The sequence below is a fragment of the Schistocerca nitens genome, chromosome 3 (assembly GCF_023898315.1).
Source record: "Schistocerca nitens isolate TAMUIC-IGC-003100 chromosome 3, iqSchNite1.1, whole genome shotgun sequence".
NCBI lineage: Eukaryota > Metazoa > Arthropoda > Insecta > Orthoptera > Acrididae > Schistocerca > Schistocerca nitens.
Window position 1 is genome coordinate 241,555,813 of NC_064616.1, and position 72,089 is coordinate 241,627,901.

Below are 72,089 nucleotides of genomic sequence, written 5' to 3' on the forward strand. Positions count from 1 at the left end.
TGGTACACCAACCGAGTTAGAAAACTGCTGCGGAAGCAAAGGGAACTTCACAGCAAACATAAACATAGCCAAAGCCTTGCAGACAAACAAAACTTACGCGAAGCGAAATGTAATGTGAGGAGGGCTATGCGAGAGGCGTTCAATGAATTCGAAAGTAAAGTTCTATGTACTGACTTTGCAGAAAATCCTAAGAAATTTTGGTCTTATGTCAAAGCGGTAGGTGGATCAAAACATAATGTCCAGACACTCTCTGACCAAAATGGTACTGAAACAGAGGATGACAGACTAAAGGCCGAAATACTAAATGTCTTTTTCCAAAGCTGTTTCACAGAGGAAGACTGCACTGTAGTTAATTCTCTAGATTGTCGCACAGATGACAAAATGGTAGATATCGAAATAGACCACACAGGGATAGAGAAACAATTAAAATCGCTCAAAGGAGGAAAGACCGCTGGACCTGATGGGATACCAGTTCGATTTTACATAGAGTACGCGAAGGAACTTGCCCCCCTACTTGCAGCGGTGTACCGTAGGTCTCTAGAAGAGCGTAGCGTTCCAAAGGATTGAAAAGGGCACAGGTCATCCCCGTTTTCAAGAACGGACGTCGAACAGATGTGTAGAACTATAGACCTATATCCCTAACGTCGATCAGTTGTAGAATTTTGGAACACGTATTATGTTCGAGTATAATGACTTTTCTGGAGACTAGAAATCTACTCTGTAGGAATCAGCATGGGTTTCGAAAAAGACGGTCGTGTGAAACCTAGCTCGCGCTATTCGTCCACGAGACTCAGAGGGCCATTGACACGGGTTCACAGGTAGATGCCGTGTTTCTTGACTTCCGCAAGGCGTTCGATACAGTTCCCCACAGTCGTTTAATGAGCAAAGTAAGAGCATATGGACTATCAGACCAATTGTGTGATTGGATTAAAGAGTTCCTAGATAACAGAACGCAACATGTCATTCTGAATGGAGAGAAGTCTTCCGAAGTAAGAGTGATTTCAGGTGTGCCGCAGGGGAGTGTCGTAGGACCGTTGCTATTCACAATATACATGAATTACCTTGTGGATGACATCAGAAGTTCACTGAGGCTTTTTGCAGATGATGCTGTGGTGTATCTAGAGGTTGTAACAATGGAAAATTGTACTGAAATGCAGGAGGATCTGCAGCGAATTGACGCATGGTGCAGGGAATAGCAATTCAATCTCAATGTAGACAAGTGTAATCTGCTGCGAATACACAGAAAGATAGATCCCTTATCATTTAGCTACAAAATAGCAGGTCAGCAACTGGAAGCAGTTAATTCCATCAATTATCTGGGAGTAGGCATTAGGAGTGATTTAAAATGGAATGATCATATAAAGTTGATTTTCGGTAAAGCAGATGCCAGACAGATTCATTGGAAGAATCCTAAGGAAATGCAATCCGAAAACAAAGGAAGTAGGTTACAGTACGCTTGTTCGCCCACTGCTTGAATACTGCTCAGCAGTGTGGGATCCGTACCAGATAGGGTTGATAGAAGAGATAGAGAAGATCCAACGGAGAGCAGCGCGCTTCGTTACAGGATCATTTAGTAATCGCGAAAGCGATACGGAGATGGTACACTCCAGTGGAAGACTCTGCAGGAGAGACGCTCAGTAGCTCGGTACGGGCTTTTGTTGAAGGTTCGAGAACATACCTTCACCGAAGAGTCAAGCAGTATATTGCTCCCTCCTACGTATATCTCGCGAAGAGACCATGAGGATAAAATCAGAGAGATTAGAGCCCACACAGAAGCATACCGACAATCCTTCTTTCCACGAACAATACGAGACGGGAATAGAAGGGAGAACCGATAGAGGTACTCAAGGTACACTCCGCCACACACCGTCAGGTGGCTTGCGGAGTATGGATGTAGATGTAAATGTAGATTATGGGACCACCACCAGCTCTTACAGTGCCTTGTTCACAAATTGGGTTCAAGGCTTCGTGGCGTCTGTGCCACACTTGGGCTCTATCATCAGCTCATACCAACTGAAATAGGGACTTATCTTGTACACTAATTGTGAATGCAATATACATTATATTTTTTTCTGTTGGGGGGGGGGGGGGAGTTACAATCTGACTAGGCCACGGTTGTCCAGTCTATGGTCCAACCGATATGGTCAAGAACCCAGGAGAGACGCTGCTGTTAGTAAAAGCACTCGTGTCGGTTGTCTGCTGCCGCAGTCCATTAACGCCAGATTTCACCGCCTTGTCCTAACTGATAAGTTCGTCGCAAACCTTTTCACATCAGTCACCTGAGAACAAATGACAGCTCAGCCAGTGCACTGCCCTTTTATACCTTGTGTACCGGTGCGTGATTCTATCGCCATCTGTATATCTGCATATCAATATCCCATTACTTTAGTCACCTGTAGGTACGTTACTACCGTCATGTTACACGGTACAATTCGGAGTCGTCTAGCGGCAGGTTACAACTTGCGTTAACGAGCGGAAAAGTTGGAGTAATACACATGATACCGAATACGTATACCGATATTGAGAACAGAATAATAAAATTCAGTGATATATTTTTCAACACGCCCTCGTATTTTTCGCAGATTTACATAGTAATCTGTAACAAACCAGCATTTACGCGCACATCTAAAAGTGAAGTGCTTCTGTAGCTTGTAACCCGATTCCAGCTACATTTTCGAGCCGTGCAAACGTTCCGTGAAACATGTAACTAACTAACCGTCAAACACAAGATAAAGTAAGTGATCATCAGTAGAAGTGATCTCATACCACAATGGGACAAGCTGCAGTAGAAGGTCGAGCGACTCACCTTTTTTATGTTGTCGTAGAGAGGGGCGCTGATAAATATGTAATTACAGGTAGAGTAGTAGACAGAAAAAAATAGCAGTTAAAGGAGTATTGGTGGAAGTATATCACTGAATAAGCTTTGTAAAGGTGGTCCGCGATTAGCCTGCAGAGGAAGATTAGGAAGAGGAGAGGACCAGCAATGTTAAAGATCAGCACAAGACGGAAATCTGACAGTCGGGCGAATAGTATTGCAAGCTGCAGACTTAACGCAACGCCTACACCAGCTGGGCTGGCCACCTGTGGCTGCCGTCCTCCCCTTGCTATGGAACGTCCCAGATTGTCGACAAACCCAGAAACTGCGCAGCAGCCGCCGAGCATCTGTACATCTCCGACTGTCTCCTTCCTCTCGCTTTCCTGCCTCTGCTGTCCCCGTCCCATGCATTCGTTCTCAGTTACATTCTTTTCATAAACCCTTTTTTCTTTTCGGAATGCGTGTAAGTTTGAATGTTATAAAAATGGTTCAAATGGCTCTGAGCACTATGGGACTCAACATCTTAGGTCATAAGTCCCCTAGAACTTAGAACTACTTAAACCTAACTAACCTAAGGACATCACACACACCCATGCCCAAGGCAGGATTCGAACCTGCGACCGTAGCAGCCCCACGGTTCCGGACTGCAGCGCCAGAACCGCACGGCCACCGTGGCCGGCTTGAATGTTATACAGCTAGATTATATTGAAATGGTATATTGCTGACCATCAACATCACAACACCATAAATGATACCAAATAACGAAATGTTATTCATTCTGCGTGTACAGTACTGTAGGAAGAATAAATGATTCAAAATTGGTGATGATTTGGTGCCGCACACGTTGCGAAATGTAGTTCAGAGCAGACACCTCTCACGGTAACAATAGCTTCAACTGTAACTGAACTATGACAGATACAGGTACATCAATCCATGTCAGTTCGACTCTGTGCAACGGTTCATCAATCGTAGTGGCTGGTGAGTGATGGTGTGCCAGTCTTTGAGAAACCCATGACCAGATACCTTCAGTGGGTCACAGCTGTGGAGAACGTGCTAGCCAGTCCAAAAGTTTTACACCATCTGTATCTAAGTAGTGCGATGGGCGGTACCTTTCATCCATTTACCTGCACCTCGTTGCAGCAAATCGCCGGTAGGAAAGTCGAGCGGAAAACTATCGAACTGCAACTCGCACCAGGTTGCATACACCGTAACTGTTCAATAAATCGGGAAAAGATCTTAATTTTGAATGAAAGATGGAAATACTGGCGTTGTAGCCTAGCTGTTCTAGGCGCTTCAGTCTGGAACCGCGCAACCGCCACGGTCACAGGTTCGAATCCTGCCTCGGGCATGGATGTATGTGATATCCTTTTGTTAGTTAGGTTTAAGTAGTTCTAAGTTCTAGGGGACTGATGACCTCAGATGTTAAGTCCCATAGTGCTCAGAGCCATTTGAACCATTTTTGGAAATAGTGGCAAAACTTCGGTATATTCTGAAGTCGAGAATAAAAAGTTCACTGCCAAGCCCGTGATAATCCTAACACAGTCATCCAGAAACCCTTTCATTCACGTTATTAAGTTTATAGTAACGTATTTCCCGAAATCTGAACAGCTACTAAGCACAGATTGTTGTTAAATGAAAATGCTCGTTTATCGGTGTCTAATGCACTGAAGTTTTTAGTCACCAAACTGCTCAATATGCCACGCGGAATTACTGTCTTTTCTCATCCCCAAAATTACTTTAAAAATCAGTACTTTATAAAAAACACACTGGAATAAATATGCCTGCACTTTAAAGCACTTTTGAGGCATGTAGTACAACTAAAACCGGCAAACTGTAACTTCCTTCGGAGCTCATACTTCACACGACCGTACCATTCAAAGGCAGGGATACGACTACTTTAGACTGCTATAATCGTTCTATATCTCCAAGAGAACAGACGGGTGAAGAATACTCCATTCTGATTGGTCAGTTTTCCTTAAGACCAATAGAAAAACATTATACTGCCATTTCTAGATGTTCTGGTCACAAGGGACGGCGAAGATCTGGGACACAGCGTGTATCGAAAACCGACTCACACGGACCGATACCTGCACAAACTGTCAAACCACCACCCGAGACAGAAAAGAGGCATGATTAGTACGCTCGTAACGAGAGCAGGACGAATAGGTGAGCCGCAACACCTCAAACGAGAAATGCAACACCTGGAAACTGTCCTGAGGAGCAATGGTTACTCCACAAATTATATTAGAAGTTTAACAGAGCCCAACCCTCGGCGAAGTAAGGAACCGGAAAAAGAATTGTCGGGTACGGCCTTTTTGCCATACATTCCCAGAGTGACGGACAGAATCGGCCGTATATTGCGCAAACATGGCGTAAAGACGATTTTCAAACCGACAAGGAAGATCAAAGAGTGTCTTAGATCGGCGAAGGAGAAAAGAGACCCACTTGCAATGTCGGGAATATACCGCATACCATGCACATGCGGAAAAGTTTATGTCGGAAAGACTGGACGATCCATTAACACCAGGATCAAAGAGCATAAGCGACATTGCAGGTTGGGGCAGGTGGAGAAATCGGCCGTGGCAGAGCACGCACTGAATGAGACCGACCATGTAATAAAATTCGCCGACACGGAAATTCTGGCTATAGAGAAGCACTATCACACGCGCTTGTTCAGAGACGCTGTAGAAATACAAAAACACGCGAACAGTTTGAACAAGAAAGAGGAAAGCCTTAAGGTCAACGGATCCTGGCTTCCCGTAATGCAGCAAACGACCGTCGCAGGTAGCAAGAGGAGAACCGCACCGGAAATGACCGCGGAGAAGACCTCGGACGTTGGCGCGCCAGGTACATATAGCCTGCGCCCGCGTACAAGCGCCATCGAGGCGCCCAAACCGAGACGGCGGATGCGGAGTCCATCGGCACGCAAACCGAAATGGCAGCTATGGAGCCCACTAGGCCTCCATGGAAGTTGCATAAGATCACAACGAGCAGCAAACCTCTCATTCCGAGACCTCCCTCTCCAGAGGTAGAAGACCTCGGAATACGACGAATACTAGGCGACGCACAAGAACGTGGCCCCAGCACAACGCCGGCCGTGCCACTGAGACGACCTCCATACTCGAGGGAGTACGAGTATATCAAGCAATGGAAACCTAGATAGGTTCAACAAAATCAAGGCAGAAGGTTGCAAACAACCAGCAGCTCCAGCCGGGTTTTGCAGGTTTTCCTTAGGCTGTAAGGTGAATACCGGAGCTGTCCCCAAAATTTCCTGCAAATAAATTCCCAACTGGGAGAAAAAAAAAAATCCCTCCACTTACCCCAGACCAAAAAATAAACAGAGCCCCAACAGAATTACATAAGCTAAGGCTAAATAGAGCTGATAGCTCTGCAGTAGCCCGCCCACCACCTCTCAGGTGTGGGAATGAAACAGTAAAAAAAAAAAAAAAGCTCGGCTCCAGTTCACCACCGGCAATGGAGGGTGAAGCTTTGACAATGCCAGCCACTCGTGCTGGCGAAACGTCAGAAAAATCATTAGATGAACGTCGGCCGAAGAACCCGAGACAGAAGCCAAAAGGCAGTTTGTCATACTTATATTGTTGCTGATGACGCAGTTGTTTACCGTGTAGTAAAATGGTTTCATGGCTCTCAGCACTATGGGACTTAACTACTGAGGTCATCAGTCCCCTAGAACTTAGAACTACTTAAACCTAACTAACCTAAGGACATCACACACATCCATCTCCGAGGCACGATTCGAACCTGCGACCGTAGCGGTGGCGCAGCTCCAGACTGTAGCGCCTAGAACCGCTCGGCCACTCCGGCCGGCCGTGTAGCAAAGTCATCAGAAGATCAAAATCAATTGAAATATGGTTTAGAGAAGATACCCGTATGGAGAGAAAAGTGACAGCTGACGAAAAGTGTGAGTCATCCACATGAGTGCTGAAAGTAATTCGTTAAATTTCGGTGACACGGTGAATTACTCTAATGTAAGGCCTCTCAGTTCAACTGAATACCTAGGGACCATAATTGCGAACAACTTAAATTAATAAGTCAGGCACTTGGGTATTAATTGAGAGTAGTCGTGCAGGCGTACATAGAAAGTACTGCATGGCCCTTCTCAAACTATCGAATCCTTATTCGCAAGATGTGTAAGTAGGCTGTTTAGGTTTTTATGTTAGTAACGCCACGTAGCGCTCTGTATTAGTGATGGGGAGCTCGTGAATGAGTCGTTCAAATGAACGCTTCACTTCAGTGAAGTGTGAACTAACCACTCAATTTCAATGAACTGGTACTTCAATCTCTTCACAGATAGCACACTCCACACTTTTTTCTAGTTAACTCACTCTCTTCCCCTCTCCCACTATATCGGCGCTACGTCACCCACTTCAGTCCTCCCTCTGTTGCCTGTCGACGAATCGCGCGGAGTTTGTGGGGAACGATAGGTTTACGAGGGGTTGGGGCGGTGAGGGGCGAGGGGAAGGCAGCGTCAGCTGCTACGTGCAGTGCTGGCATTACTCGTGACTATTTGTGCAGCTATACTTCGCGTCCACGGGTAGCCTACAGTTGGCAGCGCTTGCAGAAAAATGAATATTAAAGATATAAACGAAGGGGCTGGCTGTGTGAGCACGCACAGCCAACATGAAAATAAAAGGTTTATTAATAACACTGAAAGGGGGATTTTACCTGAAATCGAAAATGGCTCTGAGCACTATGGGACTCAACTGCTGAGGTCATTAGTCCCCTAGAACCTAGAACTAGTTAAACCTAACTAACCTAAGGACATCACAAACATCCATGCCCGAGGCAGGATTCGAACTTGCGACCGTAGCGGTTGCGCGGTTTCAGACTGTAGCGCCTAGAACCGCTCGGCCACTCCGGCCGGCCTTTAGACCACATTCACGCATCATTCACACTACAAAAAGCATATACAAAACTGTACAAACATAAATGAACAAAAAAAAACTTCAAGAAATAAACAGAACAACTCGCAAAAACATTATCCTGGCCTATTTCTTGAATGTCTCTGTCCGCTACTGTACTGTGATGGATGAAAATAAGAACTAAGTACTCGACAGAATCCGCTTCAGACCATTTGTCATTGTGCACACATGAATCATTCTTACGATACACAGGCCCTAGACAGGAGCGATATAAGTAGGTCAGTAAATCATGGGCAACATTAAGGCAAAGCCACTGGCGTCAAAATATCACAAATATAGCGCCCACTGAACCACATTACAAACTATGCAAACCACAGTAAATCATGTAGTGTATCCAGTGTTACTCCATACCACCACGCTAGGTATTAGGCGCATATGACGACAACGAATGCAAAATGGCATCATTCGTTCTAATCGGAGGTTTCCACAAGCACACGTCTTACGTGATATACGCAGAACCGAGACTCATCTAGAATGATGACATTGTGCCTCGCCTGCGTCCAGTTTTGCCTCTGGCCACACCATGTCAACGTGCCTCTCTCTTCAACAGCATCAAGGGAAGCTGCCACAATGCTGACAGTCCGTGCTGCTCCAGATATCGTGGAGTTGTCGGTGCTGATGCTTGTGTTCTGGCCCACTGCCTGACTCAAAGCATGTCACAAGGGAGTACGATCCTGCACGAGCGATAGAAACATAGTTGTCCTCTCGGGCACTAGTTATTTGGGGCCGTTGGAATCCTGAATGGCTCTCAATATCTATTTCTAAAAAAGTAGATAAAATTTAGTTTGACGCCCTCGTAAGGGACAGTCTTCACTCTTTACAAACCAATTACGTATATGTAAACTAGACGTGTCTTGTATTCAAAGAAGTAGTATTGACAGCAACTGAGAGATTTCTATAAAATAATTTTATAAACGACGGACTGATCCCGCATGGTACACAAAACTGGACAGAAGACTCCTGCAGAAGCAACGAAAACCGGTAGGAAGATTTAAAAGGAGGCATAATCTGCAAGAATGGTGATTTTTTACAGAACCTCGAACTCTAGTGCTTACCTCAATGTAAGATGCTTTTAATAGTTTCCACCACGAATCTGTCTCGAGATCTGGCAGAAAATCGAAAGAGATTTTAATGTAAAGTGTACCAGCGCCAAGGCAAGATCATTACCATTACTGCGCATTAACAATGGTATTGGGACCGGTGACTGCAACTAAGGAGGAGTTACTGGGAACGGTTTTCTGAAATTCCTTCACCAAAGAAGGAGAAATATATATTCCGGCATTCTAGCGAAGTGCAGTTGCAAAAATTAGAAGTCGATATCCTCGATGTAGCAAAGTACCTGAAATCACATAATGAAGGCATGTCTGCCGGCCAAGTCTGTATACCAGTTATGTTCCTTTCAGAGTATACTGATATTACATACATAGCAGTCATATATAACTGCTTACTTGACGATAGGTTCGTATCTAAAGAGTGGAAACTTACTCCGGTCAAGCCAATACTCAAAAAAGGAAAATATGTTTAATCAGCTGAATTACAGACTCGTATCACTGACGTCAATTTGCAGTAGGATTTTGGAACATGTATTGCGTTCGAATATTATGAATTACCTCGAAGAAATCTATCGAAACACGTCACAGATTCAGAAAATACCATTCTTGTGAATCACAACTGACGCTTTATTCACACGAAGCAATGAATGAGTGCTATTGACATGGGCTCTCAAATACATTACATATTACTAGATTTCCAGAAGGCTTTTGGCACCATCCATCAATTAAACCACTTGCACGTAGAGCATCACCTCCGTTTTGCGAGTGATTTCGTGATTTCCGCCAGAAAGGTCATCGTATTCAAAAATTGACGGAAAGTCGTCTAGTAAAATGGAAATGATATCTGGCGTTCCCCGAGGCAATCTTATAGGCCCTCTTCCCTTGCTAATCTATGCAAACGATTTAGAAGACGATTTGAGCACCATACTTATATTGTTGCTGATGACGCAGTTGTTTACCGTGTAGTAAAATGGTTTCATGGCTCTCAGCACTATGGGACTTAACTACTGAGGTCATCAGTCCCCTAGAACTTAGAACTACTTAAACCTAACTAACCTAAGGACATCACACACATCCATCTCCGAGGCACGATTCGAACCTGCGACCGTAGAGGTGGCGCAGCTCCAGACTGTAGCGCCTAGAACCGCTCGGCCACTCCGGCCGGCCGTGTAGTAAAGTCATCAGAAGATCAAAATCAATTGAAATATGATTTAGAGAAGATACCCGTATGGAGAGAAAAGTGACAGCTGACGAAAAGTGTGACTCATCCACATGAGTGCTGAAAGTAATTCGTTAAATTTCGGTGACACGGTGAATTACTCGAATGTAAGGCCTCTCAGTTCAACTGAATACCTAGGGACCATAATTGCGAACAACTTAAATTAAAAAGTCAGGCACTTGGGTATTAATTGAGAGTAGTCATGCAGGCGTACATAGAAAGTACTGCATGGCCCTTCTCAAACTATCGAATCCTTATTCGCAAGACGTGTAAGTAGGCTGTTTAGGTTTTTATGTTAGTAACGCCACGTAGCGCTCTGTGTTAGTGATGGGGAGCTCGTGAATGAGTCGTTCAAATGAACGCTTCACTTCAGTGAAGTGTGAACTAACCACTCAATTTCAATGAACTGGTACTTCAATCTCTTCACAGATAGCACACTCCACACTTTTTTCTAGTTAACTCACTCTCTTCCCCTCTCCCACTACATCGGCGCTACGTCACTCACTTCAGTCCTCCCTCTGTTGCCTGTCGACGAATCGCGCGGAGTTTGTGGGGAACGATAGGTTTACGAGGGGTTGGGGCGGTGAGGGGCGAGGGGAAGGCAGCGTCAGCTGCTACGTGCAGTGCTGGCATTACTCGTGACTATTTGTGCAGCTATACTTCGCGTCCACGGGTAGCCTACAGTTGGCAGCGCTTGCAGACAAATGAATATTAAAGATATAAACGAAGGGGCTGGCTGTGTGAGCACGCACAGCCAACATGAAAATAAAAGGTTTATTAATAACACTGAAAGGGGGATTTTACCTGAAATCGTAACAATGACTACAGGTGACAGTTTATGTTTTAAATCTGGAGGGTTATTATTCTCAACAAAAATTAAATCTACAGGAAAACTTCTGAATAATTACTTAACGTAGGTATATAGACTGTGACAGTGGTAAACATACTCATTCTGTTTTGGATTAAATTTTACTAGGAACATAAAATTGGACTGCATTTCGTTGGTAGCCCTATTTTTCAGTTCATGAATACAACAAATAATATTTCATTTGGCATATAAAGACTTTTTTGGACGATTCATGAGAAAATTTCGAGCAAGATTAAATGTAATACCTTCCTTATATGTGACAGGCTTCTCTGTTTATCTTTCCTTTTTCCCTTCGACCATGCTCTATTTAACTCAGACGCTGTAAGAGCGTAAAACGTTGCGTGCACGTTACTGCATAGTTCGGCCATCTGTTGGTAAAATTATGAAATATTACGAAGCTTCATTGTACGAGCGAGGCACGAACTCGCCCAGGCGGAGCTGTATGCTACGACTTACCAAGAACAGATGTCTACACCAGCGACCCCCGTGAACGACGTCCGCCTGCAAGAACAGGAAGCCGTCGTTATAGCAGAATTGACTGCTTTTCGTGCTGCGCCTGTGCAGAGCCGCCCACAACTCACCACACCAGCAGAGATCCGTAAAATTATCCGGAAGACTTGGAATAATGCGCCGGGCAACGACTCCATAAGCAACACCGATTTGAAACAGTTGCCCAGGAAGCCAACTGTACTCCTTACCCGAATTCTCAACAGCTGTCTTCTGCAGGGATATTTTCCTACGGCATGGAAGACGGCTCGAGTAGTACCAGTACCCAAGCCAGGTAAAGACCCAGCAGAACCCAACAGTTACCGGCCAATTAGCCTCTTGCCGACCCTTGGCAAGGTGCTCGAGAGAGTGCTGTTGAAGAGGCTCCATGACACGCTTACAGCGCATGATGTTATACGACCCGAACAATTCGGTTTCAAGGACACGTTATCTGCCGAACTTCAACTTTTACGGATCACCGAACGGATACAAGAAGGATACAACAAGCAGCACTTCACGATTGGTGTCTTCCTTGACATCGAAAAAGCTTACGATAAGGTGTGGCGGCCCAACCTTATCGTTAAACTGCATCGCACTACCCCTATTGCGGATTGTTACATTAGACTCATAGACAGCTTTCTGCAGGACAGGAAACTGTATGTCCGAGTCGACGACAAAAACTCCGAAATGAAACTGATCTCCGCAGGAATTCCGCAGGGCTCTGTCATTTCGCCTCTGCTTTTCAACTTATATATAAATGACATCCCAACAGTCCCCCTTGTTACGGCGAGTTTTTATGCGGACGATACGGCTTTTCTGACAACTGGACGACACTTGGACCAGCTAATCGCTAGGATGCAACGGCAACTTGCTGTAATGGAACGCTGGGCGCTGCAAAATAAGATAACGATCAACCCGACGAAGACGGCAGCCGTTCTGTTCACACGGAGGAAACCAGTTCTGAACGACAGACTCCAAATAGCTGACCAATTTATCCCATGGTCGCCGGGAGTGAAGTATCTCGGTGTCTACCTTGACAAACAATTACTCTTTACGCAGCATATTGACTACAAGAAGACGGCAGCCCAGAAGATGGCCAGGTCATTGATTCCGTTCCTGAAGAGTAAGGATCTCAACCCTAAGACTAAACTCCAATTGTATAAGGCAACAGTGGAACCCTCAATGTTGTATGGCTCCACCTCGTGGGGAACTACGTGCGTCTCCAACTACAACAAACTCCAAGCGCTGCAAAACATTTGCTATCGATGGATCACAGGAGCTCCATGGTGGACAAGAAACGTCGACATCCGCACCGCACTCCACGAGACCACTATACAAGAGAAGGTCCATGACAAGGCTCTACGAGTTTTTGACAAGATCGATGCCCTTAGGGACGAAGTTCGACAATTAGAATCGGTACAAACGGTAAACCCTGCAAGATGGCACTAGTATCGAGTACCGAAGTCAATAACGTTTCACCCCCCGTAGGCAATCTGTCATAACACGAGGAAGCAGTCACACATAACAGCCTTGACACATTTCACCCTCCACGGGAGATAGACATCACCAAAGACAGCAGGCTAAAGGACCCATTGCGTGCCCAAGCCTAACTGAATGTGTAATAAATAAAGTGTTTTCCTTTTATCCTTACATCCCATCCTAGAAGAATAAGTCATCAAGGATGATCTCTTCAGTCCACACCACACACTATATAAGAAAAAAAAAAAAAAAAAAAACGAGCGAGGTGAAGCGAGCGTAGCTGCGGCTGAGCGGCGAACTGGGCAACTTCGACAGGCTTCCGTACTTCACGAATGAACTACTTCATTTGAACGCTTCACGGCAAAGAGTGAAATGAATGAAGTAGTTCACTGGAATGAACGAGTTCGACCCATCTCCACTCTGTATGAAAATCACTGGCTGTGCTGTGTGCAGTCTATGGCTGGTTTGCATTGTTGGAATATTTGGTATTGTAATGTTGGGCAGTTGGATGTGAACAGCGCGTAGCGTTGCGCAGTTGGAGGTGAGCCGCCAGCAGTGGTGGATGTGGGAAGAGAGATGGCGGAGTTTTGAGAGCGGATGATCTGGACGTGTGTCTATCAGAAAGAGTAAATTTGTGAGACTGGATGTCATGAACTGATATATATATATATATATATATATATATATATATATATATATATATATATATATATATACCGAGCGAGGTGGCGCAGTGGTAAGACACTGGACTCGCATTCGGGAGGACGACGGTTCAATCCCGCGTCCGGCCATCCTGATTTAGGTTTTCCGTGATTTCCCTAAATCACTCCAGGCAAATGCCGGGATGGTTCCTCTGAAAGGGCACGGCCGACTTCCTTCCCCATCCTTCCCTAATCCGATGAGGCCGATGACCACGTTGTCTGGTCTCCTTCCCCAAAACCAACCAACCCTATATATATATATATATATATATATATCACGGGCTTGGCAGTGAACTTTTTTATTCTCGACTTCAGAATATACCGAAGTTTTGCCACTATTTCGAAAAATGGTTCAAATGGCTCTGAGCACTATTGGACTTAACTTCTGAGGTCATCAGTCCCCTAGAACTCAGAACTACTTAAACCTACCTAACCTAAGGACATCACACACATCCATGCCCGAGGCAGGATTCGAACTTGCGACCGTAGCGGTTAGGGAAGGATTGGGAAGGAAATCGGCCGTGCCCTTTCAAAGGAACCATCCCGGCATTTGCCTGAAACGATTTAGGGAAATCACGGAAAACCTAAATCAGGATGGCCGGAGACGGGATTGAACCGTCGTCCTCCCGAATGCGAGTCCAGTGTGCTAACCACTGCGCCACCTCTCTCGGTTTTTGTGAGGTAATTGATTTATGAAAGATATGGGTTATTGTTAGTCACTGCCATTCTTTTGTAGGGATTATTGAAAGTCAGATTGCGTTGCGCTAAAAATATTGTGTGTCAGTTTAGTGATGATCAGAAGAAGTAAAGAGAGAAATGTCTGAGTACGTTCAGTTTTGCTCAGATGTTGAAAATCAAATAACGTAAGAGGGTTACCAGCACAGTAATTCATTAATTTTCCAAAGGGGACGTTTCATACGGTCACTGAATACTGATCAACATGAGTAGCAAACTACAGTGTTGATGGGCCACGATCCTCGTGCTGTCGAATTTCAACTCAATCTGATAGACGTTTCTCGTTAACACATGAAGCATAACGCGATCTTCTTACAAGCCATCAGTATTCAAATGCTGTACATCAATGAGAATGCCGCTGCGTAGTCTTTCCTATTATAGAGATTGTACATGGTGTTACACCAATATAATTTGTGGGGTGTCTCTGAAATGCTTAACATTTGCATATCCGAGCATGTGGTATAATCTGTTCCGGCGTAACGAAAGATGCCGGCACGAAGATTAAGAAGGCAAGAGCAGATAAGGTTGTGTGACGACGTTGGCCAGTAACTCGCTTACTAGGACCGCACGGCGACAGGAGCGGCCTCTAGCCGAAGAGAATATATGCGCCGCTCCTGCCAGGCTCGGTCGGACAGTAGAAGACGGACACTAGTAGAGATGTCACTTGTGATCCATATCCATTACTTGCACGGACATTGTATATAGCAAAGGACACTGATGGTTTGCAGGTCGCCAACTGCTTGCGACGCGTTCTTGTAAATCAAAGTTAAGTATTGTCAATCTACTTTACGGTAATAAAAACTATTAATGTGATTTTCTTGAATTGTTGTATAGCTATACGAGAAAGCAGCATCCTTTAGGCACCGCATAAGAGATGAGTGGGCAGGATCCCACATAATCCACACCAGTTTGAAGTTCACTGCGTGCCGCCTTCATGGTGTTAGGACTGCAATGTCCAGAACTGTAATTGCTTGCTGAAAGCAGATAAATGAAGCGCGGTATGTATGGTGGTGTGATTCGTAACGTGACAAAATAACGTACACTTTCATTTTATCCACATCTTATGCCAACCCTGCATTACGTCACACTGTCCATCATACTTAAATATATATAACAGGAAATACAGAGCTGAAACAAAAACTCTCATGAACATTGCTTCGTCGTAGTCAAATGAACATATACAGGGTGGTCCATTGATCGTGACGGACCCAAATATCTCACGAAATAAGCGTCAAACGAAAAAACTACACAGAACGAAACTTGTCTAGCTTGAAGGGGGAAACCAGATGGCGCTACGGTTGGCCCGCTAGAAGGCGCTGCCATAGGTCAAACGGATATCAACTTAGTTTTTTTAAATAGGAACCCGCATTTTTTATTACATATTCGTGTAGTACGTAAAGAAATATGAATGTTTTAGTTGGACCACTTTTTTCGCTTTGTGATAGATGGCGCTGTAATAGTCACAAGCATATGGCTCACAATTTTAGACGAACAGTTGGTAACAGGTAGGTTTTTTAAATTGAAATACAGAACGTAGGTACGTTAGAACATTTTATTTCGGTTGTTCCAATGTGGTACATGTACCTTTGTCAACTTATCATTTCTGAGAACGCATGGTCTTAGAGCGTGATTACCTGTAAATACCACATTAATGCAATAAATTCTCAAAATGATGTCCGTCAACCTCAATGCATTTGGCTGTACGTGTAACGACATTCCTCTCAACAGCGAGTAGTTCGCCTTCCGTAATGTTCGCACATGCATTGAAAATGCGCTGACGAATGTTGTCAGGCGTTGTCGGTGGATCACGATAGCAAGATATCTTCCAAATTTCCCCACAGAAAGAATTCCGGGGACGTCAGATCCGGTGAACGTGCGGGCCATGGTATGGTGCTTCGACGACCAATCCACCTGTCATGAAATATGCTATTCAGTACCGCGTCAATCGCACGTGAGGTATGTGGCGGACATCCATCATGTTGGAAGTACATCGCCAGTCAGTCATGCAGTGAAACATCTTGTAGTAACATCGGTAGAACATTACGTAGCAAATCAGTATACATTGCACCATTTAGATTGCCATCGATAAAATGGGGGCCAGTTATCCTTCCTCCCATAATGCCGCACCATACATTAATCCGCCAAGGTCGCTGACGTTCCACTTGTCGGAGCCATCGTGGATTTTCCATTGCCCAAATGTGCATATTATGCCCGTTTACGTTACCGCTGTTGGTGAATAACGCTTCGTCACTAAATAGAACGCGTGCAAAAAATCTATCATCGTCCCGTAATTTCTCTTGTTCCCAGTGGCAGAACTGTACACGATGTTCAAAGTCATCGCCATGCAATTCCTGGTGCATAGAAATATAGTACGGGTGCAATCCATGTTGATGTAGCATTCTCAACACTGAGGTTTTTGAGATTCCCGATTCTCGCACAATTCGTCTGCTACTGATGTGCGGATTAGCCGCGACAGCAGCTAAAACACCTACTTGGGCATCATCATTTGTTGTAGGTCGTGGTTTACGTTTCACATGTGGCTGAACATTTCCTGTTTCCTTAAATAACTTAACTATCCGGCGAACGGCCCGGACACTTGGATGATGTCGTCCAAGATACCGAGCAGCATATATGGCACACCCCCGTTGGGCATTTTGATCACAATAGCCATACATCAACACGATATCGACCTTTTCCGCAATTGATAAACGCTCCATTTTAACACGGGTAATGTATCACGAAGCAAATACCGTCCGCACTGGCCCAATGTTACATGATACCACGTACTTATACGTTTGTGACTACTACAGCGACATCTATCACAAAGCGAAAAAAGTGGTCCAACTAAAACATTCATATTTCTATACGTACTACACGAATATGTAATAAAAAATGGGGGTTCCTATTTAAGAAAACACAGTTGATATCCGTTTAGCCTATGGCAGCGCCATCTAGCGGGCCAACCATAGCGCCATCTGGTTAGCCCCTTCAAGCTAGGCAAGTTTCGTTCTTTGTAGTTTTTTCGTTTGACGCTTATTTCGTGATATATTTGGCCCGGTCACTATCAGTGGACCACCCTGTGTACCTATTATACTGATGAAAATAGCATAATGAAACAATATACTATTCCATGCCGCAAATGCTGCTGGCGTTAGTTGATATAGCAGTCTGTAGTGTGACACCAACAGACGTGCGTACAGGGGATAAGCAAATTAATGTGAACAGTGGTTGTAATGGGATAGTTGTGTTTGACGGCCAACAACGCAGGTAAGGCACGTGTCGCGCCGGGCTTTGAGTGTTCAGTACGGACTAGGAATCAGTGCAGGTTGTTGACGAACAGTGCATACTTCGTACTTGCATTCAGAGGCCAAGGACGACGTGCAATGAAAGACCTAACAGAGCTCCGTAGAGGGTTGGCTGTCGGGGCTCGATTAGCTGAAGCATCAGTAACAAAGACAGCCAACTTATTGAATGTTTTAAGAGAAACTGCGTCAACAGTCATGACAGCCTAAATAAAACACTTAAAGACATTACCGTGTAAACGTAATAGTGGGCTCAATCCAAAACTAAATGATAGAGATTGTCGTACACTAACACGAATTGTGTAAAAACAGCACAAAACTACGGCGGCTAAAATGACTTCAGAGCTCAATAGCCATCTGTCAGACCCCGTATTTATCAACACTGTCCGCCGAAAACTCCATAACGCGAACATTCACGGACGGGCTGCTACATCGAACCCATTAGTGACGACAACCAACGCAAAGAAGCGTAAAACATAGTGTCACTAGTATAAATTCTGGACGGCTGATCAATGGAAACACGTCATATACTCCGACGAGTCAACGTTTTCGTTATGTCCAACACCGGGCCGGGTTTACGTCTGGAGAACGCCAAAAGAAGCGCTACGACCGTGATCGCATGAGTCCGGCGGTTAAGCATCGAGGTGGAAGTGTGGTGGTGTGGGCAGCCACATCATGGTATTCTGCTGGTCCCATCATTACTCTCAAAGGCAGTGTTACACCCAACGATTATATGAACATCTTAGGTGATCAGGTGCACCTCATGATTCAAATGTTGTCCCGCACCCTTTCATACAGCCAAGACAGAACAGTCGTGGTATGAGGAGCATGTAACTGAACTGCAGCTTCTTTCCTGGCCAGTACAGTCCCCGGACTTGAACATCATCGAACCCTTGTGGACGATATCGGAGCGCAGACTCCGGAGCATATTTCCGCCTCCCTCGTCACTACGGGAGTTGGAAGAGGTTCTGATTGAAGAGTGGCATAACATTCCACTAGAGACTATACAATCATTATATGCCAGTAAAGCAAGAAGAATCGCAGCTGTATTACAGGAAAATGGAGGTCCAACCCTTTATTAATAAACCATTCCCAAGTAAGTACAGGTGTTAACATTATTTTACCTGTCCCCTGTATTTTACTGCTATTGTGCTGCCAAGGTACAGGTACACGGAGTTGAAGAGAAGTGTGATATTTTGTTCAAAGAGTAAGCTATTAATTAATTAGTGCTAAAATTTTAATAAACCTTATCAAAATGTTCCCGAAAGGAAAACGAACAGAAATCAGGTAACACACTATAAGACAAAAAAAGCGACGCACCACGAAAGAATTATCCGAATGGGACGGAAATCGCTAGATGTGATGGACATGTACAGACAAACCAATTATTACCACTTCAGAAAAAATGGATGCTTTATTGAGGAGAAAGAGCTTCACAAACTGAGCAAGTCAGCAACACGTTAGCCCACCTATAGCCCTTATGCAAACAGTTATTCGGCTTGGCATTGATTGGTAAAGTTGTTGGATGACCTGCAGGACATCGTTCCAAATTATGTCCAACTGGCACGTTAGATCGTCATAATCCCAAGCTGTACGGAGGGCCCTGCCCATAATGTTCCAAGCGTTCTCAGTTAAGGAGCGATCCTGGGATCTTGATGGCCGAGGTTGGCTTTGGTAAGCACGAAGACAATAGGTAGAAACTCTCGCCGTGTGCGGGTGGACCTTATCTTGCTGAAATGAAAGCCAAGAATTGCTTGCCATGAAGGACAACGAAACGGGGCGTAGAATGTCGTCGACGTACCGCTGTGCTGTAAGGACGCGGATGACAACCAAAAGGATCCTGCTACGGAAAGGAATCGTACCCCAGACCATCAATCCTGACTGCAGACACGTCTTCACTTGTCAGTTCGAAGCGGGATTCACAGTGAAGACATTTATACTCCAGTCAAAGAGATTACAGGCCGAATATGTGTCTGGAGATACCCTGGATAGCGGTGGGATACCAATCTGTTTGCCGCCCACCCCGTGGCCATTTGTTTTCGCAGCAGGACCCCTTTGGCTTTTATCCGCTGCATTCTCACAGTATAGCGGTACGTCGGCGATATTCCATGTTCAATTATGTTGCCCTTTATGGCAAACTATCCTGGGCTTACATTTCAGATATGTAATGACCATCCGCATAAGGCGAGAGTTTCTACTGCTTGTCTTCGTGTTTCTGGACCGTACCTTCACCAGAAAGTTTGCTGGATCTCTCCCAAGATTATAAAGTTTGGAACATTATAGGCAACCCCCCTAGAGCCCTCCAACCAGCTCGGAAATTTAGCGATCTAACGCGCCAGTTGGATAGAATTTGGCTCGATATCCCTCAGTAGGGTATCCAACAATTTCATCAGTCAGTGCCAAGTAGAATAACTAACAACATAAGGATCAGAGCTGGACCAACACATTATTGACTTCATCAACTTGTAGAGATCATTCTCATGTATAAATCACCAAATTTTTCTGAAACTGTAATTATTTGTTTTTGTGTATATGTAAAACTCATCTAGCGATTTCCGGCCCATTCGGATAACTCCTTCGAGGTGCCCATTTTCTTTCTCTTGGGGTGTACAGGATGATTATAATTAAAGCTAAACTTTCAAAACGCTGTAGAAATAAAACCACTGGTCTGAATGACGTCAAATTGCAACGGAATATATTCGGAGAATGGAGGAAACGTACGCCAGAAGAAAAAATAGTGTGAAAATTGATCAATAGATGGCGCTGTACGTGTCAGACTATGCAGATGAATACATCTGTCATGCGCACGACCCATTTCACACGGTTTTTCCTCCTTTCGCTTCTGGGACGTTCGCCGTGACAGTTTCAATGCAGGGTCGCGCTCTGCTTGTAAAGTTGTATTACAAGAATGATGACTGTGCATACGTCGCTCTGCAGAAGTTTCGGACGCTAAAGAGTTTGAAAAGGGCGTTGGTCCTATGACGGCCGTGGGTCTGGAGAAACTGATTCGTAAATTCGAAAAGACGGGTTCTTTTGGTGTGCAGCCTGGTAGAGGGAGGAAATGAATTTATTCGACGTCAGTGGAAGCAGTGGCGACAGCAATGTAGGAGGAGACGAATGGTGGTGTACAAACGTGTAGTGCACGGAGAATTGCCCGAAAATTGGACATACCCGTGAGCACGGTGCGTAAAATCCTATGAACATTCTTTTTTGCTATCCATTCAAAATTACCCATGTGCACGAGTTGCTCCCTGTTGACCAACCTGCAGGAGAGACCTTGGCTTTAGAATTTCTTGCTCCCATGGAAGTGGACAATGATTGGTCGTGCGAGATTTTGTGGACAGACGAAGCCCACTTCCATCTGACACGATACGTCAATACGCTGAATTGTCGAATATGGGCAACGGAAAAATCACACGCAAATCAACCAGTACCACTTCATCCTGAAAAGGTCACTGTGTGGTGCGGGTTTACGGCATCATTTATCATAGGGCCACATTTTTTCGAAGAGACAGGTGCTTCCGATCCTGTTACCTATAACCGTCACTGGTAAGCGCTATAAATGTCTTTTGCCCAACCACGTCATTCCACCTCTCCAACAGCGGGATGTGCGGATGGGATCATGTTTGTACAAGATGGAGCACCTCTGCACATTGCAAATTCAGTTAATCAGCTGCTGAAGCGCGATTTCGCAGATGCTAGAATTATCAGCCGCCATTTCCCTACAGCCTGGGCGTCCCGATCACCTGATCTTAATCCGTGTGACTTCTGTCTGTGGGGCTGTCTGAAAAATTAGCTGCATTGAAGGCACGCATTGCGCAGCGCATTCTGAACGTGACCCCGGAAACACTTCGATGATTTGTGGAACATGCTGTTTCTCGATTTCAGATTGTTGCAGAAAACTGTGGACAGTATACTGAACTTGTTTTCCACCAGTCACATGAAAATTAATAACTGAACATGTTTTGCACCAGTCACATGGAAATTAATAATCCGATTTGATTTTCATTGATGCTTTTTATGCGGTTTTTGGCTTCAGGACAGTTAAAAACTTATTTTTCCCATCCGATGTGATATGGCCTTGCCGTGGTGGATGGGCTTACGTAACTAACAGTATCACACCCGTACACCCATGCACACTGATTTGTTTAACGCCAAACTTACACCTTGGGCATTGCTGTATGATTCATTTGTCATTTGTAGTCGATCACTGTAAAATTATGATGCTTTCAGCGCCATCTATTGCTCCATTTTGTCACTATTTATTTTTCTTCTGTTATACATTTTCCGCGCCTTGCCGCAGTGGTAACACCGGTTCCCGTCAGATCACCGAAGTTAAGCGCTGTCGGGCTGGGCTAGCACTTTGATGGGTGACCATCCGGTCTGCCGAGCGCTGTTGACACACGGGCTGCACTCAGCCCTTGTGAGGCAAACAGAGGAGCTACTTGATTGAGAAGTAGCGGCTCCGGTCTCGGAAATTGACATATGGCCGGGAGAGCGGTGTGCTGACCACATGCCCCTCCATGTCCACATCCAGTGACGCCTGTGGGCTGAAGATGAAACGGCGGCCAGTCGGTACCTTTGGGCCTTCTTGGCCTGTGTGGAAGGAGTTTAGTTTTAGTTTTCATACCTTTTCTCCCTCTCCCATAATGTTCCGTTGCAATTTTATGTCATTGTGACCAGTGGTGTTACTTCTACAGCGGTTTGAAAGTTTAACTTTAATTATAACCACCCAGTATGAAAGTATTTTAGGGTGTCTTAGTACCATGTAATTCCTCTAATTCGCAATTATTAACTTTCGCTAAGAATATGGTAATCGTTAAGCAATCTGTTACTGTGAATTACAAAACCACGAACGTAAAGATAGGTAGACGATTAGGGCCACCCAGGCAATGGAAATCTAACAGATGTGCAGAGTTCCATGAGAACTCACCTGTAAAAGTGAACGGTTTCTTGTAGTAACGTCCAGTTAGGGTTGTAAATGAAATTAATACCAATAACTACAGTATCATTTATTTCTGGAAGCGAGTTATTAAACAGAACCCGTCAGGAACGCTCTTATTGGCTTTTTAAGGCAGATGAATTTAAAGTTCAGGTCGTGGAGTAGGTATCCACCGCAATGAACCTTGTTGGCAAAGTCTCGTGGTGAGATCGTATGCAATCAGAGAATTAGTAAGATCATCTCATGTTGATCATGGAACAAAACGACTTCGTGATTTAATCGGGAGACGAATCGGCAACCCGGAGTCAACTGCTACCTACAGGCTAGCTAAGTTCCACTATCGCTCCGGGTTTCTCGTGCCACTGAAAATATCAGAAGATATAAACTTGTAAGCTTGCATTTAAAATATATATTTTTGTTATCCAGAGAAACCTGATGATATGTAAATCTGGCGCGCACTGTATTTCAGTCATCGTGTGAAATGTCAGCTCTTGTCAGGGTTACGACTACAGCATGATCGACCTTTTCTGTTCATGTACATTCCCATGGTTAGCCTTGATTAATCATTGTACAAACTGACATTTCCAGACACCATGAGACGGAATCTCTTTCTTCGATTTCCAGTTGTTAAAGGAACTAATGGGCAGTATAGTGTATCTCCATGTCATATAATACAGTCACGCCTATTGCCGAACGGTCTAATACTGCCAGTACCATTCTCAGTGATGGGGAAGATTGCTATTAAAATGAATCATTTATTTTAGAGTAGAGTGTTTGCAGATATGGAGCTTTATGGTAGGGTGCTGAAGGGACAAGGAATGCAGAAAAGCTTATATGTGGTTTGGAAAGTAACAGACATGTATTGGCAGAATAACAAATTGCGAGACTTTAATATAGAATACAAAATATTAACGTACTGTATCCGCATTTAGGAGCTGCGGGACACTTGGTTGCTGACGGCTGCAGTTTCGTTGGGGACTTGTAACAGTATCTGTTTATGGTTCAAATTTTAGCATACTGGTACTATATTTTATGTATTTGTAAAGTTAAGTGTCTTATACTGGAGATTGAAGTTCTTTGCGTTGTATGTGACTAATGTATGTAAAATACTATTTAAATTGTTTTTTACCTTAAATAATTTTCTGATAACATTTGCATTTAAAAATATTTGTGTGTATAAACTATTCATGTTGATGTAAATTTGACAATTGTATGAAATGGTCACGCTAAGGACAATGTAAGAGATAGGTGTTATGTAAAGGCCAGTGTGCTTTTGTTTGAAACGAAAATGACTCTGAGGAGTGGAAAAGGTGGTAAGGACGGATTGGCGCGGTGCCTAGAGCAAGCGCACGAAGTAAGTAATACAGTCTCTGGCAGCAGCGATTGAGGCAACACCCTTTTGGAGCAGGAGAAGCTTTGCCTGCAAATTTGCACAAAAATGCTTCGGATGAAGACTGCAAAAGGCTTACGTCATAGCTGCGAGTTGTTGGGCTATTGTATGTAAAATTGAACGACGCCAAGAAGAGAAACTGAGCCCATACAGGAAGATACTTGCAGGCCGTACTGTGGGTAGTGTAGCCGTCATAATTGTCCGCCACACCCAAGCCTGTAGCCAACAGATAAGATTTTTTCTTCAAATTTTACTTTTGTACAGCGTGGACCAATAATTTAAACTGTGTTTCAACTTTAAAGAAACTGGTTCACCCTGTTATTTTATCCTAATCATACACCTATATAGAGTCCCTTCCTGGTGTTTGATTAATCCGAGTAACCTTTTTTTTTTTTTTTTTTACAGACTTATGAATTTCCAAGTTAATATAAAGAGGCACCATTTAACTTGTTTTTGTGTTGATAATAACAAAGTTTTCTTAACCATTGCAAAGTGTTACAATAAAAGTTTCCTTACGTACAATTCAATGAGAGTGAAACCAAGTTAGTAGAATCTGTTAAATGACTATATAGAGTTAGTTCAAAGAATAATAGGTTTTGAAAGTAAGTTCCAGTAAGCAAGAGTTCTTCGTGAAGTGAAATGTTCTGTATGAAACGTTTGTGCTTAGTATCTAAGTATTTTAGTATTTGAGTTTGTTGATTATGGAAAGTGCTTTTCTAAAGGTCCCCACTGGCCAAATTTTTTTATCTTCCTGGAAGTTACCTACTGGGCTTTTTCTCTTTTAAAAACGTAATGTATAAGGGTGTAGTCAAACATTGTTTAAGTGGAGTAATATTTATTTGAAGAAGCAATTTAAACAATAGCAAGAAAATAGGCAAAATTCATACTTCTGCTTTTCTAATACTTCACTGTTTCATTACCTGGATAGGCTGGTGACAGTTAGTACATGTTTTAAAACACCAAATGAACTTGGAGCTGAGTTGTCCTAGCTTCAATATAATACATTCTTCTTTATGACGGCTTGAACTCTGTTGGGAACGCTGAGGGTATGGAGCAAAGTCAACGTTCTGTCTCATCCGAAAGGTGTTCCACTGGGTTCAGGTCAGGTCAGGACTCTGAGCTGACAAGTCCATGTCAGGAATTTTATTGTCCAAAAACCATTGCCTCACAGATGCTGCCGTACGAAAGGGTTCATTTTCATGCTGATTCAAACAATCAGTGTCTCCGAATTGTTCCTCTACTGCACACAGTACAAAGTACTGTAAAATGTGTTCGAATCCTTTCGAATTTAGCGTCTTCTTAAGCACAGTAAGAAGCCCACTCTCAAATCATGAAAAACATCCCCATACTGAAAAAAAAGCCACCCCCTCTGTACTTCACTGTTAGCGCTACGCATGATGGTAGGCAAAGTTCTCCAGACATTCTCTTCTTCTTTTCCTTTGTGCAGCAGTTCTCGAAAGGTCGGCATGCTTATGGTCGGGTTTGGCGTGGTTAAATTTAAGAGGTGGCCAGATGCCCTTCCTGTCGCCACTGCAAACCCCTTGGGACGGAATTAGTGTACCCTAGCTGTCTGTGTCTAGTGGAAGCCGTGAAAGAGTGCGAACGTTTCCAAATGTCTGCGAGTTGTGTAACTGAGGCAGGACATGAGGACCAGCCCAGTATTCGCCTAGTTGGATGTGGAAGACCGCCTAAAAACCACATCCAGGCTGGCCGGCACACTGGCCTTCGTAGTTAGCCCGCCAGGCGGATTCGATCCGGGGTCGGCGCACGTATCAGAGTCCAGGAAGCTGCGCGTTAGTGCCATCGGCTAACTTGGTGGGCTAAAGTTCTCCAGGCATTCGCCAAACCCAAATTCTTCCATCTGATTGCCACAGGGTATAGCGTGATTCAGCACCCCCATTTACTCACTTCCAGTCAACCACCGACCAGTAGCGTAACTCTTTACTCTACCTCAACGTATGCAAGGCACTGACTGCACAAACGTTTGGCTAATGAGGAGCTGCTAGAACATTGTGCCCATACCATTTTAATTCCCTACGCACAGTCATTATGCTAGCAGGACTGCTGGTAAAACTTTGACAATCACGGGTGATTCATTCTGTGGATTTCGTGCGAATTTTTACGACCACCCACCCCAATGCCCCACGGACCCTGTCCGTCAGCACATATGGTCAGGCTGGTCTTAGTTTAGCTTTGGCTGTTCCTTTGCGTTTCCCCTTCATCATAATATCAGCAACAATTGACTTGGGCAGCTCTAAAAAGGTTGAAATCTCCCCAATAGATTTCTTACGCAACTGACATGCAATGACTAGTCCACATTCGAACTCGTAGACCAATTCTGCTCTTACTACATTATGTGATCAAAAGTGTCGCCGATCGCGGTGGCCGTGCGGTTCTAGGCGCTTCAGTCCGGAACCGCGCGACTGCTACGGTCACAGGTTCGAATCCTGCCTCGGGCATGGATGTGTGTGATGTCCTTAGGTTAGTTAGGTTTAAGTAGTTCTAGGGGACTAATGACCTAAGATGTTAAGTCCAGTAGTCCTCAGAGCCATTTGAACCATTTCAAAAGTGTCCGGACATCCCCAAATAATACGTTTTTCATATTAGGTGTAGTGCGCTGCCACCTGCTGCCAGGTACTCCATATCAGCGACCTCAGTAGTAGAAAATGAAAGTTCGTGGCGCCCTCCATCGGTAATGCTGGAATTCAATATGACGTTGGCCCACTCTTAGACTTGATGACAGCTTCCACTCCCGCAGACACACGTTCAGTCAGGTTCTGGAAGGTATCTTGGGGAATGGCAGCCCATTCTTCACAGAGTGCTGTACTGTGGAGAGGTACTGATATCGGTCGGTGAGGCCTGGCACGAAGTCGGCGTTCCAAAACATCCCAAAGGTGTTCTATTGGATTCAGGTCAGGGGTCTGTGCAGGGCAGTCCATTACAGGCATGTTATTGTCGTGTAACCACTTCGCCACAGGCCGTGCGTTACTAACAGGTGCTCAATCATGTTGAAAGATTCAATCGCTATCCCCGAATTGCTCTTCAACAGTGGGAAGCAAGAAGGTGCTTGAAACATCATTGTAGGCCTGTGCTGTTATAGTGCCACGCAAAACAACAAGAAGTGCAAGCCCCTCCGTGAAAAATACGACCACACCATAACGCCACCGCCTCCAAATTTCACTGTTGGCACCACACACGCTGGCAGATGACGTTCACCGGGCATTCGCCATACACACAACCTGTCATCAGATCGCCACATTATGTACCGTGATTCGTCACTAAATACAACATGTTTTCACTGTTCAGTCGTCCAAAGATTACGTTCGGCATTTACGGGCGTGATGTGTGGCTTATGAGAAGCGGCTAGTCCATGAAATCCAAGTTTTCTCACTTCCCGCCCAATTGTCATAGTACTTGCAGTGAATCCAGATGCAGTTTGGAACTCCTGTGTGATGGTCTGGAAAGATGTCTGCCTATAACACATTACGACCCTCTCCAACTGTCGGCGATCTCTATCAGTCAACAGACGAGGTCGGCCTGTACGGTTTTGTGCTGTACGTGTCCCTTCACGTTTCCACGTCACTATCACATCCGAAACAGTGGACCTAGGGATGTTTAGGAGTGTGGAAATCTCGCGTACAGAGTTTTGATCCAAGTGACATCTAATCACATGACCACGCTCGAAGTCCGTGAGTTGCGCGGTGCGCCCCATTCTGCTCTCTCACGATGTCTAATGACTACTCAGGTCGCCGATATGGAGTACCTGGCTGTAGTTAGCAGCACAATATACCTGGTGTGAAAAACGTATGATTTTTGGGGTGTCCGGATACTTTTGATTATATGTTGTATCACTAGTCTATTTCACATCGCTACTCCAGTGGAAACACCTCGGCAAATACCTTCAGAAGTTACTTCCAAGTTTATAGACGCCTTACCACTGCCCACTGGCTTGTCAATACCTATCTGGCACTACCGTCTCCTACAGGGTGAAGCGCTGCTGATGGCTGCCGCTATAGTCCGATTTAAACTAATTGACGTTTGGTGGCTTCCCACCACGAGTCCACGAATGGGGGTCTGGCACTGCCGTCTACCACCGTGCTGCCGCAGAGCAAACCATCGAGTTCTCAGTCAATCATTGCGGCAGGAGATTCGTGTAACGTTCAGTTTTGCGTGGCCTGCAGTGTGCGATGAAGGTATTCGAAAGACGGGCATAGGGAGAAACTACATAAATCTACACTCTATGTTAAATATTAATTTTTTATGCTATTTTGGCATTAGATAGCAGCCTTAAAGTGATTTTCTACAGCGGAGCACTGTGGCGACTGCTGCAGACACTGCTTGTCTCGAAAACTTTGTGGGGCCGAACTGCACAATAACCCTAGAGCGCGCACCAAGCCATGAACACTGGTAGTCGTCTCGAACTCTGTTGTCCAGGTTCCTGGTACATCCTGCGAACATCATACGCCCCACATCAAGCGTTGACGTGAGTCGATATTACTCTGTGCATTGTTTCCTCTAATGCTGAGTCTACAGGGTGAGTCACTAACTATTGCCACCTAGAATGATGATGCTGAAAAGTTTGTGGGACAAATGTTCCATGGGACAATGGGGGCCATAATATGACGTTGGTTTTTTGTTGCTGGTTGGTGTCGCTTCAGAGATATGAAGGTCAACTTTGTTTTTGAAATGGGATGCTATAGTTTGGTACTTATTTTCTGATAGCGGCTATCGAGACGAATCCAATGATGTGTAACAGTAGGTCAACGAAGATCAAAAAGGTGGCATGAAAGCCCATTTACAGAATGCGGTGCGGCACTTTTCCTTTTACCGCCCTGCCAGTGTCCAGCAATGTTCATTTGTCTAGCTAAAAGCTGTAGTAGAAAATACTAGACCATTACTGTCCACTGCAGGTAGCATCATACATAGAAATTTCCGGTAAACGGGATGTGGCTAGCTACTGAAATAAAAGTTTTAACTTAGCCATGTAAATTTTCAGGTGTATTTTTACGATAAAGACCACAGTTAATACTGCCAAGTCCGTACTAAGTGGCTACACAATGTAAAGTTCCCACGCACACCACAATCACACACGTAGCCAGTTTATGGTATTTACACCCGTTACCGAAGTTAATAGAGTTCACTGGATTGTTTAGTTATGAAAATGCTCGCTCAAATGTTGTGCACTCTGCTCTACACGTAATACCTGTTCCAGTCTTAGATCGCACAACACGCCACGCGGTTTTAACTAACAATCAAAAGCAATAATTTTGATATTCCGTCTGAAATTCCACATGACTTCCACTCTACCGTCCACTTAAATACACTTTGTACTACTTCACGAACTCGTAATTAGCATTTTTCCGCGATTTTACAGTACTTTCGTCGGAGCTGCTTTCAATGAGATGTTACTAGTTCGAACCCTCAGCTCCGACTGACTTAGATCACACCAAACGCTTTGTTCCCAGCATAGATTGGCGCGAGTATGCATTTTTCTGATTGGCTAATATCACAAACAGCAAATAAGGTTGCAGTATTATCGCGCACTAACCCGCGCTTTACTTCAATGACCAATTATAGTAAAAGATTTCATTCTATAGCAACAGAGCGCACCTCGTGGTCGTGCGGTAGCGTTCTCGCTTCCCGCGCCCGGGTTCCCGGGGTCCATTCCGGGCGGGGTCAAGGATTTTCTCTGCCTCGTGATGCCTGGGTGTTGTGTGATGGTCTTAGGTTAGTTAGGTTTAAGTAATTCTAAGTTCTAGGGGACTGATGACCACAGCCGTTGAGTCCCATAGTGCTCAGAGCCATTTCAACCAATCTATGGCAATTGCTAAATAAATAAATTTAGAAAAATATCAAATATAAAACTACTCTTTCTGAAATTACCGATTAATTTGTGTTCTACTCACAATTTATTAGTACCATAAACTGACTGCACATTTAATTATAGTAAATCCCCTGTATAGTTTAACTGGTACTTCGTGAAAAAACAAAACAATTTTCATTTACTTCTGTTATTCTTCACTCATACAACACTCACACTGCTAATTAAAATACATATAAAACAATTATATTTATGCAAATACATTAAATATTAATCAAGCATAACTTTACAACATTGTTTTGACTACGACTGCTAGCACTGTCCGTCAACTGCTGACCTCTGCCGCCTACTGGTACAACTACGTGCAGCTCTGAAACTCAGGTCCATGTCAGCTGGTGACATCTGTCGATGACTCATGCTTATAACGATATCGTCCTAACAAGTGACAGGAGCGATGCGAAGGCGCTACGCCTCAAGATGGTGTTCGAAGTGATGACCATTGGTATCAGTGCAGTGCTGCAATCTTCTTATCATGGATTGAGTGGTATTCCTTATCACATCGGCACTTATCAAAGCTCATGCTCTGACAGTTCTCTCTCGCATATCTTCAGGTGTCGTTGGAACGTCTTTATAAACAACGTTTTTTACGAATCCCCACAAGAAAAAATCCAGAGGCGTCAAGTCTGGCGAGCGAACCGGCCACGATGCATCTCCTCCGCGTCCAATCCAACGATTTGGGAACTGTCTCAGCAACTCATTTCTAGCCATCATCGAAAAATGTGCCGGACACCCATCGTGTTGATACCACATTCTCTTCCTTGGTCCTAAAGATATTTCTTCCAATAACAGACCTAATGTTTCTTGCAGGAATGTGGTGCACTTCCTACCATTAAGAATTCCTTCGATGAAATGGGGGCCTATAAATCTGTCCTCCGCAATCCCACACCATACATTCACCGATCATGGTCTTTGGCGTGCAACTTTCCGCAGCTAATACGTATTTTCAGTTGCCCAATAATGCGTGTCATGCAAATTAACATTTCTGTGGTTCATCGATGTAGCCTCGTCAGTAAATAAAATCAAATTAATAAATTTGTCATCCCTCTGAATCTAACGTTAAGCACATCGGCAGAATTCAGTGCGACGCATACAATCCGTACCATTTAATTCTTGGTGGAGACTGATATGGTAAGGATGATATTTATGGCAATGCAGAACACGAACAACAATACTCTGGCTCATGCCAGATCTCCTTGAGATTTGACGCGAACTAACACAAGGACCTCGAACCACAGCGGCAAGAGTACCAATTTCTGTTTCCTCGTTAGTAAATTTCCTTTGCCCGATATATTTCCGATGCGTTAAAGATCCAGTTGTTCTCAATTTATCGTACACATATTTAAATTTACGACGTGTAGCGTGAGTACGTTGAGGATATGTTTCAGCGTATAGGTCTCTAGCTCTCACTGAATTTCGTTGGTACTCTCCGTAAATTAGAAGCATATCGACTTGTTCTTCGAAGGAATACATAATTCACAGTCGCTTGATCCGACGATAACAGTCTTACCGTTCCTATTAGTGTTCTATTGGGAAACCGTCCAATGATGTTTACATGTCAGTGGAAAGTTACATTGATACGCCGTACTCGGCGAAGATTTACAATATGCACGATATACGACAGATAATTCTCAGAGCATGTACTCTGATAAGTGCCAAAGTGATTAGCAATACCACTCAATCCATGATAAGAAGATTGCAGCACTGCTTTGATACCAATGGTCATCACTTCTGGCACCTTCTGTAAATGGACGTTCATTCCACTTTTTTGACCTTAGTTGCCCTTCCAAGACGTTACTGTTACACATCAGTGGATTCGTCTCGATAGCCGCTGTCAGAAAAAAACTACCAAACTATAGCATCCCATTAAAAAAACAAAGTGGACCTTCATATGTCTGACGCGACCCCACCTAGCAACAAAACACCAACGTCATATTGTGGCACCCATTGTCCCATGCAACATTCGTCGCACAAACTTTTCAGCTACTATCATACTTTCGGAGTTATTCTAGGTGGCAATAGTTTGTGACTCACCGTGTATAGTGATGTAGTGCTGGTAGTCGTTACCAAGCTTCATGTTCTCTTCCTCTGTGACCATTAAGATATTTTTATAGCTCTCTACATGAAATACGTGGCATAGTCTGACCAGGACAGCACATGCTTCTCTCCTAGGCACATTATACGAACAAGGATCTCTTCAGCTCTGAAACAACAGCGGGGTCACGCAAGGCAGGAGACATTAGCCACAGCAAGGTGTCCTCGTCACTGGTTGCCTCAGATCTGTTGCTGTACGCAACAGGTTAGTCAGAGATGGAGGTGGTGGGGTCGCTCACACCCTTGTGTGAATCGATTTCCCGACGCTGCACTGACCTACATCAGCCAGGTGGGGTTTATCGCTCTCTCGGGGTGAATCCTGATGTGTGTCTTTCTTTCCAGCCCTGTAATACTACAACATATCCTCTGTGAGATGCCCAAAATCTAATATTGTGACCCTCTATTATATAAAGATAAACAGAGACCAGAACCAACAGAGGTGCCGCAGCGCTTAACTAACAGAACTCATACTCCACAGGAGTACACAGGAGTAGCATTCCGATCCCAGAATATCTAAACTGACACCAAGCAACTAGAACTTGTAGTAACCCAGCTCTACAACACTACTTTTGTCACAATGGAAAGAAACACTTCTAATCCTGATCCTGTCGTGAGTAGAAGTTACCTCTACCAAGCAATATAATTTAAGTTTATCAAATGTTGACCGTGATAGTGTTAAGTAATCTGTAAATGAGGTGGAATTTCTTACCAGAATGATATTAGTAAGTACCAACATGATTCTCTCCAGAATTGCAGAAGATAAAAGATTTTCAATAACCTTAAAAACAAGGTCTTAGAGTCACTAATACTCCCCATTGTGTGTATTGTGTATTGAACCTGGGACCTAGAAACGACGGAGAGGCTTCGTCCCGCCGTAGCCCTCAGAGGTTCACAACCCCACAACAGGCCACCCACCTCACCGCCGCCACCACACCGAACCCAGGGTTATTCCAGACGAGTGTAACTCCAATGTTTTCGTGGTAGAGCAATTATGGTGTACGCGTACGTGGGGACAGTGTTTGCGCAGCAATCGCCGACATAGTGTAAGTGAGGCAGAATAAGGAGAACCATCCCGCATTCGCCGAGACAGATGAAAAACCGTCTTAAAAACCATCCACAGGCTGGCCGGCACAACGGACCTCGACACTAATCCGCCAGGTGGACTCGTGCCGGGGACCGGTACGCCTTCCGGCACGGGAAGCAGCGCGTTAGACCGCGCTGCTAGCCGGGCGAGCTATACTCTCCATACTTAACTATGGTGTTGCTATTCTCGAAGAACGTACGTACGAAACCGCAAGCAGGCTAGAACTGGCGATGAATGCTTGTGTGAGATACATTTGTGACGTACGCCATTTCTATCATCCCGCTCACGTCTATGAACAATTATCATGGCTGCGTGCCGATAAGTGTAGACAGTTACTATATCCGCCGTTTGCGGATAGGAAAATCTCAGTGTGAGTTATAGCGTTTTTATTTAAACTAAAGACTTTCTTCAAAATTTACAAAACAATATTTGTGAGGTAGGACTGATCCTCCAAGCCTACCACTAACTAAATCAGAGATTCTTCCAAACAATACTGTCAGTAGTAACCATACAACTTCACCAAACCAAGCCCCAGGCGTCTCATGAAGAGCGGCGCGGAGTCCACGTTACCGTCACCGGAGTCCGAGGACGAATAGAGGCCGTACGAGGATGGCTCCGGTACGCTGGCGGTGGTGGACGATGACACGGCGGCTACGATGACACCAGTGGGCGCGCTCGGCGTGAACTGCCTCTTCAGGTTTTTTTGTTTCCTTTATTGATTTTCAATTCCCCCCGAAGGGGGCGGGATGGCAGCAGCTTAGTACGCTGCTCTACAGCCAACAGACTTTTATTTTAAAAACGGAAGAAGCAAAGAAACAAGAAAAACAGGCGATAAAACGGTGACGTAAAGTGTAAAATGGCGGAAAAATGCGGAAAGTTAAACCAGAAAGCAAAAGGGGTTGGCAATGTTAATAAAAGACACAGGAATCAGACGAGTAACATAGTAAACACACAATTAAACAACACGGCGACAGTCTGGTTTCTGTTCGCAAGAGATAAAAAGCACACCCAGCGACAGTATGATGGCCGTTCGCAACACTTCACAAAAAACAACACAGAACACTCACTGTAAAACACTCACTGTAAAACACTGTACGAAAAGGGCGGCACAAAGATGACACTCCCGAGCCAAAGGCAGATGGGGGGGGGGGGGCTGGAGGAGGGGGAAGAACCTCTTCAGGCTCCTGCGCCAGCCTAAATACTGCTTGGCGCATGGATATAGCTGGCTCTATTTGCAGTCACGTGTCGAGCGGAAGGAAAGAGGTCCGCGGCTGTAGCGACCTCTTGCGGCGCCGTGGACGCCTCCTGGTGGTTTCTGGGAAGCGTCTGTTTCCGGGATGATGACCAGGCTGACCCCTACTTGGTCCGGGGCCCGCTGTACCGGTCTGCTTCGCGGGAAGCGGGAGGCGTAGGCGCTTAGTCTGGACACAATAGTTATATTGTATGTTAGCTCTATCGTCTTCTCAATCACTGCACTCCCCCTTATATAACTCCAAATCTTAAACTGCTACCTAAAAAGCACAGCAGAAATATTCGTTCTCAACGAATTAAAATAATCTCTGTACCATCATGTAACTCTCCCATGTCCTCTAAGTCATTTTTTTTGTATTAGGAAACTTTCTCCGGAAAATCTTCATCAAAATGTCAAGAAATTAGATTTCTTCCAAACTTCAAAATACAGTTGTTGGCCCCTCCTTCTGTCACAATAGACATCTCTCCCATATACTAGCCTACAGCTCACTCTCGTCAACCCTTTTCCCTTCCCAAAGTTAGCAGAATTATTTATTTGAATTCTGTTCTTCCTAACAGCCACTGTCACTGCCATTTCCATCTTCTACTCTTTCTTTTTCAAATGTGTTTCTATAACACTAAACATGGATTCAAATGTGATAAAATAATCTATATAATTTTTAATGACCGTCAGGATTTTTATCATTATTATTATTGTTAGTGTCAGTTATTATTTTGATCGTTATTAATATTAGTGTCAATTATTATTAGCATTATCATTGTTAGTGTCAATTATTATTATCATTACCTGTGATTTCTTAATATTTTTGGTGTGTGTTGTACCTGGTCAGATGTAAGATAAGGCCGTAAGGTCCTAATCTGGTCAGGCTAAATAAATAAAATATAAATAAATAGATAAAAGAGCTCTTTAAGAGAGTAGTAGAACCATAAATCCGAGACTTTTCTTAAACGTTTCACAAACTCATGGAGAAACCTTAGCGACCATTTCGTTCAGCCCTTACAAAGGAAGAGTGTCGAATTATTGAGCTGACACAAAATCCAAAGTTGATATTCTGTAACCACTGACTACGAACACGAATCGATAGCGTGTATAATAGATGAGTTGAAAAACTTGACAAGGAAATTTCTTCTAGAACATAAATTTTGCAAGGGATTCCGGACCTGCCGATGTGTTGTTGAACCATAAGATCGTCAAATGCTAAGGCGACAATAATTTTGTCACCCGTTAAACGTATTATGAGAGATAAAGTCCCAAGATGGCGTGGACCATTGAAGGAAAATAAGCTTTTCACTTCACATTGGCTTCGTGACCACGCTGGCACCTCTTTTCTCGGTGTGCTCGAGTGGCACCACTTCAGAATGGACAACCGAAGAGCTGGGGAGTCGCCCCCCGCCTCACTGCATAAAAAGCAGTTGGAAGCTTTGTACGGGGTTGGAACACTCGTACGGATCCTGGGTCTCTTGCTGGAATAAGCGATTTTCCACATGTACACAGCAGTGCAGCAAGTGTGCTGTAGCAACGACAAGTTAGCAGACGGAGGCAGAATGAATGGATACTGTTACTTGTCATTCTAAACGCCTCCAGTGAATTGTTTAACTGGATAGTATGCATAACGCAGTGAACTCTCAACTCACGGATGGGTCAAATGAAACTATAGCATCATACAAAACAAACTTACACTGTTTTCTACGCATTGTTATATTCTGACTAACTGCACGTTTTCTTAAATTTTTCGGTAGTCTAAGCCTCAAAAGCGGCCGAAGAGCTTCGCTACGGGATACGATAGAACTGCTGTTATTAACTTGGGCTGGATGCCTCTCCCTGAGAGCTAGATTTAGTAGCAGTGCCTTTCTGTCAAGTTGTATTACTGCACTGCTTACAGAATTTTGCTATGACGTCACACAGCATTGTCTTGCATCACACATCTTGTTAACATTTGCCAAGATTTTGTAGAATATATCGTGACATCATTTCTACCAATAGGAGAATGCACTCGTTTTAACGGGTACACTATGACACCACACACACACACACACACACACACACACACACACACACACACACACACACACACACACACACACACTAGTAATGTAGGGATGACTTAGCGATAGTCATTTGTTTAAATGTCCTCTTGTGGCATTTCTTTAACATTTTAAGTCTGAGCAATAGCGTAGCTGTTATTAATTACACATTGCAGAAATTATGTCAGCACATACACTGGTAACGTAGGTATGAAGTAGATGTGGTATGTAGCAAGAGTTTATATATTTAAATATCATGGTGTAGTATTTAAAAATTTAAGGGTCTGCGATGGTGTGAACAATGCATTGTGGAAATTGTTTAACATCGTATAAAGGGCGATCAAGAAGTTTCCATTTGAGAGCAACGCTGCAGCATATATGCAAAACAGCACGACTCCGATGCGGATATGTAAGCACCCACATTTTGCAAGGGGTTAGTGTGGCTTTCGTAGGGAAACTATGATCGCATCTTATATTTACTTGCATCTTAATAGTTAGAAGTATTTCAAAAATTGCTAAAATTGCAAAAATATTACTCACGAAATTACGTAATTGAAATAATAATAAATTTAATGTACTATTCATAACAAATACCCACACTCTAATCCTATCACTACAGCATACATGCCTCAAATGACGAAATTTGAGTTATTCGAATAATAATATATTTAATTTACTATTTATAATGATTACACATACTGTGGTCCTCTCAGAATGGAGCCCAGAACTAAAATGAGAACGTGCATAATTACAATAATTGTACGTTTAATTTATTGTTATTGTTTACAACAAATACCCACACCCTGAGGTCAAACAAACCTGATCCTCTGCCTACAGTGCACAGAAAAATACTGACGTTGCCCACTCAGTTACTCTACTACCAAAGGATGAGAAGGGGGATGGGGAACTTGAATCTTATTTGTCCAAGGGGGAGGGGGACGATGGTTCGTCTGGGTGACCTCGCAAAATTCCTTCAGGTGACTCACTTCATGCTTGTGTTGACATTGCTCTACCAGCATCAAGCTCGTAGTATCAACTGTTTAGTGTCCATTACGGATTTGGTTTCATATACGGTGCAGTGGAAATGAACACACAAGTGAAGCTGGCAGATGGCCATTTGTTGTGTGTGTGTGAAATCTTATGGGGACTTAACTGCTAACGTCATCAGTCGCCATTTGTTGTATGGATTAGCAGATGGTAATGGCTGTGGCCCTCGACGTTTGTGTCAGGAGAGATTTCCAGAACGGCAATGCCCGACAGGACAATATTTAAAGCAATTGATCATCGTCATAAGGAGCATGGGATTCAATGTGACGATGGGTTGATGCATTTATTCTTGCTAACAGAGGGCATTTTGAATAATCCGTTTAGGAAATTCTTTCATATCGTGCTGATACGTTCTTGTCCTGTGTGTTTCTCATGATTAATGAAATTTTCAAGAGAAAAATAAAAAACAAGCCCTAACATGGAAATAAAGCGTTTCTGGATCCATGTCCATGTAACTTATTTCCTTCCTCAATGTGTGAGGAATGTTTTCTGAAATTTGGTCACAGATTTTGTTACGTGATGTATAACAGCAACCAAATCTGACAATGTCATAATCTACGTGACGTAAGAGTGAATCGTGGGCTCAGTACTGTCAGTATTTCATTTAGCACTACGACTGTCAAAACAGACATGCAAACTAAGGCCGTACGAGGGTGTAAACGATGGGGAATGCTTCTCCTTTCAGTCTTTCCACCTGTATTCGGGAAAGTCAGACTTTGCTATTTTCTCTTCGTGGAGAGACTTTCAATTTCTGTCTCATGTCACTCAGTGTCCTACTTGTAATCTTATAAACATCCGTCCAAAATGTTCCGGGACTAACTTTATTCCTGACACATAAGCGATGTCAACGCAGTAATTATGGTGCAGCTTGAACTAACAACTGTGAGCAACAGATGTGCATTCGACAAGTCAGTTGTGAGCAAACGGTGTTAACTAGAGGGATTGTTGCCGTAATGTGTTGACGTTGTGACACAAGCCGCAGTGGTGCAACATCTCTAAATCAAGTATTCAAGACATTCTTCAGAACGTTTTTGAGAATAGAAAAGTGTGTGCAAAGTTTGTCCCGCATATCTTGACTCTCAAACAAAAGTAACTATGTATGGACGTCTGCCGCGATGTGATTGAAGTACAAATCTCTGAGAAGTCTTTTTTGGAAAAAATCATCATGTGTTACGAGACTGAGTTGTCAACACGAACCTGCCGCAAAACGACAAAGTACAGGGATTCACATGAAGGGTCAACGCTTTGACGACACTGTCTGAAAGTTAACCGGGAAATTTGGAAACTGATGTACGTAAAGATTTAAATGCTTTGATTAACCTGTTGTTAATGAGAGGGAGGGGGAATTACGCCGCCCCCCCCCCCCCCGGCCTGGCCCGCCCCGGCCCGGCCCGGCCCTACCTGAATCTGCTCCTGTCGAAAGTACATACACCGTTATGTCAATCATCTATATTTCTCGTGTTATAAAATACAGCACTGTAATGCCAATATAATCGTTGACAGTATAATTTCAATTGTATTTTTCCCCGAAAATTGCGCTGTGTTACTGCGAGGCTCCTAACAGCATGTGCATGTGCTTGTGCTACATGTGCTGTATGGGTAAACTGCCTCTCCGTACAATGCTAATTAACTTTTCGCATGCACCTCACTGTGGTTTGTCGAGTATGAACATATATGTATGTTTGCCAGATTCTCAGTGCGTCAGTAACTCAAAACAGCAAGAAAAGTGACTTGAAAAATACAAGTACTAATACATTCCATCAGGTACATTTAATTCACAAACATTTGATTAGTAGAACCACTTTTACAACTACATGCTTAATACTACTGCAGTATATTCTTCAGATCTGATTGTCTACATGGAGTGCAGGTTTTCCTACAGCACGTGACTCTGCTGTATACTACATAGATACTACGTAAATTCACTTCTCATAAAACTTGCATGGAAAGGCTTAAAGAGAAGTATCGCTGTATTTTCAAATGTAATTTATTTGACTATTAATAAGTATTTCAGTGATAAATATTTTTTCTGTATATCTTTTATTGCTTTCAATGGCGATACATTTTGTGATATTATGAAATTAACGAAAACATGATATCGGGACAGATACAATAGGTATTGAAACAGAAATATCGATCACAACGACCCTAGCTGTGCCAGCTCAGCTTTAAGTCAAATGCCTTCTTTCTTTTGCTTGCTGGAAAATTTGGTAGAATAATGACTGTGCAAACCATTCCTTTGATTTTCAAAAACTGAAAACTATTTACATACCTGCAGCATTTCATTTTGGCAATAAAATATTGATTCTGTGAGATCTATTTTTGCATGCTAATACAATAAATTCCGCTTTACTATTTGCACAATCCAAGCTGACACTTGGCGCGGTGGCTGATCGAAGCAACCATAAATGGAAAATGCATTTATGGTCGCTTCCATCATCCCAAAGTTGGATTCCCTTGCTCAAAGCGTCTACTGACTAGACTGGCCTGGGCAGTCCCTGGTTCTAGATAGATAGTTGTCCATTTGCCCAACTCCCGTCCTGCACAGACTGGTAGGAGAACTCTCCTGTGCTTCGCAAACAGTACCTGTTATGCGAGGCTACTTAGATTCTACCTTAACGTGTGTGTGTGTGTGTGTGTGTGTGTGTGTGTGTGTGTGTGTGTGTGTGCATCATCATCCTTACCCCCCAGCCCTCCCCTGTGGATCGTCGTCATTGTCTTCGCAGTCGTCTCCTCCCCTACCGTTACTGTCGCCGTCTCTATCCCCATCACCTCGGCGACAATTAGTCGCCGGCAATCATCATCTACGCCCTGTGCCCTGTCTCCCTATTCCAGTGCGGACACTCCTACTACTTCACTCATCTATACCACCCAGATCCCTCCGCCTACTGTCACTATGTGGAACACTTCCTCAAGTCCACCACCTTACGTCCACCATCCCCCTCCTACAGTCTCGTCCCCATCTGCAATCACTTGTTTCGCCTACCGTACCTTTCGTGTCTTCTACCATTTCCTTTGCTTATCCCCACTTCCAATTTATCCCACGCCGACCACTTACCATGCTCCGTTACCAGAACAGGTAATATCTCGCCGTGCTACTGTGCAACGCCACAAGCTGCAATATCTCTCACTCAGTCAACAAGCTGTGACACCATCTCCAGTTCCCCAACTTCTGCTTTATCCCACTATCTCGAAGAAACCACAGAACCACCCAAACCTCCACTATTAGCACTGTTCCCAAAAAACCCATACCAATCACGATCCCATTGGACACATGAACACCACCTCCCCACCCTCCTGCACCTTCTTCCCTGACTGTTCAGACATTCATCCTATCCTATCCTGATCCCAGATTCCTTAATGACAAATCGCTCACTCTTGACATCAAGAAGTATGTCCCACACCTTCACATAATGCCCAATTCATACCCCACAAAACTTCAGTTATTAAATCCATGAACCCCAACTTCCATATGATCTTCTGCGCAAAATCCCATGCATCACCTTTCGCCCTTATACCTCCCTCACTCCAACACCACCCCCCAAGTCAAACAACCTAAAACTTCTCACCATCACCGTACCCTCACTGCCACAATAACCGAGGTTCGCTCTGAGATCACAGCCAGAATTAAACACACCAATCATAGCAAACGACAAATTCACATAAAACAAAAGACTTCCCCTGGTCACGAGTGCATTACCTACCAACACCTCAAAGAGGGTAACCTCTCCTTTTTTAGTCAACATCGAAACCCATAACAACACTCTTTTCTCTGCAGATTATTACCCTGAACAATGTAATCTTCCAAAATCCTAGTATTCCTCAATCCACACTAACATCCTCACACTGCCTCATCAACCTCACCTCAGTGTTTTGCAAAGTTTTCGAATCTACCATTCCCTGAAGCATCCATCAATACCTGTACCAACACCACTTCCTTCCTGTCACCTAGTGTGGCTTCTGTCCTAACTTCTCTGATGACCAGATCCTGTCCGTTGCTCATCTCCTATCCCACCAGCTGAACGAACATAAATCGCTATTTTTGGCCCCTCGACCTAGAGTAATTCTATGACGGCTTTAGCAATCCAGTCTCCTATTAAAACTCCAGACATACACACTTTCAATTAACTATGCTGCCACTTTGCATTTTTCCTATCTAATCGCTCATCCTTTGTCACTATTAATAATACCTATTCCTATAGCTTCTATCCCACTGTAGGCATGCCTCAAGACTTTATCCTCTCTCCTCTCGTTTATCTCTCTACACTGTCAATATGCCCAAACCACCTCCGCCAGTTCACCTTCAGTATGCTGATGACACCACTTTCCCCACTCTGTACCCTAAATTCTAGAAATCCTAACGATCTGTCAAAATCTACCTCAATCAATGGAAACAATGGCTCCTCAAGAGCATTCCCTCCATAACCCAGGCAACAATTATAGGATGAACTACACGCACTTCCCATCACCATCCATTTAACTAACATACTAAAATACCTTGGACTAACTCTCGTGTGGTAACTAAAATGGAAACCTCACCTACTGACCATCCAACAGAAAGCCCACAATAGCCTAAAACTACTAGTTGGCCGAACTTTGAGATAGAACCCCTCCGCTAGTCTTCACATTTACAAAACCTTGTTCCAACTCATCCTCTCCTATAAAAATGTTGCATAGATCTTTGCCCCACCAAATTTCGAATTTCGGTAAGTCCCTTCAAATCCTTGAACATCATGCACTTCACCTTGCTTTGCGGATCCTTTTTACCTACCATGATGTGGATCCTCAACCATCTCATCAAATTCCCACTCTTCGTCAATCACATCAAACACCTTCGCTAATGCTACACAATCAGCAAACTAGATTCGAATAACCCTATCGTTAGCCCTCTGATTAGCAATCCAGGGTGCTGCCATATCTTTAAAAACACATCCCAGTGTCCATACATCTACACACTCCATGTACTATCCCAATCCAATTTCAACCGACTACCTCCCAGACTATGAGATCAGCTTCGATTTAACCTGTCCTACCTATTACTACTCTTCCTCATCTAACAAACTCCAAATCAGGTATTCCCTCTCATTTTCCCTCTCCATGTCTCCCCATCCCCTTACTCCTGATACTATTACCCTACCAAAGTACCAAATCCCTTGCCACCTTTTGTCTTCCCACTATCCACATCAACATCTACCTTCATCCCCATAGTTTCCTGCTAACGGGCCACTATATATTCCTCCATGCACCCCTCAACCATATAGAACACATTCTCTTCTGCTCAAATCCTTTTCTCCCCATGTAGGGTTCAAATGGCTCAAATGGCTCTCAGCACCATGGGACTTAACTTCTGAGGTCATCAGTCCCCTAGAACTTGGAACTACTTAAACCTAACTAACCTAAGGATATCACACACATACATGCCCGAGGCATGATTCGAACTTGCGACTGTAGTGGTCGCTCGGTTCCAGACTGTAGCGCATAGAACCACTCGGCCACTCCAGCCGGCCCCGTGTAGGGCCTTCAGCTTTTAAGTTAAAGTGCACTACTGCTCCTTAAAAGGATCTCACCTTTTCTTACATTTGTTTTTAGATGTACATATTTTTGTTTTTCGTCTTTTAGTCCTTTGATTTTAATTTAAAAAGGAAAATATTATTTTTTTTATGGAAACGCCGACGAATTCATCCTTTACATTTTTATAACCGTACGTAAAGTTATTACCCCTTAATAATATGTTTTCATCTTCGTTGTATTTTTTAATACTCCTGTCTCAGGAGCGTAATTTTGTACCCGCGATAGTCCCCTCTCTCCCTCCCTCCCCCCACCCCCTCTCATATGGGGCGAAGCGGGTGACATAACGATAAAGGAAACAAACGGTAGCCTCCATCAGCCACAGCGCCTATTCTAAGATTGAACTGCGCGAGTAGTACCTCACACGATCTATACTACAAAGAAGAGTGTGATTAACTAGCATATTGTTTCCTAACTCCTTACAAGCCTCTGAACGAACATTATAGTGTACTGGTAACAGTGATAACGTTGATTGATACATATCTAGCATTCATTTTCTTCTCCTCGAAGCTCTGTTTTACATATTATGGTCCTGTATACCACACGATTCGTTATTTACAGTCTCATTCACTTGTATGTTGGTATATGGTCGTTGTCTGCTACCGGTTCCACTCATAGCTGTTGCTACTTTCTGGTCTTATTGTTTATGTTCTCATTTCGTTTTCCACATTTAGCTCGTATTTGCTTATTTTAGTGTTCTGTAGTGTCTTCTGTTGTTATTCGCAGCCAACTGTGTAATGTCAAGACGCTTCATGCCTCACCATAGGTATCCGGAATGGGGTCAAGATAGGTCCCTTGCATCTACCCCCTGAATCTGGAGTACAATGTTTATATTGTTTACAGAAGTCTCATGCACTTCTAGAAGTGAGTGGATAACCATCTGTTCTATCAGATACAATAGCTTTTTGTGTCACCTATAAAATTTTGTTCTTGTGACTTGACACGTCTGTAAACTGAAACGTCCGTTTTTGTAGTAGTAGTAGTAGTAGTAGTAGTAGCAGTAGTAGCAGCAGTAGGTGGTGGTGTTGCTGTTGCTGTTGTTATGGTTGTGGTTGTGGTCTTCCGTCTGAATACTGGTTTGAAGCAGTTTTCCACGCTACTGGCTCTTGTGCGTGCCTCTCCATTTCCGAATAGCTACTGCAACCTAAATCCCCTTGGACCTGCTTACTGTATTCATATCCTGCTTTCTTCTACGATTTTTACCTCCCACACTTGCCTCTAAACTAAACTGATAAGTCTCAGAATATCTTAGCAACTGATCCCTTCTTTTAGTCAAGTTGTACTACAATTCCTTTTTCTTCCCAATTCTACTCAGTACCTCCTCATCCGGCACGCGATCTTCTGGTCTGATTTTCAGCATTCTTCTGTAACACCACATTTGAAAAACTTATTTTTTTGTCAGAACTGCTTATCGCCTTTGTTTCACTTCCATGAACGTCTAAACTCCATCAAAGGCTTCCCAATATTTAAATTTATATTTCACAAGTAACCCGGCCTGGCTTCGCATGGGTAGCGTTAAGTATAAACGACTAGACGACTGTCGCACCGTATTTTGTTTGCAGGCTACGAATAAAATTATTCACAGAACATCTTTAAGTAAGTAAATATCATCACATTCATAAAACCTATGGGGTGAAAGCAGGGCAAGGCAGGACAATTGTCTGGAGGCATGAATGTTGTTTCTTCCCTGTAAAAATGGCGTTTGGAGTGACATCTCATCGCAATGATGGGAGCACATCGTGACGTAAGTTATGTTCCCAATATATCTAAACATTGTATGCGAATCATGAGTTGCATGCGCGTGAGTGTTTCAGTATGTATCGGAGGCTGTTTCAAAAAAGTGTGTGTGAAATCTTAAGGGACTTAAATGCTAAGGTCAACAGTCCCTAAGCTTACACACTACTTAACCTAAATTATCCTAAGGACAAACACACACACACACACACACACACACACACACACACACACACACACACACACACCCATGCCCGAGGGAGGACTCGAGCCTCCGCCGGGACCAACCGCACAGTCCATGACTGCAGCGCCTGAGACCGCTCGGGTAATCCCGCGCGGCGAGGCTGTCTGTGGTAGAACAGAGAACACGCATGATGTACATTTTCAGGTCGTGTAACAGAACACTTTATGTGAAGCTTTAGTATGTACTGTGATGCATTGTTGAGACTCATTGCCGCAATTCTTATCCGTGGACTCTTATGGAAGACTTCACTGTGCCACATAAAGAACCATGTCCACATACAGGTTAGATTCAAGGAAAGCAGAAAGCTGAAAGTTGAATCATCTCCTGCACTGCTGAAAGGACGTATTGCATGTAAACGAAGTGAAGCAGCTGAAGTAGTTTTTCGGAAATTAAATTTACTCGAAACACAAAAATAAAACATCAGATATTTGGTTCAAAATCAAATGGCTCTGAGCACTATGGGACGCAACTGCTGAGGTTATTAGTCCCCTAGAACTTAGAACTAGTTAAACCTAACTAACCTAAGGACATCACAAACATCCATGCCCGAGGCAGGATTCGAACCTGCGACCGTAGTGGTCGCGCGGTTCCAGACTTCAGCGCCTTTAACCGCACGGCCACTTCGGCCGGCAGATATTTGGTATTCGCATGTTTTACCGCTATGCAGTTATTCTCAAACGATTTCAGGGACGATATCTGTTAAAAATATTTTATTACTACAGACTGTAGCTCTGACGTCATGTATGGGGGCGGTTGTCTTTTCGTTATTCGTCGTGTTTATTAGAATACTTGTAAGCTGAGTAACTCACTGTCCGTTAATCGAAAGATTTGTGCTTAAATAAGAGCGCACGTTGCAACTGATAATGTGAGGGAAGCAGAAATCGGCAGTCTGAAATTGTCGTATTTCGAAGTGCGTTGTCAAAGAAGATTCTTTTACCAGTCTTCTGCACAATTTGGAAGTGTCAAAACAAATAATACCTTTTTCCCCCAGGACGCAGAGAATTGTGTTCGCAATTATATTTGACTTATGAAAATATTGATCCGTAAGTTGCGCTGATGTAAAGCTTTGTTTATATAAACGAAGCAAAGGTGCATCCCGTGTTGCATTTTACTATATGCATAAAATATTTAAAATCGAAGCATTTTGTTTCACATGTTATTTTTGCTATTCAGTTGTTCCGAAACGATTGCAATAAATTGGGTATCAGGCGACATGCAAGTCCTTAACCAGTTATTCAACCGGAAAACGGGGAGCTACAGCGTAACGCACGATCCGAATCAAGTTTCGTTTCTGGCGAATCTCCTCGTGATTGAGAGATGAATGTAAGGATTCCAGGCACAGTGGAAAAAATTGGCTCATACGGGATTCGATAGTTCAAAGCCAAACGCTATACCGTTAGATCACGCCAGATACAAATTGTGTCACTCTTTCTGCTGTCTCAAGTGACTGCTCCTCTCTCGAATTATGGCAGTTGTTCGGTAGGAGGCAGTGGTGTCGTTTTCATAATTAAACTTTAGTTAATCAATATTCGGACAATTCATATGAAATATTTGTAAATTGTATACAGAACCCTTTCTCGTGAATCAGTGTATCCATTAGTCAAAAACAGATAAAAATGAATCAAGAGGTTCCTGACGTTGGCCTGCACATAAAGACGGACAATAGGAAGTAGTATCAGAGAGAGAGAGAGATAGAGAGAGAGAGAGAGAGAGAGAGAGAGAGAGAGAAAGAAGGGGCAGCAACAAATGTCTCTTCTTCGGAAGAGCCGTCTGTATGTTATATCCTCTCTACTTTAGCCATCAGTTATCTCGTTGCCCAAATAGCCAAACAGCAAAATTTGGAAATTTGTGGTAAGATACTATCGGACCAAACTGCTGGGGTCATCGGTCCCTAGGCTTACACACTACTTAATCTAACTAAAACTGTCTTATGCTAAGGACAACACACACACCCACGCTCGAGGGAGGACTCGAAACTCCGACGGGGCGAGCCTCGCGAAGCCTGACAAAGCGCTTGAGACCACGCTGCCCAAATAACAAAGAACAACTTATTTACATCAAAAGTTACTGTGGTAGTCTGACCCCCACCATCCTCGACGCATATCTGCAGACAATTATCAGTACACTATTCGTATCCAGAGCCACGTTAATTACATAATGAGGCTATACAGCCTTCCAAAAATTAGAAGCAGACATCAATCCCAAGATGCAGATGATAATCGCCTATTCACCGCCGTCGGTAGGTCTTTTTTTTTTCTTCTTCTTTATTGTATTTCAATTCCCCATCGGGGCGGGCTGGCAGCAGCATATGCGCTGCTCTTCAGACGAAAGACATAGAACAAACAATAGAAAACATTTAAAAATTGCAAAGGAGAGAATATGGTGAACATAGATATAAAAAGGGGTAACATCATGGAAGGCAATAGACAAAAAAAAACGGGGTGACTGTAAAAAGGAGATAAAAAACTGTTTAAAAGTAGCACACACAAAAAGCCACACACTGCGGCGATTAAAAGAACACTAGGCACAGTATGACTGGAGCATAAAGGTATCGACGGATGGCATAGCACATAACGTAACACTGACGGCGAACACAATTAAAATCACACCTCTGGACGCACAGGAGAAACAGCGCTAAACACAACACTGATGCAGCACACTGATGATGATCAATACAGAGGATCTGCCAGGCGCTAGGAGATGAGGGAGACCTGAAGAAGGGAGGGAGGGGAAGAGATGGGGGAGATGAGCGGAGGGCGCGCTGAAGAGGGCCAGGTAGGGAGGGATGTGGGAAGGAAAGAAGCAAGTATGGGGTGCAGAGTGTCAGGGGAGGGGGGATGGAGGCAAATCCGCTCTGGGAGGAGGAGGGAAGAGGAAAAAGGGGGCCCTGGGGAGGCGGGGTGGGAACAAGGCCAGGTTATAGTTGGAAGGAAGGGTAGATGTCACGGCGAAGTTCGTCATCCGGGAGGGGGAGGCGTTGGAAATTGCCCTGATGAACGAGATGGAGGGTGTGGTGGTGGAGAGAGGGAGGGATACAGCGATAGAGGCACGGCAACGGGCAGGGGGTGGAGAGGAAGGAGGAAACCAGAGTGTGGGGGGGATCAAGCCTGCGGACAATGTAAAGGATGCGGAGATGTTGGAGGAACAGGAGGAGGTGGGGGAAGCGGATCAGTTCATACAGGAGCCGTGTGGGGGAAGGAAGGCGGATATGGAAGGCAAGGTGGAGCGCATGGCGTTCAAGGATTTGGAGGGCCTTGTAAATGCGGGTGGGGGCGGAGATCCAGGCAACGCTGGCATAACAGAGGATAGGACAGATGAGGGATTTGTAGGTGTGAAGGATGGTAGAAGGATGCAATCCCCATGTCCGGCCAGACAGGAGTTTCAGAAGGCAGAGGCGGGAATGGGCTTTCTGCTGGACAGTCTGGAGATGAGGGGTCCAGGTGAGGTGTTGGTCGAGGGTGAGGCCAAGGTATTTCAGGGTGGGGGTGAGCTGGATAGGACGACCATAAAGGGTGAGGTAGAAATCATGGAGGCGAAAGGAGCGAGTGGTGCGGCCTATGATGATTGCCTGGGTTTTGGAGGGGTTGAGACGGAGGAACCACTGGTTACAACAAGTGCTGAACTGGTTAAGGTGGGTTTGGAGGGTACGTTGAGACCGTTGAAGGGTAGGATAGACAGCCAGGAAGGCGGTGTTATCAGTGTACTGGAGAAGGTGGACTGGTGGGGGTGGCTTGGGCATATCAGCTGTATACAAGAGATAAAGGAGAGGGGAGAGGACAGAACCCTGGGGGACGCCAGCCGTGGGATAAAAGACACGGGAGTTGGTGTTGTGGAGGGTGACATAGGAAGGACGGTGCGAGAGGAAGGAAGCGACCAGACGAACAAACTTGATAGGCAGCGCATAGGTTTGGAGTTTAAAGAGGAGACCGGGATGCCATACAAGGTCATAGGCATTTTGGAGGTCAAGGGAAACAAAAATGGCGGAGCAATGGGAGTTGAGCTGGAGGGACAGAAGGTGAACAACGTAGAGGAGTTGGTCATCAGCAGATGAGGAGGGTCGGAAGCCACACTGGGTAAGGGGGAGGAGGTGGTGTTGAGTAAGGTGCTGATGGATACGGTGGGAGAGGATGGATTCATAGACCTTACTGAAGACGGAGGTGAGGCAGATGGGACGATAGGAAGAGGCGGCAGAAGGGGGTTTGTTGGGTTTGAGGAATAAGAGGACGCGGGAGGTCTTCCACAGGTCAGGGTAGAAGCCAGTAGAGAGGATGACATTATAGAGATGGGCGAGGACAGTCAGGAAGGAATAGGGGCTTTCTCGAAGGTGACGGTAGGTGGCACAGTCGTGACCAGGGGCCGTGTTGCATTTGGACTGGAGGATAAGTTTAATGTCTTGTGCTGTGATGGGAGTGTTTACGTCAGAGGGGGGCAACTGCCCCAAGTACTGGAGACTACGAGCAAGTGGAGCGACCGAGGTATCGGCACGTTCCATGACGGTGGGGAAAAGAGAATAATGAAAGTGGGGATCATCGGGGATGGAGCAGACCTCGGAAAGGTGGGAAGCGAAGAGGTTGGCCTTACTAAGGTTGTCAGGAAGGAGTCGATCGTTATGGAGAAGGGGGTAGTGGGGAGCGCAAAGGGAAACAGTAAGACGATGGAAGGTGGACCAGTACTTGGAGGAGTTGATAGGGAGGGTGGCGTTGAGTGGTGTGCAGGTCTGGCGCCAGTATGTAATAAGGTTCCGTACGTGTCGCTGTATTTGCCGGTGGCGTTGGAGTGTATCCCTGTCACGAGTGCGCAGGAAGGAGCGATAGAGGGTCCGGGATTCACGGAGGAGGAGGACAGCCCGTGGAGGGAGTGTGGGACGGTGTGGGTGGATGGTTTTAGTAGGAACATGGGCCTCCACGGCGTCAGTAATTACCTTCTGAAGAGAGGACGAGGCGTGGATGATGTCAGGATGGTGATAGGTAAGAGGGTGGCTTTCGACCTGGGTGGAGATGGAGTCCCAGTAGGCATCCCAGTTGGCACAGCGATAGTCATGGACGACCTTGGGAGGGGGTGCAGGGTGCGGAGCTGGAGGGGGGCGGTGAGCAGACGTTATGGGGAGAAGGACAGAGAGGTGATCGCTACCTGTGGGGTAAAGGACGGCGACAGCAATACGCTCAAGGAGGTTGGCAGAGACAATGACAACTTCGGGGGTGGTGTCACTTTCGCGTCGGGTGTGCTGGGGAAGGGGAACAAGGTCACCTTGGATTATGGAGAGGAACTGATGCCACCGCCGAAGGGCAGCAGGAGTGTGGCTATTGATGTTGAGGTCGGCAGCAATCACATAGGTGGAGAAGGTGTGGTCAATATGTGAGATGAAGTCATAAGGAAAAGGAGCAGTTGAGCGGACATAGATGGTAGCGCAGGTAATGGTGAGGGAGGGGATGAAGACGCTAAGGGTAAGGTGCTCAGTGGGGTCATTGAGGAGAGGTTGTGGCCGGACGGGGATATGCTTAAGGTGGCCAATCGCGACTCCACCCTGGTCATGAGGACCAGGAGCGTCAGTGCGGTGGAGCATATAGGGAGAGGTGCAGATAGAATGGTGGGGCTGGAGAAAGGTTTCGTTCAAGAGGAAGGTGTTGACCTGGTGGTGGGAGAGGGTGTGCATGAGGAGGTATTTGTAGGAGTGGAAGGAGCGAATGTTCTGGAAGAGGATGCTATACTCATGCTGCACCATGGCGGGAAGAATGGGGGGGGGGGAAGAGAGGGAGGGGAAGATACTTAAACTAGGGTGTCGAGGCAGGTGAAGGTGAAGTGGGCTTGGTTGTGGGAGTAAGTGGCCAAGGTGTTCAGGTGAAAAACAGAGCGAGCAGCAAGGGAGATTTGTTGGAAGGTGTGGGGGCACTGAAAAGGATGAATGTTTTGGAGTACAACGATATGGAACTGGATGATGTGTTCGGCCGTGGGGGGTGGACGGAGGGAATTGTTGGGATGGTCAGGGGGATCGACGGGATGAACTGGGATTGTAAGCTCAGGGGTGGCTGGGGGGGTTTAGCTTTACACTTGTGGGAGTAGGTGGGATGGGGGCCATTGCAAGTATTACAGGAAGGAGAAGCAGCGAGGTTGGGCAGTTCTTAAGAAAGTGGGAGGCCTTGGAATGGGGACAGGTGGGGGGTTATTGCAGTTGGGAGTCAGGTGGTCATTGTACATCAGGCACCGCTGGCAACGGTAGGATTGGGGAAGGGATTTGGAGAATTCAACAGGGTGGTGACGGTGGTATATCAGGGCACCCTGGGTGAGGAGATGGTCAATGGATGGGGCGGACTCAGAGAATACCCGCATGAGGTAGGTGGGACCAGAGGCATTGTGGGTACGGCGGGCAGAGCGGATTTCCAAGTCCGGGTGGGAGTTCAGTTCCACCAACACTTCATCCTCTGTGATCACCGGGCTGAGTTTGGTGATCACAGCGGTGTAGTTGGAGGAGAGGGGGGGGGCGACGGGGAGGCTGAGGCTGACGAGGAGTGGAAGCGGAAAGGAAGGGTGTCAGAGAGGCGTGGGGGCCAAACATAACTCGTGGGAGTTTTCGCAGGAGGTCTGAGTGAAAGGATAGGGATGGGGACTTGATAAGGACTGAGTCCCTGCGGGGCATGAGTTGGGAGATGGGAGCACCAGGTAAGTACTTTCGTATCTCCATGGTGAGGGTACGAGCGTTGAGGAACTTAGGATCGGGAGTTGACAGGACAAAGGTGTGGAGGGTGGGGGCCGAGGTATGGGTGGCAGGAGGAGGGGTGGTGTCCATGGTGACGGCAGGGGGAGGGGGAGGTGGTGTTGACTTTTTGTGGGAAGTGGCGGGAGCAGAGTCGGTAATGACGCGCTTTTGGGGTTTTTTGGAGACTGTAGGCTGGCAGGAGGGGGAGGGACGGGGAGGAGAGGGAGGTGGCGGGTGGTAGATCCCTGTGGCGTAGTGAAGGCGCCGGGAGAAGCAGCTGGTTCAGTGGTGGCGATGGTGGCTCCGCGCGACGTGATGCGTGCGGGAGATGCAGATGACGAAGCGACGGGGTGGGTGAGAGAGGGGAAGCCGACCACTGGAGGGGTGGCAGCATAGGCGGCAACAGAGATGTACGTGAGGGCGGGGGTAGTAGTGGGAGCTGTTGAGGGTGTGGAGGCTGGAGGAAGGGTGCAGAGGTGTGGGTATACAGAAGGGGAGGAGATAGGGGGATCGGTATGTGTGGGAAGGGAAGGGGAGGTGTAAGGAGGGAGGCCAGGGGTGGCATTCCAGGAAGTGACTGTGGGAGAGGGGGAGAGGGAGGTGTAGATGACAGTGGAGGTCGGAGTACTCATTGCAGACGAACGGCGACGGACAGACGGACTTGCACCAGGCGGCATCGAACCGACGGACGAACAGCAGGCAGCAGCGGCGGCGGCAGCGGTTACGACGACGGCGATGGACAGCGAGCAGGCAGGAGGACAGACGAACGAACAGCGACAGCAGCAAACGGCGGGCAGACGGGCAAACACAATCTTCGAAGACGGAGTTTCCACCCTGAGAGTAGCCGAGGCTTTGCAATCTGACGCTTTCGAAGGAGGGGATCCAACCCTCTAGATGATCGTCGGTAGTTCGCCTAAGGCAACTCTATATACACTCCTGGAAATGGAAAAAAGAACACATTGACACCGGTGTGTCAGACCCACCATACTTGCTCCGGACACTGCGAGAGGGCTGTACAAGCAATGATCACATGCACGGCACAGCGGACACACCAGGAACCGCGGTGTTGGCCGTCGAATGGCGCTAGCTGCGCAGCATTTGTGCACCGCCGCCGTCAGTGTCAGCCAGTTTGCCGTGGCATACGGAGCTCCATCGCAGTCTTTAACACTGGTAGCATGCCGCGACAGCGTGGACGTGAACCGTATGTGCAGTTGACGGACTTTGAGCGAGGGCGTATAGTGGGCATGCGGGAGGCCGCGTGGACGTACCGCCGAATTGCTCAACACGTGGGGCGTGAGGTCTCCACAGTACTTCGATGTTGTCGCCAGTGGTCGGCGGAAGGTGCACGTGCCCGTCGACCTGGGACCGGACCGCAGCGACGCACGGATGCACGCCAAGACCGTAGGATCCTACGCAGTGCCGTAGGGGACCGCACCGCCACTTCCCAGCAAATTAGGGACACTGTTGCTCCTGGGGTATCGGCGAGGACCATTCGCAACCGTCTCCATGAAGCTGGGCTACCGTCCCGCACACCGTTAGGCCGCCTTCCGCTCACGCCCCAACATCGTGCAGCCCGCCTCCAGTGGCGTCGCGACAGGCGTGAATGGAGGGACGAATGGAGACGTGTCGTCTTCAGCGATGAGAGTCGCTTCTGCCTTGGTGCCAATGATGGTCGTATGCGTGTTTGGCGCCGTGCAGGTGAGCGCCACAATCAGGACTGCATACGACCGAGGCACACAGGGCCAACACCCGGCATCATGGTGTGGGGAGCGATCTCCTACACTGGCCGTACACCACTGGTGATCGTCGAGGGGACACTGAATAGTGCACGGTACATCCAAACCGTCATCGAACCCATCGTTCTACCATTCCTAGACCGGCAAGGGAACTTGCTGTTCCAACAGGACAATGCATGTCCGCATGTATCCCGTGCCACCCAACGTGCTCTAGAAGGTGTAAGTCAACTACCCTGGCCAGCAAGATCTCCGGATCTGTCCCCCATTGAGCATGTTTGGGACTGGATGAAGCGTCGTCTCACGCGGTCTGCACGTCCAGCACGAACGCTGGTCCAACTGAGGCGCCAGGTGGAAATGACATGGCAAGCCGTTCCACAGGACTACATCCAGCATATCTACGATCGTCTCCATGGGAGAATAGCAGCCTGCATTGCTGCGAAAGGTGGATATACACTGTACTAGTGCCGACATTGTGCATGCTCTGTTGCCTGTGTCTATGTGCCTGTGGTTCTGTCAGTGTGATCATGTGATGTATCTGACCCCAGGAATGTGTCAATAAAGTTTCCCCTTCCTGGGACAATGAATTCACGGTGTTCCGATTTCTATTTCCTGGAGTGTTGATGCAGAATTTGGTGAATCACACGAGTAAAGATGTTTTTCCTATTCTTGTGCCACGTTCTATGTTTCCGTAATTGCAACCAGAACTAGAATTATGTCTGTATGTGATATTTTACGTTTAACATTCGGCTCGCGTTTGCATGTTCTAAGTAAGTAAAATTTATGCGACTTGCTGCCACGGATGTACGGGTGGCGCCGGTCAGCGGCGCGAAGGGTAGTTACTTCACAAGACTAGAGAGCACCCTCACGTCGCACATGCGGAAAGCCGTGTCTCCTGTACGACTGCACCCTTACATCACGCATACGCAAAGCCGTGTCTCCCGTACGGCTGCAGAGAGGTGAATATTGGCAAATACAGGTGCGCGCGAATATTTGAAAGCTGTACATTCGGAAAGTCACAGCTGCGCTGTCAGTATCACGTCCTAGAGCAAGTTACTAATGTAACAGGAAGTGCCTCCTTCGGAATCCAGTTGGCTTTGTTAAAGTTCTATTTTCATAAGGTGTTACTAGAATAATTTTATTTATGCTTCATTTTAGAGCAATACTCATTTTGTTATTCTAAACAGTATGCTGTCCGCATGATCGTCTGTGAATGAAACGACAGTTCACAGAAACATGTGGTTAGTTAATGTGGCGTATTTGTTTCTGAAATGAGAGCTAGAACGCAGAGGAATACAATCTGCACTTCACTATTTTTAATAATATTTGAACAACAAAATAACGATTGACATTCGCACATCTAGATATGGGATATCCATGTACGTATTTACACTCCTAAATGCAAAAGCAACGGCAGAATAGTAATACCCAGTCAGCCTGGGCCGTAATTCGAAAGCGCAATTGGGAAGACAGAGTTGGTGGATGCATGCTGAGTTCCTTCTTGTTTACAGACTGAGTTGCACTTCTGTCATTGTGAATCTTTCACTCGCGGCAACGACCAACGTTGTCTTGCTTACAGACACTCTAGTGTCAGAGTATAGCTTCACTTCTGGTTCGTTGGACATGTGCCTAGAAGTAAAAGCTTTGGCTGCTATAGTTATACTCAGTTTATGAAGTTGTTTCACGACTGTTCATTGGAAGAAACTGTATACTTTAAGGTGTGGCATACAATTAACGCTTCGCATCCCTCTGGACGTAAACCACAGAACTGTCAGTATTGCTTTCAGTAACTACCTAAAACTGGAAATAGTGTTAATAAACATTTCTTCTGGGGAATGCAGCTTTCTGTCACGTTCTCTTCCCACTTTAAAACAATGAAGCAAACTTTTCAAAAATAGAGGACAAGAAAAGAGCAAACAAGAAAATATTTTGCTGCTTTTTCATATAATGATAACAAGCTGAAACTTAGCCAGTTCCTCAATAATAAGATATATTATTCACATTTTATATGAACTCATAGTAGACCATTTTCTAAATCGTATCATTTTACGTTCCAGTTTCAGTTTTAATTTTATTTTTAACCCGATATCTGGCGATATTCCTGGACCTTCTTCTATCGTGTTTGGGCTTTTTTTGCGTTTTTATGTAACCAAGAAAGAAACTCTTCAGTTTATTTTTTTTAATTTTAATATGGCGCCATTCAGAAATCATAACAAGCATGAAAATAAACTTACGCCCTATCAATTCCAAATTGATGTAAGAGCGAACAAAGGAAACTTCATGAAAATCAGAAAAACTGACTGGAGGACCTCTTTCATTTGACATTAAACGATGCAAATCCTTACATTTTATAGAAGTGTATGTATGTTTTGTATGTATGTATATTCCGCATCTCCTAACCACTGCATAGATTTCAACCTAACCTGATACACACATCTTTTACTGTCTGGATAGAATCACTGAGGGAATGAGGGCCACCTGCCCCTCAAAGAAGTGGGGGTGGGGGTGGAAAAGAAACGTTGCTCATGACACGCAAAGAGCCTGACTAGATTCGTCCAGCATGTGAGAATTAGAGCACTTAGTGACTTACAGCCAACTTTACACATAATTTCAAACATTTGCGAGACTTTTTCTCGCTGACAGCTCCCACTAGACGATGAAAGGAAATAAGTTTATCGTTTACATCATTTTCACTGTTCATACAGTAAAACTGCCGCAACAGGAATGATATTTTAATTTATATCTTATTTACTACCAACTCTGTTTGCATGACATTTCGCACACAGTATACACATACATCACTGAATGTACATGCAAACATGTATCATTGCAGAACACACAGTTCAGGAGATATGACGTCATAAAAATGGAGATGCGTGAAAAACTTTCTCATCATTGATGTAATTTTAATTTATTTCTACTTAGCTACTGACTATTTGCAACAAATACACTGATGGGAAAAAAGATGCAACACCAAGAACGAGTTGAGCGACATAAATGAAAGTTGCTAGGCGTGTTCTAAATTTGAAAGATGGTTATTTAAATTTGCCCCAGTCGCATAGGAATGTCGCTAGTACAGCCACTATGAGGATGAAAATTGGGTTTGCTTTAATTACACGCTGTAACGGCCGTGAGCGTTATTTACCTATGACACTGGACGTAGTGAGTTGATGTTAGTCAAGAATGCTGCGGCGGCGCAGTTCTTTCCGTCCCTTTACGACGGACCTGCACCTACCTGTGAACATTGTCTCAGCAGATCATCAGTAGGAAAGCCGAGTGAAACCTACTGTTCTTCGACGATAACCAGGCTGCAATCAAAGTCACTAATCTACGTTTCGGGAGAGATACGAAATGAAAGGTTGGAAATTTTGTCCTCAAATAATTTATTCTGAAACTTAGGTGAACAGGTATCACTGCCAAGCCCGTGCTAGTATTAACACAGTCACTCACAATCCCTTTCACTCACGTTAGCAAGTTTATGGTGTTGCATTTCCCGAAAACGTAATAGCTACAAAAATACTGATTGTTTCAGATTGATAATGCTCGCCAAATATTAAGTCTGTCGGTACCAAATGCAGTCACAGTTTTCAGCCACCGACCTGCTCAATACGCCACGAGGAATTTATGTACTTTCTCGTCACAAAATTCACTTAAAAATTCCGAAGTTACTACACACACGTTAAATATGTTATCTAGAAAAATTTATTCTCGAAGTTTCATTGCTCTACATTAATTATTTTTGGTGTTGCGATTTTTTCCGTTATTTTATTCTCGGAACAGCTCGTGAAAAGAAATTCCAGCGTGTAGTACATGTTTGAGGCAATCTAAATCCTTTATTTTCGAAGAGCTGTGTTTTCTCTGAGGTCTTGCTAAATTGAATGGCATGCTACGAGACTAAATGATAAATTTAACTGCTTTGATATTTCTGGAAAATATAACAGTACTAAATTAAGTTTGTGAACACAAAAGTGCCAAATAAAGTTCGCGGGCATTAATGTTTAACAAAATTTTGGACACCACGTTTACTCGCCATTACTGAGGCTCCATCACACACATGACTCACTATTTCGTCAGCAACTCGCCAGACACCAAGTGCAGTGAGTACAATTTCTGATAAATGCTGACGAGTTTTGTTTTAGAAACAGTCTAAAAATCAATAAATCTTCCTATGGGACCGTCTTGCATACAAAATCTGAGAATAATACTCATTTGTGACTCACAAGAAACATAAAACTTTTCATCTTCTTGCACTGCAACAAACTCAGATGATCGTAACTCTTCTTTAATGCTATCATTAATGACACTGGTAACCGATTGAATTAATCCGTTTCGAACTGTGAAGTTCCCTTGAACCCAGTAGTGTTGTGCAGGTGATCCCGAATACCTGTAAACTGTGCCTACATAGCTGAAAGCTCGAGTTACTCAAGACATTGCTATTGCCTTCGTTGTCGGAACTTACAACTTCAAAGTGCCCTCTGAACGCAATCTCTTGCTTCCCCAAGAAAGAAACATCACTAGTAAGTCTCTCGATTACGAAATATTTTCGTACACAGCCACAGTATGTTTTACGGCTAGAATCTGGGCCCTTAGAAACTGAATATCCAGTTCGTTCATGACCCCAAAACTGAAAACACTCTTCATTCTGAAGGTGCCTTCTTGAAATCTTGTGCTTGTCGGCTTTTCTGTGAAACTTTGTTGTTACACATGCTCCGAAGGAAGCTGAAGTCAATTCTTTTTCAATCCCAGATCCACCAAACAAATTACATACGTAACAATACAATTTATTTGTTACAGAGCAACATGTAAGCCAAGGATACTGAAACGTCCCCTTAGAAAAATTTAAAGAATGACTGTGCTTAAACTGACACACAATATTTTTAGCGCAACACAGTCTGACTTTTAATAATCCCTACAAAAGAATGGCCCTGACTAACATTAACCTATACCTTTCACAAACCACTTACTTCACAAAAATCTTCGTTACTCGAACTACTGCAATACGGCGAGCGCCACTACTGCCAGCTAAATAAAAGATTCAAACTACAGAAGGCACTAACTACTGATAGGCATAGCTAGCAAATGAAAGATTTCGATAGAGAACAAACAATTTATTTACCTTAATAGTGTTCAAAAATCATAATACATAAAGCAGTTCATGACATCCTTCCTTACAAATGTACTGTTTCTGATGGACACACGTCCAGAGCATCCGCTCTCAAAAATCCGCCATCTCACTTCCCCACATCCACCACTGCTGGCGGCTCACCTCCAACTGCGCAACGCTACGCGCTGTTAACAGCGAACAGCCCAACACTACAATGGCAGACAACAATGCAAACTAGCCACCGACTGCACACAGCACACCCAGGGATTTTCATACAAGGCGCTAGGTGGCGTGACCAATATAAAAACCTAAACAGCCTACTTGCATAGCCCCCATGCTCCCCACAAAAAATTTTACAAATTGTTTTGGGCAGTGGCCAATAATGATTTGATAAAATTTTTCATAATTACAATAGCAAAGATATCAAATGCACACACTTATTGATACAAAGTTGGTCAGAATCTAAAATTTTCTCACAGTCAATAAAGACAGTCCTGATCATTCATTACAGTAAAATTGCCGTGTTTTTTTTTCTCAAAGTCTGAGCAGTAAAAGAGAATGTACACGGAAGTAGTGCATTTCCATGCAGTCTTGAAGAAGTAGTGTTGTCCTTCCAACGGAAAGACAGTGCTGACTCTTGACATGCAGAGAGGTAATAGGCCACAACAGAGCAAACCCACAGCAGAGTCAGTCGAAGTTGAAGAATAATGGTAGGTAGGTCATCACAGAGCAGACCCACTGTAGTCCTAGTGGAGATTATGGTATTGGTGGGCCACCAGAGCTGCAGACCCACTGCAGTCCTTGTGGAGATAATGATATTGGTGGGCCATCAAAGATGCAGACCCACTGTAGTCCTTGTAGAGATAATGGTATTGGTGGGCCATCAAAGATGCAGACACACTATAGTTCTTGTAGAGACGGCCAGCAGCCATCTATTGCTACTGTGCAGGTGCACAATCACCATCGAAGAGTCTTGCAGAGAAAATAGCAAGTCCATAAACCACCACTTGCGCACGCACAAAGTTTTTGGAATTGTCCTTACAACCAGCAGTTGTTACGCTTTTTGCCGTGATGAAGTAAGTACTGTGCTGTAACGTTTTGTTGTGCTACAGAAAAGGCTGTCTCATTGTAGCTATACCACAAAAGTTACTACTAAAACATGTTTTACTTTCCAGAATAATACAGAAAAACTGTGCAGATATAAAACAGGTACACCGCAAAAGCAACAATGTAAATTGTCACTCATTAGTAGCGTCGTGATATAATCGTGTAGCTGTCACATAACTAACCACTGTGTCATCTGATGTATCTCAGAAAGTACTTTAAATCCAGAATTTATTTTCAAGTGAACCAAAATGTTGCATTAAAATTGTGGTGTCACCGCCAGACACCACACTTGCTAGGTGGTAGCCTTTAAATCGGCCGCGGTCCGTTAGTATACGTCGGACCCGCGTGTCGCCACTATCAGTGATTGCAGACCGAGCGCCGCCACACGGCAGGTCTAGAGAGTCTTCCTAGCACTCGCCCCAGTTGTACAGCCGACTTTGCTAGCAATGATTCACTGACAAATTACGCTCTCATTTGCCGAGACGATAGTTAGCATAGCCTTCAGCTACGTCATTTGCTACGACCTAGCAAGGCGCCATTATCAGTTGCTATTGATATTGTAAAGAATGTACAGACAAGAGCTACGTTCAACATTAATGGATTAAAGTTAAGTATTCCACCAAGTACCACCTTTTTTCTAAAGTCTAAATACCTTGTCCTGTTCCAGACCTCACGCCAGCCTGCGTGAGCTTAAATGCGTGCCTTTCGTCTTCCTCCAAACCCCGTGGGTTGTCTCCTGCCAATCCACAACAAAAATCTCATTAGCAGTAGCCGTACATGTTCTAAGTATGTGGGCCTTATGGTCGTTACGTAATAGTGCAACTAACAAGCAAGAATGTACACACACAATAACACTGTGTCGTATGTTCACTATAACAATGCATTCGTAATTTCTGTTTAAATAAGTTCTCTTGGATCTTGACTGGATGTTGAACTTCAAACATTGTTGCATGTTAACAGTTCCTAATTCTGACAAAGCATACTAGTAACGTGAAGTTGTAACACCATAACTCTAATGCTGTACGGATTTATTTTGCTTTTTTTTCATTTAATATTACATCGTTAAGCTTCTGTAAATGTGTTTGATTGAATAGATAACAAAATTGTATACTCCTTTCTTTGTACAAACTTTGATGTCATGGTTTCTTTCTATGCAAAGTAGTGTGTCATTTAAATTCTTTGTCCCATTTGGAGGGAACAAAACTTACTGTATATAATTGTAATTTCTGTGTGAATAATTTTTTGTAGAAATGTCAGTATTTGCAAATTTTCTGTTTTATTTAAAATGTTTGTTTCCTGTTATGTAAATTGCTGACCCTCACTTAGGGTTCTTAGTTATTCTGTATGTAAAAGGTAATGTGGTTCCCCTCGGGAACGGAACTATGTAGCGCGCGCAAATTGTGGTTGGCCTAGGTAGAAAAGGTGGAACAAGAGTCAGTCGGGGACGAGCTACAAAACTGTGCACTGCCATGTAAAAGTTGTATATTGTGCTGGTTCCAAGAGAGGCTTTTTCTGCCACTGTCCAGTGCCTCGGATGGATGGGTAAATAGGTGGAACGATTCTGGGATTGGTATCCATCATCGCCACCAAGAACGGACAGAGTCCAGCAATTCTGCCTGCAAATCCACCTACCAACATGCAGTTGCCACCACATTGCGCAATCACTGTAACGGAATACTATAATAATGTACAGTGAAGGATCAGCTTATTGGATGTGTTAGTGTGCTCAAATATAAGGTAACTTATAATCGAATTCATGTACCTACCTTGATTTTTGTTTTCCTTATCATAACACCTCCGTCTGAACTAAAGTGATTACCGAGTGTCCTTACCGAAAGAACATTAAAGCCCAGTATTTTGCTAATTAATGCCTCTTCAACATAGTAAAAAGAAAGTTAAAGTTAATGTGGCAAGAGAGTGAGTTAAAGTAAATGTTGTTTGCTGAAAATAATGTACCAATTAAAACTGCTCATTAAAGTGCTGTTGCCAACTTCAAAATTAAAAGTTCTTAAGACTGAGGCTTATAAAGTTTTGCTTAGTAAATGATCACATTGCTGTCTGTAGTAAATTCTAAAAGGTGAGTCAGTTTCTTGCAATTTTGTCAACATTGTGTTTCGCTGTAGTAAATGTGGAAAATTATGCTAATGCTAGAGAACAAGTAATGGGAAACCCACTATTTATGAAAACCATAATTTCTCTATTCAAAAGATAGTGAGAAGCAACCTGCTAGAGGACTCCAATTAAATTCCATTTCAAATATTAAAGTATGTAACTGAGAGAGACTTTACCTATGTCCAATTTATGATTCTGCAGTGAATGTTAATAGTAATGTTATAAAGACCATTCAGTTTGAACAAGTCTTGAAAGTAATAGAGTGTTTCGGTATCTGTTACATTTTTGCAAATATTTTGTGCTGCTCTAGCTGCTAGCTTCAATCTTACCGTAAACATATGTATGTGTCAGTTCATTGCACTCGCGTGTAGCCAAGTATATGTGGTGTTTGTCCGTTAAAGTTACTCATACCTACTTTCTTAAACGAGAACGTTAATCTTTCCCTTGCCTAATTAGGCTGTCGACCGTTTTCCTTAAACAGTATAGCTAGGCAAAAATATTGTTTGTTACTGTTCGAATATTTACGTAATTCTGACTTTCATTTCCGATAAGCCATCTTCATTATGTACAACACGGTCAACCTAGCAAAATTCCTCTCAGAGGGTAACACTGTTCTGTTGCGCTATACCATAATTTCTTTAGTAAGATAGTTTTATTTCACAACCTGCCTCCAACTATACGGTTATGGTACAGCAGTAGCAGACGGAAGTGTGATACGTGTCTTTTCCGTGACAGGACTAGTTTGCTCTGTTGGAGCATAATACGTAATAAACCAAATTTGGTATTTGATTACATAGGCTACGTAAATGCTGTTGCAGTGTTATAAAGTGATAAGTTGTATGGCAAAGACAAAGTTAAAAGAACAGATTATCTCTCAAACGGTTATACATGTGAAATGTGGTGCAATCCTTTACTCTTCCTAGTACGCAGTTTTTCAACTTCAACGCAATTATCATGTGGTATACGTCGGATTCTGTAAGGTCCATTGTTAATCAGAAAGAATTTGTGACTCAAGTGTTACTTCTTATGTGACAATGAATGAGCGTTAATGAGAACTTTCTGGCCAATATATAATTTCTTTGCATTTGCTTTACTGTGTAGTTTTCTCCTTTTGTCTGCTGCAGAATTTATGTTTTTAATAGCCAAAGCAATTATGTCTTTGTGTCGAAGTTTACTTGTATTCCGAAAAGGTACAAGCTCTCTGATTCTGTTCGGTGGTTCTTCATTCTTCAGTACAAGAATAGGTGGTAAAGCACTGGAGTCATGAGGCACTTCATTCAGCACGTTTTGAAATAAGTGTAAATATCTGTCCCAATGCTGATGCTTTCTGTGACAAAGTCTGCAAACCTTATTGATTTCTTTCATAATCCGTTCAGACGGGTTACAATGTGGTGAGTACAATGAAATAAAAACAGGTTTGATTTTATGGTTACGAAGCATGCGTGACCAAACAGCAGGTCTGAATTGCGGTCCGTTATCTGAAATGACTTTACTAAGGTGTCCAACTTCACGTAAGAAATTTTTAACAAAGGCGTTGGATACCGACCGTCCAGTGGCTTTACGTAACGGAGTGAAAGAAAAAATTTTGAAGTAAGTTCAACAGCGACTAGAACGTACGAAAATCCATTCGATGTTCTGACAAGGGGTCCCAAGAGATCAACAGCAGCAAATTCTTTTAATTTAGAGGGAATGATTGGGAACAACGGAGCACGATGTGAGATAGTAGATGGTAGATGGTTTTGCCTTTTGAAAAAGTTTACAAATAGACAAGACCCGTCGAATTGTCATTTCCATATTGTTAAAATAACAAGTCGTTCGAAGAACATAACATTTTCGTGGACCAAAATGTGCGTAGCTGAAATGAATGTACCAAATGAGCTTATTAACAAAATCGTCTGGAATGCAAAGTACCCATAGCTTGTCATCAACAGTGCATCGTTTGAAGAGTATGTTGTTTCTAACCAGATAATAATGACGAATCAGAGTGTGCGTCTTTTCATGCCATTTACTTTTGACATCTTTCCAAATCGGATCTTTATCTTGTTCATGAGCAATGTCCTTTAAAGATGTGGTAATGAAGTTTTCAAAGGCGACTTTCTGAATGTAAAGAATACTGAAATTTTTCTCGGGGTTGCCTTCTGTGTTACTTTTCTCAAGCCCAGCCGGTGCGCGTGACAGTGCGTCCGCAACAATGTTCTCCTTGTCGGGAATGTAGACTATTGTGAAGTGGAATTCTTGCAGAAACAATACCCAACGTTTTAACCTGTCATGATTTAATTTTGAAGACATAAGAAATTGTAATGCACGATGATCACTGTATACTTTTACGTTCTTGCCAGAAAGAAAGAAACGGAATTTGTTAATTGCCCAAACGATAGCTAAAGCTTCTAATTCAGTAACGGAATAATTTTTTTCAGATTTTTTTACCACTCGGCTAGCAAAAGCAATGGTTTTCTGAACAGTAGTGTCATTTTCTATGGCTTCTTGAAATAAATGGGCACCAAGACCGACTTTAGAAGAATCCGTGCTAAGGCAGAAATCTTGTGACAGATCTGGATGAGCTAGTATTGGCGCGTTAAGTAGCGATTCTTTCAAAGAATTGAATTCCAACTGTGCTTGTTCGTCCCAGGTCCAAATAGTATTTTTTCCAGTGAGAGAACAAAGTTTTGGTGTAACTAGAATTTGCATATTCAGAAAACGACGGTAAAAATTTACGAGATCTAGAAAACTGCGGTGCCGGCCGGAGTGGCCATGCGGTTCTAGGCGCTACAGTCTGGAACCGAGCGACCGCTACGGTCGCAGTTTCGAATCCTGGCTTGGGCATGGATGTGTGTGATGTCCTTAGGTTAGTTAGGTTTAATTAGTTCTAAGTTCTAGGCGACTGATGACCTCAGAAGTTAAGTCGCATAGTGCTCAGAGCCATTTGAACCATTTGAAAACTGCGGACTTGTTTTTTGTGGATGGAACTGGAATGGCTCTAATTGCTTCTAACTTTTCAGGATCCGGCTGAATGCCTTCAGAAGAAATAATATGTCCCAAAAGCTTCACCTTTGACCTACCGAATTCAGACTTTTCCAAGGTAACTGTAATTCCAGATTCTGCAAAAATACGTAACAAACTGTTGAGGATGCGATTATGTTGTTCCCATGAGGCTTCTGATATTATAATATCATCCACATATAACGTAATGTGACGTTTTAAGAAATCAGATAATATGTAATTTAATCCGCGAATTAACGCTGCCGAAGAAATGTTCAAACCAAAAGGAAGTTTTCGAAATTGATAACAAACGGCGAAACAAAGAAAAGCTGTGTATTTTCTACATTCTGGATGAAGTTCGATATGATAAAAGCTAGATCTGAGATCAACAGAAGACAACACTTTTACACCATTAAAATTTTGAAGAAGTTCTTCCATCGTTTGCAGCATGTCTGTTTCAGGAATAATGATAGTATTGATTTGTCTCGAATCTAAGACAAGTCTGGTCGATCCATTTTTCTTCTGAACAACATGTAATGGATTGTTGTATGAGCTTACTGCAGGCTCAATAATGCCATCGTCAAGCATAGATTGTATTTCTGCTCTAACACAGTCCCTATAATGTGCTGGAATTATGTATGGTCTAACACAAAATTTTGTATGCTGACGAACACGAAATTGGTATTCAAATCCATTAATTGTTCCTGTTTTGTGAGTAAAAACTGTGGAATGTGCTTGTAAAATCTCAAAAAGGTCCTGCCTATCAGTGTCATTACAATTTTCAATTGTTTCGATTTTACTCTGAATTAACTCATTAGTTTAAAATATGTCGTCGATATCCTCCCCGTCAGTACTTGCAGAGTGATTGTTAGTGTCTAGTTCCGTAGAAAATTCCGAACTGTTGTCTAACAGAAGGTAAAGCCGATTAATTTCGTCGTCATGGTTTGAGAGCCAATCTTCAAATTACAAAGCTATTGACTTACCTTCCTTCTCTAAACTTATTTCAGCATCGTGAAAGTTTAAGATTGCTTTGTATTCATTAAAAAAGTCTACTCTCAATATAATTTCCGTCGACAATAATGGAACAATAAGAAAGTTCATAGAGAAGCTGTGGCTTTGACAAAAGAATTCTAAGTTGGTTTGTTGGCGTACATCTACACTTTTTCCAACGATTGCACCTTGTAATTTAATCTTACGTAACGGAAGTGTGGGGCAATCGTTCGATTTGTAGCATTTGCTAAAGGCTGTTTCACTGATTACTGAAATGGGACTGCCAGAGTCAACTACTGCCGTAAATTTTACGTCATTTACTGTAACGTGAATCACAGGATATGCAATGTTGTTACGTTTTACGTCGTGTTCCTGGAGTAAGATGTCCCTAATGTCTTCCATTTTTACGTAATTACTAGCTACGGCAGCTGCGTCGTCAGTTTCATAAGTACGTTTTGTGGTTGCCAGCAGTATGAGTCATTGCCTCTTGTCTCTTTGTTGGCTCGCGTCGTTATTGGGATTTGGAGACCTAACTTCTACAAATTCACCTTGTTGAGAGGGCCCTTCCCTGTTTGAATCCCGCCAGTTCTGATTCAATTAAGGTCTGTCATTACGATCATATCGTCTGTCGTCATGTCGGTAGATTCCATGGTTTTTTTCTAGTCGGTCACGTGGTGGAGAATTTCTCGTTGAATCGTAACTGCGCGCTGGACCGTTGCGTCAGAAGTTATTCTGTCTCCCTTGATAATAATTATTTTGGTTCCCATATTGTCTGTTTCTCTGTCTCTGTGATAGTCACTACCGCGGAGAGGTGATCTTTCCCTGTAATTATTATTACTCTGCCAACGGTTGTCATACGGGTGGTGTCTGTTTTGGCCACGATTTACGTTGTAAGAATAGCCTTGTCGTGTCCATTTATTATTTCTGTCATCGCGGAATTGTGACAGATGTGACCTGTAGTTGTTGTGCTCCTGTTTTCGAGTTCCGCGATTGTCAGTGTCAATTTCCAATTCTAGTAACAGTCCCTGAAAAGCTTCAATGTCGTCTTTGCTACGTCCTGCCAAAATAATGTGTCGTAAATGTTCAGGCAATTTGATTAAGCAAATGCGGATGAGTTCTAAGGGCTGTATGGGTTTGACAGGTACTGATTCTTTGCAGCATGTTTTCATTATGATGCTATGTTTTACTCGGTCCTGTGTAGCTCGGGACCAATATGCTGAGAGGAAGGAATGATAAAAATTCTCCTTCACTGTGGCAATCGTGAATGACCGATCGCATTCTTACAGCTGGTTCATTCTCTAAATAGCCATACAAAAATTCTAATCTGTGCTCTAATGACCAGTTGGGACGAAAACTATGAGAGAATTGATGAAGCCACGCTTGTGGATGAATGTCGTTGCCAGAATTCTTAAATGTTTTGAATTTACGTGTAGTAATGAACAGCTTATAGTCAAAATCATCGTGTCGGCCAGTCGCATGTCGGTCATTGTTACGTCGTTTCGGCGGTTCCATTTCAAAATTCGGTGCACCTTGCCAATTTCTTTCATAATTTCCGAAATGCGCTGTGTTATTATTTTGCGACTGTTCCGTATTTCTATGTCCCTCTTCCTGTATTGGAGCGTGAGTGTCCTCTGAAATATGTAATTCTTGTAATACTTGTGCCAACTGATCTTGTACTTCCCGGATTTCCCTTTTGTGTTGCGTATTAATTTGATTCTGATTTAGTTTGAATTTTTAATTTGTTCATACTCTTCTGTGTCAGTGAAGGCTACAGGTCTTGTGTCACTCAGATTATCATCTACCTTTGCAGATAAGTTAGTGAACTGATCCGAAAGTTCGGCTACTTTCTCCAATACTGAACTGATTTCCTCAGTGTGTTTTTCTGAACCAAGTTTCAGAGTGTCCATTTGTGTTGAAATCGTATCTACTGTGTCCTTTAAGTTTTCCTGAGTTTTTGCAAGTTGCGTAACCGAATCGGTAGATGCAACTGAGTCAATTTTAGCTTGCAAGGTGTCATGATTTTCATGAACAATAGTTTGCAGTTCTTTTATGGCTGCTTCGTGATTCTGTAATGTATTTTCATGCCGCGAAAAAATAGGTTGGAAATGCTCACAAATTTGTGTTTTTACGTCATTACAGACTTTTTGACATTTCGCTTCGATTTTACGTAACTCAGTAGTTAAATCTTCACGTGTCTGTTCAAGCATGGTGTGAAGATTTTGTTCCATTGTGTCTAACTGTTGCTGTGTTTGTCTCGGATTTTGTGTCATTTGTTGCATTAATTGCAATAATAATGTATTAGTGTCTGGAATCTGTTCCTCTATGCTTTTCGGCAGTGCATTTGCACCGGCAACATTCACATTTTGACGAGCAGATAATGTGTCTTTACTTATTTGAGAAAACGGTGAAGACACAAAACCTGAATCTACAGTATATGCAAGATTGTGTCCTGTCATTTCGAATTCCTGAGGCGAACTGTTGCCGACCGATCGATCGATAATGCTTCCCTGTTCACTAATTGTTTCACTGTGTAAACCATTATTTGCAGCCCGCGCCATTTCCCTATGCACAATTAACAGATTACTAGTTTGAACATTAGTTAATTCATTACACAGTGGCGCTAACACACTGCTTTCGTCTTCACTGTCATTTCTCAGTTTACCTTGGAGCTTAGTATTAGGTTTTTCACACGCCATTGTTGTCTCAATATTTCACACGAAAACACAGAAAAGCACAATTTGAAGAGCAAAATAAAAAAAACACATTAACATAGCATTGAAAATAAAATCTCGTTAATTGCTAGTGTAGCTGCGCAATACTTGGTGCAAATCTACATGCATGCCACAAATGTTTTACTGTACAACAATGAAAAACTACAACTACAAAGGAAATTCTCTCTATAATTACGCGCTAGCAATAAACAATAGCTACACTAATTACACAAACTACAAGAAAAAGAATCAGAAGATTCCAGTGAGGTATCCTCGGCTGAGGGTCGACATATGAAACGTCCCATTAGAAAAATTTATACAATGACTGTGCTTAAACTGACACACAATATTTTTAGCACAACGCAGTCTGACTTTTAATAATCCCTACAAAAGAATGGCCCTGACTAACATTAACCTATACCTTTCACAAACCACTTACTTCACAAAAATCTTCGTTACTCGAACTACTGCAATACGGCGAGCGCCACTACTGCCAGCTAAATAAAAGATTCAAACTACAGAAGGCACTAACTACTGATAGGCATAGCTAGCAAATGAAAGATTTTGATAGAGAACAAACAATTTATTTACCTTAATAGTGTTCAAAAATCATAATACATAAAGCAGTTCATGACATCCATTCTTACAAATGTACTGTTTCTGATGGACACACGTCCAGAGCATCCGCTCTCAAAAATCCGCCATCTCACTTCCCCACATCCACCACTGCTGGCGGCTCACCTCCAACTGCGCAACGCTACGCGCTGTTAACAGCGAACAGCCCAACACTACAATGGCAGACAACAATGCAAACTAGCCACCGACTGCACACAGCACACCCAGGGATTTTCATACAGAGAGCTACGTGGCGTTACCAATAAAAAAACCTAAACAGACTACTTACAATACTTGTCGTAGCAAGACAACATAAATTTTCTGATTTGTTCCCTATCAATTATTTTAATGTCTGAAGTGTGGTATGAACCGCCTATCTTTATATGCGCACTTTGTTCCGTGCGTCCAGCTTGAAAATCGTTTCGTCCTCTAATTCAGTGAATGCACAAGTGTTCCTCTGCACAAGCCATGATATAAATAGTTAATACCCTGCTCTCACGAATGATACTATTAAAGCCAATGCTGAACAGCGCGCGTGATTGTTTTCCGTGCCGCCGGCTGCGGCGTAGAAACAAGAGGGTATTTCTAGGAAGCTCCAGTGAACTTTATAACTGAACAGTTTGCGTAACGCAGGGAGTTCTCAACTCACGGATGGATCGAACAAAAGTGTAGTAACATAGAAAACAAACTCACTTTTTTCAAAGAATTGTTATATTTTAACTCTAATTGTACGGTTTCTTCTAATTTTTGAGTGGGCTAAGACTCAAATGCCTCTGAAGAACTTCGAAATTGATAACATCGAGCTTAAGTATTAACTTAAAATTTGACTCTATACCTGAATCATCTAATTCTTTCTCCAGCCAGCAATTTGACAAGCAAAATGGAGGTATCCTATCGAATTATAACGCATATCTAATTTATATCTATATGCCTCTTCTCCTATGCTAATGTTCGCTACAACCGATATAGAATGATGAAATTTATTAATGAAACATATGTTAATGGCGAGAATACAGGGAAAGCTGATTTCTAGCTGTCCAAAGGAATGATGAAATAGGCCTTGCTGCTGTACCTCTGATTATATATTACTTCTTACAACAGTTTCATCCGACGAGTTGGTAACACACAATGCACAACTACTTTAAGCGTATGGAAAGATTACGTATTTTTTGTTTTTCGTGTAGCGTAACATTCTCGGCGATTCTATCACAGTTCGATCATTTTGCGACTCCTAGACAGTAGCGCCTAGAAGCGCTCGGCCACTACGGCCGGCCTCAGGAGTCAGATCGGAGAGATTGCGTGACGCTTTCGAATCTTGAACAATAACCGACATGTTATCATCCGGCCTAAACTCAGGGAGATGAGAGGCTTCCTCACTGGAGTCTTTTCAGTAGAGCGGAGCAGGGAAGAGGAATCATCTGACTCCTCACCATCTTGCGTCCGTCTGCGCTTGTTTTTAAGTGGATGTGGCGGCGGCGCGAAAGCTACAGCGGCAAAGTGCCTACGCGATGCGCTAGGACCATCACCAAATGACTCGCTTTGCCCCTCAGAAACTCTGTTAGGCACAATGGATGTCACTTGGAAATCCAGGTCCGTTAAAGTTAGCTTTTTTCATTGTTCGTAATTGGATTTTAAGACCGTGACACGACGCGAGCCATTCGTACGGAAGTATCCACTCTACTTACATATAAGACAAATATCTTCTTGTCATGTGTAAATTATATGTACCCGCAAATGAGAGGAAATATTCAGTTTGACACCCATGTCCACGGATCGAACTCCGCTATAAAACTGCAAACGATGTTGAGCGGACCAGCGTTCGCTCCATATATTCCGTATATCCCCAAACGGAAGCAGAACGGTCTTGAGGAAACTGTCGTCAGTCATTCGTGTATTCTACATCCGCGTTCGCCAGAATAACCAAACTATTAGAGCCATCGAGATGAATGAAAGGGACTTGTCCGTGCTGCAAAACGAGCATGTTAATCTGAAGCGGTCCTAGAATCTTGACTAAAAACTCATACGATTCAGAATCTAAGTAAGACGTGTGAACCTGGTCTGAAGTGGCCTTGACCGTATCTGCAAGCCAATGATGAATTTCTAACAAACTGGGAGGCATATGATGCGTGGACTTGTCAGAACTAAAACTGCCGGTACCTGTGCGTGGAACGTTCCTGGGAGCCATGGACGACAACATGATCCAAGACAACGCCGCGTCAAAATGGAATAACAAACACGATGTGACGCGGACAACGACTACTCACGCAGAACTGAGGGCGAACAAGGAAACTCTCGCAGCGTTACGATGGAGGCGGGAACAGGCAGAACCTTAACACCGGATGCAAACCTGGCCACGCTTTCTGCTAAGTCAAGGCACTGTTGCTCTGAATTTACGGCCTCTGTCCGGTAGGTGGCAGTGGCTTCGTTTTCATAACTTCATTTCAATTCATTGTACTTCCGACAATTTGTACAAACTGCTTAAAATTATATACAAAAATCTTACTCGTGGATCAGTGTTTAAAGTGAGTAACGTATATTTTAATCATTAATTAAATAACGTTAGAAATAGTAGCCACTCTGGCAACTAGTAACACCTGTGTTGCTCCATCTACTATCACACCTGCTAGTCATAACCATTTCGTGTCTCTACCTATATTCTAAACATTTTCCCCCATTTCACAGAAATAGTAAAATAATAACAGAAATAGCATAGTGCCACACTACAATTAAACAAGTCAACAAATCAATAGTAAAAACTAAATATCGAGGGTACAGGGTGCAGTCATCTTTAAGCTGAGGCTCATGTCGACATCAGTGATGCCTGTTGCATGGGTTCTGAAGGCATCTCCCGTTCATACGTGAAGCTGGCGGAAGTGATGAAGACTGCTGGTCTCGATCACGGGGATCAAACATTCATAATTTACCTAGAACTGATCGGGTCCTTTGCTATGGAGCCGAGTGGAGCGTCTGAACCAGAGGCTCTGTCGATTCTGTGAAAATCTTGGCTGAAGATTTTTGGACTTGCGTTATGGGGTGGAGAGTTGTAGGACTCGCCATGACGAGTCAGTGTTGCACTGCACTATGTACAGCAAGCAGCTAGTCGGCTAGGATAGCAGAGTTCGTGCGGCGCGTACATTTCTTTTTTTCTTTAAGGAAAAAGGCTATGCGATAGTTTGAGGTCTTCTGA